The sequence below is a fragment of the Pelodiscus sinensis genome, chromosome 1, assembly GCF_049634645.1.
Source record: "Pelodiscus sinensis isolate JC-2024 chromosome 1, ASM4963464v1, whole genome shotgun sequence".
Classification (NCBI taxonomy): Eukaryota; Metazoa; Chordata; order Testudines; family Trionychidae; genus Pelodiscus; species Pelodiscus sinensis.
In genome coordinates, this window is record NC_134711.1 from 63,196,286 (window position 1) to 63,268,374 (window position 72,089).

Genomic DNA, 72,089 nt, shown 5'->3' on the forward strand with positions numbered 1-72,089 from the left:
TAAAAAATAAGCCAAGAGGTAAATTGAAAAATAAAAGTTTCTTGTCAATTACCTCCATTCAATGTAAGTAAACTTACAATAGAAATATTTAGAGTATTAGATCCTTCACGCACACTGCTGAAGAACCCTATCTATCTCCAGAGGCTCTTAATAGTCATGTCATACAAGGCAACTTCAGCTGTTGTCTTTTCTCCCATCTGAGGCCTTCTCTCCATTAGAAGGAGTTTGCCAGGGTAGCTATATTGGTATATAGATACACTAGCAAGCCCTCTTATTAGAGGCACAGTTTATTGGAGCCAAGCTTAGATATATGTAGCACGCTTACTATGTCCTAAGCAACAGCTGTCTCATAGCAGCCAAAGAAAACGTTTCCTAGAGCTCCCAAAGCTGCCATGCCTTGCACTCCTTACTATTTTATGCTTTTAACAGAAAACATTTGAAATTGTGCTTTCCTCACTAGATATGTGGAAGAGCAAATCATTAGCTGCAGGGTAGGTGGCTGTACTGTATTACAAAATGCTAAACAGAATTCTGCAGAGTTCTCATCTCCTGAAACTGAAATTAACTTGTTAAGGTTAGAATAATTGCATGGGATCAGGATGCTAATTTAAGACACTTCTATTGAAACACTTCTTGCAAGAAAAATTAATCTGTGACAATCAGTAAAAAAAAATGGCAGAGCAATTTAAATCCCAATTCACACTTTCCTTTATCAGTCATTTGTATTTGAATAGCAGAATTATTTTGTTCCAGTCTACCCTGTTAAAACTTGGCTAACCCACTTAACAGCAAAACTTCCATTTAATGACGACTTGGACTCTTTGCCTATATTTTAATCACATTCTACAAACAGCTGAGATACTCAAATGCCGAGCATGAAGCAGAAATCCGGGGATTTAGGTAACTCTAATAATTTGATGTCAAGCAACGAAGTTGCCTATTTTCAAAGGAGACCCTGTTACCAAAACTCTTTTTCAAGTAGCTTATTTTCCTGGATAACATAGCTAGCATTATAGAATTACAGCTCCCACAGAAGGAATAGATGGAACCAGTTAACACTTTTCCTGCCCAGCATACCTACATATCTGTCAGGGTGCAGTAATTCCAAACCATGCTTAGACAATGTGGAGAGAGAGGGATTTGTGAATAACTGAGAAATCCAGTGATTGAGACAACCAAGCTACTTGCTAATCATCCATCTTCTTGCAACTATAATACATAGGCAGCAGTAACTTAATATAGATAGTGTAATGGATAGTCTATGGCTGAGAACTTTACTGCACAATTTACTTGCTGCTTCAGAATTATAATTTTGCATCTAAATTTTCAAAATGTCTGGTTCTGGCATTACAATACTCTTTCAGCTTAGAAAGTTAACTAATGTAGTGTGACAGCCTGAATCAATGCCTACACTGCAATTACCCTATTCATCTCAGTGAGGCACTAATCAGAGAATGACAAATGTCAACATGAAGAGCTGATCTACCATGTAAAGTTAGGTTGACCCAGCTACATGGTTCAGAGCTGTGAAAACTTCACTCCTCTCAGAGCTGTAGTAAACCAGTCTAAACCTAGATACCACTTCTGAGGGAGATTGATTTACTACAGTGACAGTAATCTGTCATGCAGAATCTTTATGAAGCACTACACTACATGCTGAGAACCTAGGTGCAGAGTAATAAACTGAATAATAAAATAATAATAAGAAATGAGCTGCTGATTATTCTGACTATACTTATAGGAGTGTCGTCTTTGGGGGTGTTATGGACAACAAAATAGTTTTTTATTTGTAACTCAGTACAAATAAGTATGTTTTCCTTTCAAACTTGCCCAAATATGTAGTCTGCTTCAAATCAGGAGAGACCTTGCTTAGCAATGTGTTGGGGAGTTAACTGAAGGAAAATACTATCAGCCTGCATTATTAGTGTGATATCCAAACAGGTCTACTGACAGAAAATGTGCACTGAGCTTTTTATGGCTGCCTTGAAGAACACAAAAAAAGAATCTCTCAAATGCTTTAAAGTTGGACAAAAAAAACAGCACCTTGTGGAAAATTCTGACATTCATTTTGTCTAAATTTTCCATAGAAATTGGATTTTTATTTTTCCAATTGCAGTTTGACAACTGAAAAATTTTGGCCAAAAGTATAAATATTTTTACGTAGAGATGCCGCTATAGTACCTCATGAGAGTTCTAGCCTCTTCTAGAGGCTCATCTATGACTCCATCTCCCATGAAGCACCACAATCTACCCTTTTAGAGAGAGGAAGCAGTGCATCATGGGAGTCATCGACCATGGTGCATCCATCATCGGCCACTGTAGTCCAACTAGGAAACTCAGCCCAAAGAAGGCACCCCAACACTATTTCCAGATAAGTATTTCTGGTTCCAGCCATTCCAATTTGAGAGAAAATGGAAAGACTCTGTGGAAAACTTTTAAACAAAATTTTGCTTAATCAGAAACTAGTTTTCCATTAAAAACAGTCTAGAAAATTTCCAACCAGCCTTATTTTAAATGGCACCTGAGTCCACATGAAATGGGCATGAAGAGCATGATAAAAAATAAACATTTCTAAAGGAACTCTTTCGGCTGAGGAAACTGCTTTTTTAACAATCTCCCCTTCTGTAGTCAACAGTTGCATGCAATTTTCCAACTTCTTATTTATAGTAGGACGAGCTTATTCCTGACACCAACATAGACCAGCTTATAAAGGCCCAGTTGAAAGGAAGTCTCAGTCTTTCAACTTGGACTATGGGTTTTGGTTCTGGATCCAGTTAATCATGATTCCAAATGTCAACTTTTCTATGGTGCATGAGTAACTGAACTTTTATAAAGAGCAGTTCTGGACTTTTCCAGGGTGACAGCAGCTTGTCTTCAAGAAGGCCATCGAGACGGTCTGGCCTTCTGCTGGGCATATTAAACTGAGTGAAAACAAGGTAAACTTGATTTTTTTTATTTTTAAATGTATACAAAATTCAAATTCTTCATTGTACAAGTACGTTAACTTAATTTTTATTTAAAAATGTCTAAGCAATTATTTTCACCTACTTCGTGTTAACTTGCTTTTGTCAAATAACAAGAAAAAAATAGGCCATCAGAATAAATAACAATCAGTTTTACCTGTGACCATCATTACAGTTGTTCACTCACTCAGAAACAGATAACTACGAGTATGAAGAGGTAATTGGGGAGTATTAGGGGGTAATTTAACACCTGTATTTGAAATACCAGCAATTTAGGGGCATTTTTCCCTAGTATCTAAAATCAACATTAAACACTGGTCTTGACAATAATACAGCCATCCATATGGATACTCCAGGCATAGCTAAAAGTGGTCCCAAACAGTAAGCTATCAAAGTCTAGATGAAAAACAAGTGTTTGGCTTTCTTAAATATTTATTTTTTAACTAGAAAGATCTTGGAGTCCAAATCAAAACCTCAACACTTGTTGCATATTTCACATCACATTTGTTGAAATATTAAATGTGGGGGGTTTGGTAGTAAGGTTAGATAGTACTAAATGACATCATGACAATAGTTAGTACATATTCAGAATTCATACAGGATTATGAGCAAACACCTAACATAACTATCTGCTAACACAGACATGCTTAAAATCAAATGTCTGAGGTATAGTTGTAGGTGAATGATGATATCGTCCCAAAATACTGTTTTTGATGTACTATATTCTTGTAATAACACATCTTCAGAAATTAAATGCAAGTTATAGAAAAATAATTACTTTCAATTTCAAGACATGCCATAACTGAAAGATTTTAAAAAGCAGTGTACACAGAACTCCCATCTATTTCAACTGAAGTGTCAAATGTCAGGCCATCTTACTAATACGTACAAGGCCAAAAATATAAAATTTTCCAAAAATCAAGTACACAACTGTGCAGTAAAAATACATCTTTGTACAAAACAGTAACTCCCTGGTGGAACCTACTACGACTTGCCCCAGAAATTTTCTTTCCTCTTCTGAGCTCGTTCCAGAATCTGAGATGCTAGTGAGCTAGAAGCCGCAGAGCGAGCAGAGATCTGGGACAATCTGTCATCTGTAAGTGCAAGCAACAAGGAAAACATACCTATAAATAATCCACAAATCAGAGTTAAATTCTAAACAATTAAAGCAGCTGTGGCTGACTCCTCAAAAGCAAAGGTTTGTAGGTAATTTATGACAATTAATGCTACAAAATCAAATGCAAACATCTACATTATCACAGTGGAGGATCAGGGCAATTCTTTTATATTCTAGTCACTGCAGATGTCTGGAAAGTGTGTGGGCAGTGCAAGTTGCCCAGCAAATCATCTATATGTCTACAGAAAGCATCTGAAAGTCAACTGAAGAAGTAGGTTGTGCCCATGAAAGCTCATGATTCCCTACGTTTTGTTAGTCTATAAAGTGCTACCAAACCGTTGTTGTTGAAGTTTATCTACATATTTTGTTAGTCTTTAAGGTGCTGCAAGACTATTCGTTGTTTTTTAATTCTATGTTATCGTTAGCCTTACTGTTGTAGGGGAAGCTAATTAGAAAGCTACAAGCATACTGACTAGGATTTTTAAATGTGGTGTTTAATGCTCAATGAAATGCAGTGGGAATCTGGCATTGAGCTCTCTTTAAAAAGCTAGATTCACTGTGCCTAATCTTTACAGCCCAAAATGATCCTCCAGTACTGCAGAACTGACATAGTAACTTCTATACTTTTTCCCCTTCTCCATTTCTAGTAATCCCTGGGTACTGTATTGGTCCCTTGGGATTTATAGCAACCAGTGTAAATTAGAGCTGCCTTCAAGCTGCTCTCAGTTACCCCAGGAAATCAGCTGCTAAGCAGCTAGTCTAGAACAGCTTAAATCTCTTTTGCACATCCTCCCACATCTTGGGATGTATTATGTGCTCCTTGGTCATAGTGGAGGATCAGGGCAATTCTTTTCTATTTTAGTCACTGCAGCTGGCAGGAAAGCATGTGGGCAGTGCAAATTGCTCAGCAAAGCATCTATATGTCTATAGAAAGCATCTGAAATTCAATAGCACTCTGCAACATCCCATAACTTCACCACACATTTTAGATAACAGCACTGTACCAGATGCATCTTTGCTACTAAAACTTTGCCCAAATGGCGGTATTTTAAGTGCATAAATGCATACAAACAGATTGAAGCGCTTATATATACAGATACAAAAATCCCCTTTATGAGCAAACTGCTAATTGTATGTGCAAATTAGGAACCTATTCAAGAATGTTTGGACCAAAGTCTTTCAAAGATTTAAGGCAAGCTTTAGAGATGGTACTACATGTTAAACAATCCAATTTAGAATCGCAGAAAACACAGCATATTGTAGGGTGTAGTACCAATTTCTGTTTGATCTCTGAAAATTCACAATACTATTTGTTCTCCTTGTCTGGAAAACTGATAATCCAAGACAGTTACTGATAGTGACCATCTTGCTAAAGCAGTGACAAAATCTGTAATGACTCAATGGATGTACAGCAGTGCATCAGGTCAGAGTCCCTCCTGGCACAAATACTTAATTTTGAGTTTTCTTGTAGAATACATACAGCTTGTATCAAATTCTCATGACAACAGGATTTCCAATAAAATTACAGATACTTCTATATTTTATCTATTTGGATTAAAAATACCAGAGCACCCTCAGACATAGTACTTTTGCACTTTGCTTGTGATCCAGGCTGGAAGAAAAAAGACTTATGAAAATTGGAAAGGAAAGGGGCAGTTAAATTTGAGTTTGGAAGAAATCATTAAATTAGCCATACTGAGCCACAGTTATAATCAGTTTCATTTGTAACCATATTTCACAGTTTATTCATAGTGGTTTGTACTTAACTTTTCATATTACTGGGCACACAAAAAATATTTGGATTGCTTTTGATGGTCTGGGCATGCATACAGGTTTCAGAGGCTATGTTTGGGGTGGCTGCATTATGTCCTGTATGCACCCATCTCCAATTGGGGTGCAGATAATGCCAGAATTCATCCATATACATATGGCTTAATAATTAAGAATAAAAAAATACCTTCATCATTATAGTTTATTTCCTGCAGTGGTAACTGGAAATGGCTCTTCTTTGGACTTGAAATGTTCCCTAGAAGAAAAGGCCACTGGTGTTACTTTTATACCATTAAAAGAGCTGATTCTGCATCAGAATCTAGTGTCTAGAGATGACACTTCATGTTCTAAATAGTTTTTTTACATTACTTCTAAAAGCCTAACTATTAATTAGGGTACTACATACTTGCTAGTTACAGGACAGACTCCCTTATTTACATCCATTATAGCAACTCCCACTGTAATAAGTATGTCTACATTACATTGTAAACCTGAGTTTGAGACACCCACACTTATGGACTGGATACTTAAAACCCTGTCCTTGACGTTCCACATTGCATTGTAAGCCTTAGTTTACAATTACTGGACTCAGGTGTCCAAGCCATTCTAATACATTCATACTGTGATTTGCAGACCTTCTGACTATGGTCTTTGCCTTCAAGTGCGTTCACTGCAACATGACAAGGATTGGACCAAAGTCACGGCAGGCATTGGGGCTCAGACCCAGGGTACTAACAGGGTCCTAGGACCTGAGGCCTCAGTACTTGCTGACCTGAGTGAGACTGACCTGGAAGGATGGCTTGGGTTCAAACCCAAGTCAGAGCATGGGTTTACTGTGCAGTAAACACACACCCACAGGGACCAGGAAATGCTGTTGAGATTTCAACAGACCTTTTAAAGATAGAGACAGCTGAATTATCTCCTTCTCCCTACCTTCACATGCAAGTGTCCTCAAAAAACTATAGCTCTCTCAATATCCACATTGATTTTTGATGATCCTTTAGAGGCCAGGGCCATGCTCACATAGACCCTGAGTCTCCATACTACACTTTTTAACATAGCTCTGGTGGGACCATGATGACAGATTTATCTTTGCCAGCAACTCTTTCCTGAACATCCTAGCCCCACAGCACATGAAAGGGTATACAAACACCACAGACTCAAGCTGTGACTCCCCCTGGAAAGCTATAGTGAAAGGGGGAAATAAGTGTTTTATCACACCTAGGCTACTGTCTTTCCTCTTCTCCCTATACAGAATGCACTGTGGAGTCGTGTGATGATGTTGTGGACGTGTCCAATTACTCATCTATGTGGGTAACCCTATCTGGAAATGTACTAGGTTTTCCACTGGCTGCCTACAGAAGAGATAACAAAACTGTTTATGCAGAACCAATTATTTGAATTATCTAATAATTCTTTACTGAAATCAAGAAAGCACTATTGGACAGATATTGAACAAACATGAAGGAAAGGCCAAATCTCCCCATAGCAGAATAACTCAAAGTAGCTCATTTAAGTGTAGAATAATGCGATTGTTCTTGCAGGATGAAACAGGCTGATAGAAAACAGTTTCTTTGCAATTAGCACAGCCATTCTTTTTTGGAATCACAAATCTTTGGGACCTGCACACGTGCAATTACCACATTCTGTGACAAACTCAGTTGATGGAAAAATCCTATTTAAAAAAACCTGTACCATTATGCTGGAACTCTGGATCCTTAAGAGTCCCTTGAATGCGACGGGATGGATTCCAGCAGGGGGAAGTAGAGCATCTGACTGATTTCTGCACAGGAGCTATAGTTGAATGTGCTGAAGTCTGAGAAGCTCTTTCATCAGAAGCATTGATAGTAGGCCAAGAATTCTTCCTCAGAGGCAAAGGATCTAAAGTTTTCAATCCAGCAGCTGGAGAGTCACGTAGTGATACAGCTTCTGCTTCTCCTTCAAACTGAAATGCCATAGAAAAGGCTTCCGTTAGTTTATACACAAAACAGCAAATTAGTTTGAGTTATATCAAATAGCAAGTGCAGAGGCAAGGTAAGTGTTGGCTGCCTTGCTGCAGCTGCCAGCAAGGCAAATGACTTAAGCCTTTGGGGCATGTTAAACAAAGCTCACATTACAACAGATATTCTAAATATGATCCAAAAAAGGCTTTACACATGTACAAAAGCATTACACTCCTTTCTCAATTTCATTTGGCCTAAGCCTGCACTATTTTGCCATATGTGCATTCATACACAATACCAGGTCAGAAAAGGAAAAAAAAATTCACTTCTCTGCTTCTAGAGATGATCATGGAATCCTGGAATACATGGAAACAATATAAATTAATGGACTGAAATAAAGCCTGGTAGTTGAAATTCTGATTTTCTAATCTTATCTCTCTCAATAATTTTGAGGTCACAATCTTTGTGATTTGATTCCCCAGCTTCAAAATGGGACTATAAGATTAATATGGAGATCAATACTCAGTTATCTCAGAGAAGCTTTGTGAAAATTTATGTTTATAAATTGCTCAGTATCGTTAATACTAAAAGTCAATGTACGACTCTGAAAAGTGGGCTGACTCTTACAACAATAAAACAGAAGAAACTTAGTCACAAGACCCCTAAAAGATTTAAAACTCTATTAAAAGGCAGACAGCAGCTAAAAGATGATTGTAACACTCATCCAATCAGGAATATTTGCTACAGTGACAGGATCATAGGTATCCCAACCAAGAAATTGGGAGACAGGATCTATTAATATCTATGGCACAATTAAAATACCAACTATTAGATACTGAGCAAAAACCTAAATAAAGGGAATAACCTATATTTTATTTCCATGAGGGAAAACAGTGTAGAATATAAAAAGATAAGGACTTATTATTGCAAATATGTTTAGTGGGCAAATAGGAAAGCTAAAGACATAAGATAATTACAGATGCCTTGTCATTTCAGATCTGAGGCTTATTACCCAGGGCAAAAGTTGAACTTTGAATTTAAAAAAAAATGCAGTTAGTGTTCCTGCTTTTTACTATATATCCTACTAGACTAAGGGAAATCTGCAATGTACTCCTATGCATATTTAGAAATTGAGACCACACACCTGTTTGTGAAGTGATGCAACTATGTACTGTGAAGGCTATTGAAAGCAAGAACTCAATCTATTTATCTTAACAAAGACAAAGCTAAAGGTTGAAATCATCAGCATTAAGAAGCACTTACACGGATATAAGAACAAAAATATAATAGGCTCTAGAATACAAAAGTATAAGAAAATTCAATTGCCGGAATGTGACGCTAGACAAACTCATATTGAAAATAAAACGTACATTTTTAAGAGCGAGGGTAATTAACCATTAGAAAAACCTACCAAGGGTTGTAGTTGATTCTCCATCACTGGCAGAATGAATATTTCTCCAGAAGATTAGCCTTTGTTCAAACAGGAATAAATTAATTCTGGGAAATACTGTGCCCTGGTACGTAGGAGGCCAGATTACATGACCATAGTGGTCCTTTCTGCCCTTAGAATCTATAAGCCATGAAGATCCATGAAACTAAGTACTGTCTTAGTATCTGTTTGACCCCTATGCTAGGAGGTACAGATAAATCAAATCTAAGGTAAAATAAAGCACAAAATTCCAAACACAATGGAAGGGGAGAAGTGATGCTCATGTGGCGTGTATCCTGACCCAAAGCATGAAATTTGGAGCTCTGCATAACTTCAGGAGTGAGCCATGATAAAGGTAGTAGGGATATCAAGTGATCTTTGCAGCAGGCTTTCCTCTGGACTCCACACAGTTTAATGCAGAAATATATATGGGAGATAATGCAGCATTCCCTTCCACAGTCCTTTAGTTTCCATTGCTTTACCAAAAAAATATAATTACCAGCATTTCAATCACAGATGACATTGAAAATTTTATATGGGAACATGTCAAGTCTTAAATAGGGTTAAAACAATTATTCTAATTGATATAAAGGATATCATATCTGCATCTTTCTATAGTGCATATTGACAAATGCTCGTTTTTTCCTCACCCTTCTGGGTTTTCTTTCCCTTGAAGCTTCTTTAGATGTAGAATAGTGTGTTTCTAAAGACTTCTTCTTTCTCTGCTGTGGAGATGAAGACTTCATTTTAGAGGGAGACACTAAAACTGCACCTCCTAAAGTAGCAGAAGATAAAATACTTCGTTACATTAAACATTTTTCATAAATGAATTCATGAATTTCCTCAGAATGTTGCTTTTCATTTTAAATATTTTACCAACAGCTGGCGTGGTAAGATCATGATGAGTTCTTTGAGCTCCACCAAGTGTTTTCAACTTTGGAGTAGGAAGCCTGCCACCTTTTCCTGATGATACTGAAGAAGAATCTGCTGAAGGATTCAGTAGCAAGGCATTTTCTCTGCAAAAATGAGGAAGCATGGTCTAGTGGTTAGGGCTCTGGCATCAGTCCCTGTGCCACCACAGATTTCCTATGTAACCTTGGGCATGTGATTTAGTCTCTCTAAGGCAGGCATGTCCAAAGTCCGGACCGCGGGCCAACTGCGGCCCGTGTTCTGGTTTAATATGGCCCCACAGGTAATTTGGTAATATCTATCTTTTATGGCCCCTGTGGCGAGACGTGCTCCCCCAGCTCGTCTCTCGCCTCTTGCCCGCCCCAGTCTCAGTCCTGTAAAGTCCGCCGGGGGAAGGTAGCTCCCTCCTCCGGTCCTTTAGTTTCGGGGGCCCCCTGCGCTCCGCCTGACTACCCCGGCCGTCGGGCTCGGAACGCCCTCACCCGAGCTCGGCCCTAGGGCGTCCAGTCCGGCCGGCCTCACTCCGTCCCGCTGGGCCCACTCCGCCGTCCCGGTTCCGCCGCCCTCGGGGTCGGCCTGCCGTGCTCCTCGGTTCGGGGTTGCATCCCCCGGCCGCTGCCCGCCTGGAGCTGCCTGTGGGGAGAGGGAGAACTCCACCCGCCCTCACCCCCGCTTCCTCCCTCTCTCCTGGCTCCCCGGCACTCTTTTGAACTGGCGCGCCCAGTGTGCCGCTTCTGGCCGCGCTGCCGCCACCGCCACCCGTGGCCTCCGCGGTCCTAGAGCCTGCCCTGTAGGGCACGTCCGCAGCCCTGCTCCCCCGCTTGGCTGCGGGTTCGCCCTGCCCCCGGGCCGCCGTGATGCCGGCGTGCCCTGCGCTCTCCGCCCGCCTCCAACCCCGCGGGTCCTCCGCCTTGGGGCTGAGAGTGCGGGGACGGACCTCCCCGTCACAGCCCCCAACGAATCCCCGAGCGCCACTCACGACTAAGGATGAGCTCGGGCGTGTTCGCAGCTCCACGTACCCGAACCCGCCGGGAAGCTGACAGCGCACAGCGCTAATCACAGGTACTGAGACATTTTCCCAGTCCGCAGCTGCAGAGATCGGGAAATGTCTCAGTACCTGTGATTGGCACTGCGCGCTGTCAGCTTCCTGGCAGGCTCGGGCACGTGGAGCTGCGAACACGCCCGAGCTCATCCTTAGACTCTTCACCACACACAGCCACAAAGGCAAGAGAATTCTTGTTGGGCAGTGTATTAGTGCTCGGATGAACACACTTAGACCAAAACCACTGGCACTGCGCTCACATGATCCCTTCCCCTTCTGGTCAATATCAAAAATGGCGACTGTAAATAAGAGAAGGAAAGTTGACAGTGAGGGCCGCCGCTTCCAGGACAGGTGGAAAGTGGAATATTTCTTCACTGAAATACGGAATCACTGTGTTTGTCTGATATGCCAAGAGACTCTGGCTGTTTATAAGGAATTTAATGTCAAGAGACACTACCAGTCGAGACATAGCACATATGACAAGCTAACAGGGCGCGACCGCAGTGAAAAGTTGAAGCAACTTGAAGCTGTTTTAATGTCACAACAGCAATTTTTCACAAGAGCCCGTGAGTCAAATGAAAATGCCACAAGGGCGAGCTATGAGGTGGCAACGTTAATTGCTAAAAATTGCAAATCTTTTGCTGAGGGTGACTTTATCAAAGAATGCGTTATGAAAATGGTTGAGAATATCTGTCCCGAGAAGAAGCAACAGTTTGCCAACATTTGCCTGGCTTGTAACACTGTAGCACCGAGAATTGAAGAGATTTCATCAGATATTAAGAGACAGTTGACGTCCAAAGGAGTGGATTTTGACTTCTTTTCAATAGCCTGTGATGAAAGCACGGACCTATCTGACACAGCTCAGTTGCTGATTTTTATAAGAGGGGTGGACGATGAAATGAATGTGACTGAAGAGATACTTGACCTCCAGAGCCTTACGGACCAAACAAGAGGAAAAGATTTATTTGTTTCTGTAGTTCTGCCATAGATGACATGAAACTGCCTTGGAACAAAGTTACTGGGATTATTACTGATGGGGCACCTGCCATGGTTGGTGAACGAAGTGGATTATCAACCCTAATCTGTAACAAGGTGATCGAAGAAGGAGGCAAAGCTATTAAACTCCATTGTATCATTCATCAACAAGTTCTCTGTGCTAAACATCTCAAATATGATTATGTTATGAAACCGGTGCTAAAGACTATTAATTTTATTCGCTCTAAAGCCCTGTGCCACCACCAGTTTAAACAGTTTCTACTGGTCATACAGGCTGAATACGAAGATGTTTTATATCACAACGATGTAAGATGGCTCAGTCGGGGGTCTGCACTGCAGCGTTTCTACTCTCTCAGAAAGGAAATCGGAGAATTCTTGGAAACAAAGGGACAACCAATGCGAGAACTATCTGATCCTATTTGGCTGGTTGATTTGGGGTTTCTAATTGACATAACAAAGCATCTGAATGTACTGAACACGAGTCTTCAGGGGAAAGATGCAGCAGTGAACCAGCTTTATTCACACCTCAAAGCCTTTGGGACAAAGCTGCAACTTTTCATAAGGCAGTTGTCTGATTTTTATGAGAGGGGTGGACGATGAAATGACACAGCCCAATACTATACATTTTTCAGCGTTGCAGGAAATAATGAACAGTTTTCCACAGGACAATATCAGTGCGCAAACGAGCAGGTATGCAGCAGACATCGCATCTCTGGCTGGGGAGTTTAAACGGCGCTTTCAGGATTTTGCAGCTATTGAAAAGGAGATCAGCCTTTTCTCCTCTCCATTCTCTGTTGACCCCGATGATGCTCCAGATCAGCTGCAGCTCGAGCTCATTGAGCTGCATTGTGACAGCGAGTTACGCAGTCGTCACCAACAGCTCTCTCTTGTGAACTTTTACCGCCAACTGGATAAGAGCCGGTTCAAGAGATTCGAACATTGGCTAAGAAAATGCTGAGCTTGTTTGGCTCAACATATATGTGTGAGAAGACATTCTCTGCTATGAACTTTAACAAGAACCACGTGAGGACAAGACTAAGTGACTCTCACCTGTGTGACATTTTGCGCATCAAAACCACTGCCTTTGAACCAGACCTAGCCTATGTGCTGCAGTCCAGATCTCAGTTTCACCCTTCACATTAGTGCAGGCAAGTTTTTTTTCAATTGAGATGAATACATTGTAAAATCTCAGTTAATGTCAGTTGGTCTAAATCAGTTATAAATATATTTGGACACAACATGTATAGTTGGTGTTATGTTCCTGTTCATATTTTTTGAACTTAAAAGTTGACAGACAACCTTTATTACCAATAATATGTAATGTACTTTACAATGTTCCTGACATATATTTCAGCTTCCTGGATTTTTTTTTCATCTGGACTTCAGATATGAAAGGCAGAGTGATTTAACACCTGTTTAGATTTGTCATCCATGTGACGAAATGAAAAGTATGCCGTTTGCAATAAACTTTGCATAAAATAGTTAATTTGCATTTAATTTTAATAGTTCAAAGAAGTCAGGCAAAATGGTCGGCCCTCACGCATGTTCACTTCTTCAAATCTGGCCCTCTTTGAAAAAAGTTTGGACACCCCTGCTCTAAGGTCTATAGAATGCGATAACAGCACTTCCCTACCTCAAAAGGGTGTTGCAAGAGTAAGACACAGATGTTTGGATACTATAGTGATGAAGTCATAAAAGTAATGCTGTCAAGCGATTAAAAATATCGTTATTAATGGCGTAATTAAAAAAATTGATTGTGATTAATCGCGCGTGCTGCCCCTTTGAAATGCTGTGGCGGCGTTTCAAAGGGGCAGTGCTGGGGAAACCCGGGATCAGCTGGAGTCCTCAGCTGACCCCAGGCTCAGTGCAGCTGCTTCTTTGAAACGCAGTGGCAGCGTTTCAAAGGGGCAGCACCACAGAAGCCTGGGATCAGCTGGAGTCCCCAGGTGACCCTGGGCTCCGTGCAGCACTGCCCCTTGGAAATGCCGCCCTGGAGTTTCCAAGGGGCAGCACCGCAGGAACCCAGGGTCAGCTGGAGTGCCCAGCTGATCCCCAGCTCCACGTTCCATTTCCCCTTTGAAGTGCCACTCCGGCACTTCAAAGGGGCAGAGCTGCACCGAGCCCAGGGTCAGCTGGGGACGCCAGCTGATCCCAGGCTCCTAATGTGCTGCCCCTTTAAAGTGCCGGTGCGACACTTCAAAGGGACAATGCAGCATTAACACCTGCAATTATCGCATTAAAAAAAATAACGCGTTCATCCTGCCCTGCATTAACTGCAAGCGTTAACACACATAAATTGACAGCCCTACACAAAAATATTCTAAGATAGAAAATATGACCAAACATCCTCACAAAGCTTTAAAACATACATGGTAAAAGGCCTAGAATGCTTTTGTAATTAAAGGAAACATGGGTAAGTAAAATCCGTCCTTATGATTTCTAAATATCTTCCTATTTTTTTCTCTTACAACCAGGTGTTGTCAGAAATTGAAGACTGCCAATACATTCCCTCCCTCTGCCTTATATCAAGAAACTACAAACAAGGAGATCTGGGAACAGCTTCCTGCAAAGCCCTCGATGCTATTCAAGTTTGGTGGAAGTCAAAAGGTATGTCTACACAGCAGATAGAAGCGGGCTTCCCCCCAACATAGACAGACATACTAACTCTACTTAAGATAGCAAGCTAAAAATAGCAGTGTGGATGCAGCAGGATGGACAATGATTTGGGCTAGCCACTAGAATACAGTCCTGCCTAACCATCTGGGTACATACTCTGGCTGCCAGCACATGCAGTTACCTGCACTGCCATGCCACCCTGCTATTTTTAGTGCACTAGTGAAGCTAGTGCATGTCTGTCTTCCCATACTGGGAGGCACTCTTCCATCTGCAGTGTAGACATAGTCTTAAGCCCTATATTATGCTCTCCATTCAACAGTGACAAACCAGACTATGTTTTTAGTCCTACCAATACTTCAAAATGGACTCTGAAGCAGACTTGTTAATTTTAATTTTCCTCATGGCTACATGTAGTGCTATCACTTACCTACTCTGAGTGGCCTTCTATACAGCTTTTAACAGTTTTTAATGTTATTAATTAAATTTACTCATATTAATCATATTCATCCTGCCCTGCGTTGTCATGGAAGGGTATAAACTGTTCAGGCAGGGGAGAAAAGGAGGAGTTGCACTGTATGTGAGAGAGCACTATGATTGCTCAGAACTCCAGTATATAGACGGAGAAAAGCCTGGTAAGAGTCTATGGGTCAAGTTTAGAGGTGTAAGCAACAGCAGTGACGTTGTGATTGGTGTCAGCTACAGGCCGCTGAATCAGGTAGATGAGGCTTTCTTCAGACAACTGAGAGAAATTTCCAGATCGCAGGCCCTGATTCCAGATCGCAGGCCCTGGGGGACTTTAATCACCCTGACATCTGTTGGCAGACCAATATAGCAGTACACAGACAATCCAGGAAGTTTTTGGAGAATGTTGGGGATAACTTCTTGGTACATGTGCTGCAGGATCTGACCAGAAGCTATGCGCAGCTTGACCTGCTGCTCACAAACAGGGAGGAGCTTATAGGGGAAGTAGAGGTGGGTGACAACCTGGGAAACAGTGATCACGAGATGGTAGATTTCAGGATCCTGACCAAAGGAAGAAAAGGGACTAGTAAAATACATATCTTGAACTTCAGAAAAGCAGACTTCAACTCTCTCAGAGACCTGATGGGCAGAATCCCCTGGGATGCTAACATGAAGGGGAAAGGAGCCCAGGAGAGCTGGCAGTATTTTAAAGAAGCCTTATTGAAGGCACAGAAAGAAACCATTCCAATGCGTAGTAAGAGAAGCATATATGGTAGGAGACCAGATTGGCTCACCAGGGAAATCCTTGGTGAACTTAAGCACAAAAAGGGAGCTTACAAAAAGTGGAAACTTGGACAGATGACTAGGGAGGGGTATAAATGTATAGCTCAAGAATGCAGGGGAATTATCAGGAAGGCAAAAGCGCAATCGGAATTGCAATTAGCAAGGCATGTGAAGGATAACAAGAAAGGTTTCTACAGGCATGTTCATAGAATCATAGAATACTAGGACTGGAGGGGACCTCGAGAGGTCATCGAGTCCAGTCCTCTGCCCTCATGGCAGGGCCAAATACTGTCTAGACCATCCCTGACAGACATTTATCTAACCTACTCTTAAATATCTCCACAGATGGAGATTCCACAACCTCCATGGGCATTTTATTCCAGTGTTTGACTACCTGACAGTTAGGAACTTTTTCCTAACGTCCAACCTAAACTTCCCTTGCTGCAGTTTAAGCCCATTGCTTCTTGTTCTATCCTCAGAGGCCAAGATGAACAAATTTTTTCCCTCCTCCTCATGACACCCTTTTAGATACCTGAAAACTGCTATCATTTCCCCCTCAATCTTCTCTTTTCTAAACTAAACAAACACAATTCCTTCAGCCTTCCCTCATAGGTCATGTTCTCTAGACCTTTAATCATTCTCGTTGCTCTTCTCTGGACCCTCTCCAATTTCTCCACATCTTTCTTGAAATGTGGGGCCCAGAACTGGACACAATACTCCAACTGAAGCCTAACCAGCACAGAGTAGAGCGGAAGAATGACTTCTCGTGTCTTGCTCACAACATACCTGTTAATGCATCCCAGAATCATGTTTGCTTTCTTTGCAACAGCATCACTCTGCTGACTCATATTAAGCTTGTGGTCCACTATGACCCCTAGATCCCTTTCTGCCCTACTTCTTCCCAGACAATCGCTTCCCATTCTGTATGTATGAAATTGATTGTTCCTTCCTAAGTGGAGCACTTTGCATTTGTCTTTATTAAACTTCATCCTATTTACCTCAGACCATTTCTCCAATGTGTCCAGGTCATTTTGAATTATGACCCTATCCTCCAGATTAGTCGCAACCCCCAGCTTATTAAGATCTGCAAACTTAATAAGCATACTTTCTATGCCAATATCTAAATTGTTGATGACGATATTGAACAGAGCCAGTCCCAAAACAGACCCCTGCGGAACCTCGCTTGTTATGCCTTTCCAGCAGGATTGTGAACCATTAATAACTACTCTCTTAACATGTTAGCAAAAAGAAGGTGATCAGAGAGCGTGTGGGGCCCCTACTGGATGAGGGCAGTAACCTAGTGACAGATGATGTGGGGAAAGCTGAAGTACTTAATGCTTTCTTTGCCTCTGTCTTCACGGACAAGGTCAGTTCCCAGACTAATGCGTTACGTGACACAATATAGGATGAAGGTGGACAGCCCTTGGTGGGGAAAGAACAGGTTAGGAACTATTTAGAACAGCTAAACATACATAAATCCATGGGTCTGGACTTAATACATCCGAGGGTACTGAGGGAGTTGGCAAATGTCATCGAGGAGTCTCTGGCCATTATCTTTGAAAAGTTGTGGAGATAAGGAGAGATCCCGGATGATTGGAAAAAGGCAAATGTACTGCCCATCTTTAAGAAAGGGAAGAAGGAAGATCCAGGGAACTATAGGCCAGTCAGTCTTACCTCAGTCCCTGGAAAAATCATGGAGGGGATCCTCAAAGAATCCATTCTGAAGCACTTGGAAGAGGGGAAGGTGATCAGGAATAGTCAGCATGGATTCATGAAGGGCAAGTCGTGCCTGACCAATCTGATTTGTTTCTATGATGAGGTAACTGGCTCTGTGGATATGGAGAAGTCAGTGGATGTTATATACCTTGACTTTAGCAAGGCTTTTGATACAGTCTCCCACAACATTCTTGCCAGTAAGTTAAGAGAATGTGGATTGGATAAATAGACAGTAAGATGGATAGAAAGCTGGCTGGAAGGTCGGGCCCAGCGGGTAGTGATCAACGGCTCAATGTCAGGATGGCGGTCAGTTTCTAGCCGAGTGCCCCAAGGTTTGGTTCTGGGACCGGTTTTGTTCAACATCTTTATTAATGACCTCGATGAGAGGATGGATTGCACCCTCAGCAAGTTTGCAGATGACACTAAGCTAGGGGGAGAGGTAGACACGCTGGAGGGAAGGGATAGTGTCCAGAGTGACTTAGACAAATTGGAGGATTGGGCCACAAGAAATCTGATGAGGTTCAACAAGGACAAGTGTAGAGTCCTGCATTTGGGACAGAAGAATCCCAAGCACTGTTACAGGCTGGGGACCAACTGGCTAAGTAGTAGTTCTGTAGAAAAGGATCTGGGGGTTACAGTGGATGAGAAGCTGGATATGAGTCAACAGTGTGCCCCTGTATCCAAGCAGGCTAATGGCATACTAGGTTGCATTAAGAGGAGCATTGCCAGTCTATCCAGAGATGTGATTATTCCTCTTTACTCGGCTCTGGTGAGGCCACATCTGGAGTATTGTGTCCAGTTCTGGGTCCCCCATTATAGAAAGAATGTGGACGCATTGGAGAGGGTCCAGCGGAGGGCAACCAAAATGATTAAGGGGCTGGAGCACGTGACTTATGAGGAGAGACTGAGGGATTTGGGTTTGTTTAGTCTGCAGAAGAGAAGAGTGAGGGGGGATTTGATAGCAGCCTACAACTTTCTGAAGGGAGGTTCCAAAGAGGCTGGAGAAAGGCTGTTCACAGTAGTGATGGATGGCAGAACAAGAAGCAATGGTCTCAAGTTGCAGTGGGAGTGGTCCAGGTTGGATATTAGGAAAAACTATTTCACTAGGAAGGTGGTGAAGCACTGGAATGGGTTACCTAGGGAGGTGGTGGAGTCTCCATCCCTAGAGGTGTTTAAGTCCCGGCTTGACAAAGCCCTGGCTGGGTTGATTTAATTGGGATTGGTCCTGCCTTGGGCAGAGGGTTGGACTTGATGGCCTTCTAAGGTCTCTTCCTGCTCTATGATTCTAGGATAATCAAAATAGTATTTTGTTTTTACAAATTATATTTTTTTCAAGTTTTGTGGTACTAGAAATCTAATTTACTGAGCTAAATCTGTGAAACGAATCAGGATCTAATTCTTCCTCTGTTTTGCCCTTCACTTCTGAAGGGAACTGGTGTAAGAAACAAATCCACTCCTATTCTGAAATTTAAGATATTGATTGCTGATTATTAACATACAGACTCTTGCCCAAACTAATGCCCTAGCAAATAACCTGTAAAATGCACTAGCATGTAAAGTTTAGATTATTTTTAAATCACCCCATAAAGCATGGAAAGGTTGGAAGAAAGACAGTGATGTTTTAAAATGTACCCTTTTATTTTGTTGTCCAGAGTAAGATCCTCAGCATTTTCTTCCAATTTCTGAGCTTCTGTTGACTCCTGTTTATTTTCTTTTTCTTCATCTTCCTCCAATCCTAGTGTCTGATTTTCCACTTGTTCAGCACAGTCTTGTTCACCCCAAGCTAGACGTCTTTTGACTGGTACTGTGGGGGCATCTGACATGCCTAACTTCTCTGTGTTTTTCTGTTGGGGCTGTTCTGTTGAATCAGGTTGCTGAAGTAGGTTTTGGCTTACCGACATCTGTTTCTCAGAAACTCTGTAAAAGAAAACAGTGTTTCACACCAAATACTGTATTCCCTTTCTCCCCCTTCCCCCCCCCCCCCCCCCCCGCAATTTACTAGGTATGAATGTGTCTCCATAAACTGAATTATCCAATTCAATAATCTATCAGAAATTAAGAATTTAGTTATTAAAATGAACATAAAATTAATCAGTCATTTAAAAAAAGGAGCTTAGAGTAGCCGTCTAAGTCCATACTTCAGCACCTACTTGATTTTCCGAAATGCTGAGCACTTAGCAGACTTCAGTCACTGGGAATGATTTAATGCTGAACACTTTTGAAAATTAGACTGGTGTTAAACTTTAGAGCCTATATTAAGGGTCTGTCATTTGAAAATCTTGTTTTTTAAATTGCTCTCAGAAGTCAAGCATTTGTGCATATAAATGAGACTAGTGTACAAGTATCCATTTTGCACAAAAACAAATCAGCAGGTTTTGACGATCAGACATTATGGTGTAATAAACACTCTTAGTTCTCATCTTGCTTTTATTATGGCTGTAAATATACAAATAGATCAATTATTTTCCCCCCTCCCCAATCCCATGCCTCCAAGACACTGCATGGGAGAAAGAGCATTGTATATAGTATCTCATACAAAAGTTTTGTGCAATCAGATTTAAAGCGAAGTAACCAAACTGCTTTTTTTTTTGGTTAAAAAATAATTACCAATACAACATTATTAATACAAATCTCTAAAACTTATTAGCAATAAATAAAAGATTTAGTATCTGTTCAATACATCTTTATAATCTCCAGACAGCAGAGGCAAAAAAAAATGTGACTGCATATTACTTTTTCTTCATTCTAGAAAAACAGTGCTGGGGGACTACATTTGCTAACCACAATCCTATTGGTTTGTTGCTACAAAAACACTAATACACATTTATGTAGGCATGACAGTTTGCATAACAGATGGTTAGTCAAGGCCAACTCATCTTCTGTAAACTTCTTTTCATGTGCTAAATTAAGAGGTAATTGATTCAGTAATAAGTGATTAATCAGTTAATAAGATAATTCCATCAATTAGATGTTGACAGTTAAAAGGGAGACAGGAAGAAAGAGAGAAAAAGAAGGGCAAAGCAACCCAGGATTGCAAAAAGAGCTCTTTTCCCTTCATCCTCACCTATACCTAGAGATTAGGATGAACCTTGGGGAAAGTCTTACCCTGCAGACACAATTCTATGAGACAAATCAAACACTGGGGCACCTACACAATAGTGTGCAAGGACTGCTTGTCAAGTGAAACACAAGGTGTGGGGGGAGCGTATGCTATCTATTTCTTTCAGTAGATATAGTCAATCTTTTTATTTGTGTTCTCAATCCATTTCAACAAAATTTTGTAGGAAAGTAATTGACTTTCCATCTGCTCTAAAAACATTTATGCAAAGTCTAGTAAATATTAGGGATCGTAGAATTCTGTTAAATCTCCATTTATTTTTTAGAAATTGAGTTTTTACAGCTACAGTATTGCATTCCCTTCACATCCAGAGTAAGCACCTTACCCAGCAAGATCTAGAGCTCTGATGGTGTTGCTGATGGTTTCTTCTGAACTGGAATTTGAGGATACTTCCCACAGTCTGTTGTTATCTGAGAGAATCTGATTCAGATGATCACGAGAGAAATGAGTTCCCTGTACTCGTTGCCGGTAAGCCTCCGCTTTCTCTCTAAGTTCCTTCACCTGCATATATAAATGTGTCAGAATGCTTTACAATTCAGTTAAGTTACTGTGAAGTGTTGTGCTAGATAACACCAGTTACACACAGTACAAGACCAGTCACAGCAAAAATACTATAAGGTGCAATACAAGCAACAAAAAAAAAAGTTAAGCCAAAATAGCAAATGTATTTATTTAGAAAGCATGTGTTTGAGCAATCAAGCTAATGCATAGTTATCAATTATTTATGCAATAAGCATGAAAAGAATTATGCAGCTTCTATGAACAAGCTTAGTGTCGGATTCTATTTTTCCTTCAGAAACTATGTAATTGTTCCAAGCATTAAAATAAGAACTTAGGTGCAACCAACCTCCATATACCACATGTAATTTAGGATGTTTTGAGAATCCTAAGGGGAGGAAGTACAAAAACAGTCTTAATATTTCTTTTTTACATCATCACATGTTAACATAACTACTGTGTGAACCACTGTAAAACTATCACTATAGCTCTATGCTGCCTCCTTGAGATTAGGTACAAAAATGTTACTGTTATATTTTGGCAATATTATGTGTTTCTTACAGTCATGCATTAAGCATCTGAGTCTAACAATCTAAAAGGCCATTATTTTTAAATCAGTAACTTTGGAATACTTCAAGGTGGATGTTTAAGTGAATGAAACCTACTCATATGTACAAATGTGTTTGCAAGATCTGTAACTGGGACCATGAATCTTTGACACTACACTAGTCACCTGCTTTAAGTCTATACAGAACCTAGCACAATGGGGAACCAATTTTGCATTGGGCTTTTAGATGCTACTATAACATCAATAGCTATAGCATTCATGCTAAGATACCAGTCAGTGTAACATCTAGGCAGGAGATGGAACACATACATTTAAGAATAGTAAGATATTACTTTGGGTCTTAAAATATAAAAATAGTTTAACTCCTTAGTTTTAGTCACTGTACTGTCAACTTTATTGCCAAAAATATGTTCGCAAAATTATGAAGCTAGATTAGAGAGCTCCCCCATTACATAACAATGTTTTACCATCCACCCAAATACCATTTGCTAATACACAGTGCCAAAAAAAATCGTACTTATATTGTTATATACTTAAGAATATAAGACCCTGATAGCAGTATTATACTGATACTAGTTGGTGGAAAAGGTTAAAAGCTGAGAGCTGGCATGTTTTGTATTAATCTCAATTAGTTTCTTTTATTTACCCTTCATTCACATATTAGATTTCTCTGTTTAGACTAAGAATTATACTAAGGGGGCCAAATTCATCTTTCAGTTGCACCCATGTAATCAAAGTGAAAATAACTGCATAGAGAAGTTAGAAGTCTCTGGTGCTTGCACTGATGTAACTGCCATCTTTGGCTAACTGAACCGCTCAGCTTAAAAAGAAAACAAACAACTATTCTTCAGGAATTTGTCATTCAGTCTACAGCACTCTCGATAATACAATGACATTTGTAAGAACATTCAGTTTAAGCAGAAGGATGAAAATTAATGATAGCTGATAGGCTGAAATATAACAAGCAAAATGAAAATTCAGAGCAATAGAACTCTGCAGGAGGAGGAAAGACACACTGAGAATGCTCTGCCTCCGATGATTTGTGAAGAAGTACAAAGAACAACCAAGTTCTTTCAATGACCTAGGAGGTAGCATTATCCCAGCAGGACACAGACCCTAGACAGTCCTACTGTGATTATGAATTACCTCAAATTAATTTTTAAAAGGATAATTCAAAGTGATTTTTATTCTACTGCTGAAAAATAACCCTTACTAACACATATTAGAACTATTCCTGGAAGCAATCAGTACAGCTAAGGCTATACTGAGATTGTCATAACCCATGTTTTTGCATATTTAGAACACCTTCTTTGGGGGATGAACTTGTTTGTGAAGTCTCAGCTCATAGGGGAACTTCTTTGAAAATTTTGAGAACATCTTCAACTGTTCAAATTATAAAGGGCGAAAAAATAGTGTTGTCTATGGGGGTGATGAAGTACGACCTCTGACTGACATGTGTGTGCTGGATCAACTTAAAAAACAACAAATGGTCTGGTAGCACTTTATAGACTAACAAAACACGTAGATGATATCATGAGCTCGTGCTACCAGACCACTTGTTTTTTAAGTTGATCCTGTACAGACTAACTCAGCTACCCCTTGAAGCTTCTGAATGTGTGCGCTGGCAAGTGTAGTGTAGATACAGTTATGCCAGCAAAACTGCACTTTTGCTCAGGAGACACTTATGTAAGTTATGTGGGAGGGGATTGCTAATGTACATCTTCTGTTATCTCTGAGGCGACCCCCTGCTCAGATGTACTAATGCTATTTCAAACTAGATTCTCCAGTGAACAATAGACAAAAGTGGTTTTGGATAAACACCCTGGTTTTAAACTGACTCATTGCCTTCTTCCTGATTCAACAAATTGACAGGACTCTTGGTCCACAGAGGACCCTTATTATTTGGAAAGAGTTGGAAGTACTGGATCTATTGAGGCTGGATGCTTGTTCTGAGCTGAAGCTCTGATGAACTTGTAACCACAAACAATCCCCTTGGGCAAAAAGTTGAAAGACTGCTCCTGACAAATCCATGTTAGAGTGAATAGTGGTAAGCATATGAGCATGCATATAAGTTATTTTATTTTTAATATATTTTCTCTGTAATACTTTTTACCTTAAGAATAAAGTAGGTTTGCATAAAAAGTGTTATGTGGTACCTTTTAAATGAAGCAATTACAGGCAGTCCCTGGGTTACATGGATCCGACTTAGGTCGGATCCCTACTTACGAACGGGGTGAGGGAACCCCGAACTAGCTGCGCCCCCCCCCCCCCAGCAGACCGCCGTGACGCACCGCGGCGGTCCCGCCGCTCGTATCCTCCGCGGCGAGAAAAGCCGCTCCGCGTCTCCCTGGTCTGCTGGAGGGGCCCCCCCCAGCAGACCAGGGAGACGCAGAGCAAAGCCGCGGAGGACACGGGTGGCGGGACCGCGGCGCATCTGGGCAGTCCCGCCGCCCGCGTCCTCCGCGGCGAGAAAAGCCTGGTCTGCTGGGGGGGGGAGCGCAGCTAGTGCGCCTCTCCCTCTCCCCCCCCCCCCCCAGCAGACCAGGCTTTTCTCACCGCTGCTCAGTTTCAGCAGCGGCTGAATCATGACGCCTGGGGTAGAGCAGCTGGGGGGCTGCCAGGTTGGTCCCACAGCGCCGAGTTGTGGCGCTACTGGACCAACCCAGCAGCACCCCAGGTGCTCTGCCCCAGGCATTCCCAAGTCAGCCGCTGCTGAAACTGACCAGCGACTGACTACAGGAAGCCTGAGGCAGAGCTGCTCTGCCCCGGGCTTCCTGGAATCAGCCGCTGGTCAGTTTCAGCAGCGGCTGACTTGGGGACACCTGGGGCAGAGCAGCTGGGGTGCTGCTGGGTTGGTCCAGTAGCACCGAGGAGCTACCCAGCAGCACTCCAGCTGCTCTGCCCCAGGCGTGTCCGATTCAGCCACTGCTGGTCAGTTTCAACAGCAGGAGAATCTGGACGCCTGGGACAGAGCAGCTGGGGCGCTGCCGGGTTGGTCCCCGCAGCGCCGCACCTCAGCGCTGCAGGGACCAACCTGGCAGCATCCCAGCTGCTCTACCCCGGGTGTCCCCAAGTCAGCTGCTGCTGAAACTGATCAGCGGCTGATTCCAGGACACCTGGGGTACAATATGTACCAGTTCCGACTTACATACAAATTCAACTTAAGAACAAACCTACAGTCCCTATCTTGTACGTTACCCGGAGACTGCCTGTATATGAATTAAACATCTCTGAAGAGAAAGCAAGCACATGTGCTTGAGAAACCTGTCTGTGCTGGGAATAACACAGTGAAGGTAGAGTATTTGGGCACCCTGGAAATATCCCTGTTAGGAGGAAGACAGATGCAGGTTGCCACCCAGAAAGACTGGCGATCTGGAAACTTGAGAGTGGGGTGTCCTTGCTGGGTCACCGAGAGGAAATACAGATGTAGCTGCCATGACTATAACAGCAAAATTGCAGTTTTGCCATATTCTGCATCTGCTCTAGAAGCACGTTGCCAGAATAGAATAGCTATACATGGAAAATCTTCAGAGTGTAGATTTAACCGAAGAACTGGGAATGGGGATAAAACCTACAAACAAATAAATAGATACAGGAGATAACTGGCACAATTTTGTTATAATATTTAAATTGGAGATAGAGATAAAATAAGAGGAATGGCTGGAATGCAGGTATCAGTAATATTAGAAAATGGAGGAAGGTGAACAGGGACAGTCACAACTGGCTATGATCATCAAGCAATGTTTTCTAGACATCAGAACACAGGTCAGTCTTAAGGAGAGATTTGAAAGTGGTAAGGTAATGATTTTATAGATCTTTTCATGAAACTTTTCCCATGCATACAGCGTGATATGGAGAAGGCAGGATGATGGTTGAGGGGAGAAGCTGACAAGGTTGGCAGTAAAAGTGAAGATGGTGGATGACAGTGTGATAAGCTACAAGATCAGGTAGGCAGAAGAGGACTAAGTTGTGAAGGGCTTTGTGTTGTTTATATTGGTTTATTTCGGGAGAGAGAGGAGTGATTGAATTTGGTTTTTTATTTAACTGGTCATGCTTTAACTTTTTCTTTTTTAAATCTTAAGGATTTAAACTTGTCTCTCTGTTTTACAAAAAAAATCTATTTCTCATATGGTTGAATGCTTTTAAATTGCAAATGTATCTGAAATATTTTGTTCAGTTCTATTTATTATTTGTCATGTAGGGCCTGATCGTGCAATCCTTATCTTGCAAATAGCTAGCTGTGAAGCAAGGATCAGATCTATAAGAATTATGTTTTAAATTAACTCCTCTAGAAGTTAATTTAGTTATTCTTGTACCTTCTCATGAAGCTTTGTACATTCCCAGCTTTAACTTACTTTTCCAGCATTCTTGCTCTAAGAGCTAGACTGTGCTCTCTGTCTGATATGTTCACAAATAACTCATAAATCAGAATCTGAATGGCACAGCTCAGTCAAGGAAGATGAAAGAAAAAGTTGAACAACTTTTAGGGTATGTCTAGACTACATGGCTCCATCGACGGAGACATGTGGATAAGTTTACTAGACATAGCAAAATGTTTCACGAGGCATAAGGGATCTGACGACAAAGGGATCTGAGGTCAGTTGATCCCCATCTAGACTACCGCGCCGTGCCGACAAACAGCTGATCGGCACAGAGCGGTGACCATTTTAATGTAAATGAAGTGGCAATTATTTAAATCGCCACTTCATTTTGCTATGTCTAGTAAACTCATCCACATAGCTCTGTCGACGGAGCTATGTAGTATAGACACACCCTTAAAGTATACACTATAATATATATACTGTCATAACTAAAAGAGAAACCAATGGGGGGGAGGAAAGAGTGTGTGTGTGTGATAAACATGAGATTAGTAAATAACATTTTAATATTAAAAGACCCTTGCTTTTTCAGCCATCCAATCCAAACCTTTAGTTAGTTATGAACATAGCGGGGAAAATCCCTCAAGTTTTGTTTTAATATTTTGTCATGGAATTTCTTTATTGTCATATGAACATAAGAATGGCCATACTGGGTCAGACCAAAGGACCATCTAGCCCAGTATCCTGTCTGCCGACAGTGGCCAGTGCCAGGTGCCACAGAGGGGGTGGATCAAAGACAGTGATCAAGCAACTTATCTCCTGCCATCCTTCTCCAGCCTTTGACAAAGAGAGGCTAGGGACACCATTCCTTACCCCCCGACTAATAGCCTTTAATGAACCTAACATCCATGAATTTATCTAGCTCTTTTTTAAACTCTGTAATAGTCCTAGCCTTCACAGCTTCCTCTGGCAAGGAGTTCCACAGGTTGACTGTACACTGTGTGAAGAACTTTCTTTTAAATCTGCTACCCATTAATTTCATTTGGTGTCCTTTAGTTCTTATATTATGGGAACAAGTAAATAACTTTTCTTCATTCCCCCTCTCCACACCACTCATGATTTTATATACCTCTATCATATCCCCCGTCAGTCTCCTCTTTTCTAAACTGAAAAGTCCCAGTCTCTTTAACCTCTCCTCATATGGGACCCATTCCAAACCCCTAATCATTTTAGTTGCTCTTTTCTGAACCTTTTCTGAGCCTTTATCTTTTTTGAGGTGAGGAGACCACATCTGTACACAGCATTCAAGACGTGGGCATACTATAGTTTTTTATAGGGGCAGTAAGATAGTCTTCGTCTTATTTTCTATTCCTTTTTTAATAATTCCTAGCATCCTATTTGCTTTTTTGTCTGCCACTGCACACTGTGTGGACGTTTTCAGAAAACTATCCACAATAACTCCAAGATCTCTTATGTGATTAGTTGTAGCTAAATAAGCCCCCATCATATTGTATGTATAGTTGGGGTTATTTTTTCCAATGTGCATTATTTTACACTTATCCACATTAAATTCCATTTGCTATTTTGTTGCCCAATCACTCAGTTTGATGAGATCTTTTTGAAGTTCTTCACAGTCTGCTTTGGTCTTGACTATCTTGAAACTTTGCCATCTCACTGCTTACCCCTTTCTCTAGATCATTTATGAATAAGTTGAATGGGATTGGTCCTAGGACTTACCTTTGGGGAACACCATTAGTTATACCTCTCCATTCTGAAAATTAACCATTTATTCCTATCCTTTCTTTCCTGTCTTTTAACCGATTCTCAGTCCATGAAAGGATCTTCCCTCTTATCCCATGCCAATCTAATTTATACAAGAGCCTTTGGTGAGGGACCTTGTCAAAGGCTTTCTGGAAATCTAAGTACACTATATCTACTGAATCCCCCTTGTCCATGTTTGTTGACCCCGTCAAAGACCTCTAATAGATTAGTAAGACATGATTTTCCTTTATAGAAACCATGTTGACTTTTGCCCAACAAATTATGTTCTTCTATGTGTCTGACAATTTTATTCTTTACTACTGTTTCAACTAATTTTCCCAGTACTGACATTAGACTTACTGGTCTGTAATTGCCAGGGTCAGTTCTAGAGCCCTTTTTAAATATTGGCGTTATGTTAGCTGTCTTCCAGTTCTTGAGTACAGAAGCAGATTTAAAGGATAGGTTACAAACCACAGTTAATAGTTCCGCAATTTCACATTTGAGTTCTTTCAGAACCCTTGGGTGAATGCCATCCGGTCCCGGTAATTTGTTACTGTTAAGTCTTTCAATTTGTTCCAAAACCTCCTCTAAAGACACTTCAATCCGGGACAGTTCCTCAGATTCATCACCCACAAAGGACGGTCCAGGTTTGGAAATCTCCCTAACAGCCTCAGCCGTGAAGACTGAAGCAAAGAAATTATTTAGTCTCTCCACAATGGCTTTATCATCCTTGATTGCTTCTTTTGTATCTCAATCGTCCAGGGGCCCCACTGGTTTTTTAGCAGGCTTCCTACTTCTAATGTACTTAAAAAAAACATTTTGCTATTACTTTGAGTTTTTGGCTAGCTGTTCCTCAAAAACTCTTTTGCCTTTTTTTGTTACATTTTTACACTTAATTTGGCAGTGTTTATGTTCCTTTCTATTTACCTCACTAGGATTGGACTTCCACTTTTTAAAAGATGCCTTTTTATCTCTCACTGCTTCTTTTACATGGTGGTTAAGCCACGGTGACTCTTTTTTAGGTCTCTTGCTATGTTTTTTGGCTCCAGTCACTGTGCCTTTTAATTTCTGTTTAACTAACCTCCTCATTTTTGCGTAATTCCCCTTTTTTAAATTAAATGCTAAAGTGTTGGACTGCTGAGGTGTTCTTCCCACCACAGGATTGTTCAATGTTATTATATTATGGTCACTATTCCCAATTGGTACTGTAACAGTTACCTCCTGGACCAGATCCTGTGTTGCACTAAATCGAGAATTGCCTCTCCCCTTGTGGGTTCCTGTACCAGCTGCTCCAAGAAGCAATCATTTAACGCATCAAGAAATTTTATTTCTGCATCTCGTCCTGAGGTGACATGTACCCAGTCAATATGGGGATAATTGAAATCCCCCATTATTACTGAGTTTTGTATTTTGATAGCCTCTCTAATCTCCCTTAGCATTTCAACATCACTATCACTGTCCTGGTCAGGTGGTCAATAATATATCCCTACTGCTATATTCTTATTAGAGCATGGAATTACTATCCATAGTGATTCTATGGGACATGTTGATTCATTTAAGATTTTTACTTCATTTGATTCTATATTATCTTCCACATATATTGCCACTCCACCACCCACATGACCTAGTCTGTCCTTCCAATATATTTTATATCCCGGTATGACTGTGTCCCACTGATTGTCCTCATTCCACCAGGTTTCTGTGATGCCTATTATGTCAATCTTCTCCTTTAATACAAGGTACTCTAGTTCACCCATCTTATTATTTAGACTTCTAGCATTTGTGTAGAAGCACTTTAAAAAATTGCCATTGTTTATTTGTCTGCCCTTCCCTGATGTATTAAATTCTTGTATATGTGATTGTTTCTTGTTTGATCTGGCCCATATTTTATCATCTCCCCTCCTCTCTTTCTGACTAAAGCCTAGAGATTCTCCATCAATGGACTCTTCTCTAAGAGAAGTCTCTGTCCAATCCATGTGCTCCTACACACCAATCGGCTTTCCCCCAACTCTTAGTTTAAAAACTGCTCTACGACCTCTTTAATGTTTAGTGCCAGCAGTCAGGATCCACCTTGGTTTAGGTGGAGCCCATCCTTCCTGTATAGGCTCCCCCCCTCCCAAAAGTGTCCCCAGTTCCTAATAAATCTAAACCCCTCCTCCCTACACCATCGTCTCATCCACGCACTGAGACTCTAAAGTTCTGCCTGCCTACCTGGCCTGCGTGTGGAACTGGAAGCATTTCTGAGAATGCCACCAAAGAGGTCCTGTAACTTCCAATTAGCATCTCCTGTGACTCTTCATAAACAAAATACCTCCTGGGAAAGGCCAGACAACTGGAAACACAGGTCTATTGTCCTAGAGAGGGATTGTGCTCTTTTCTCTTACTAATGAAAGGCTACACTCATTTATCTCCACCTGATCCCAATGAGGATAAGGCACAAAGTAGTTCTCCATTACGAGCATCCTCATCCTTGACTATCATAGGTATTGCAGTGACTGGACTATAAAATGATAGAAAAAAAGATTGCAGCAAATAATTACTTTATTTCCTTGTCACCATGCACCTCATAACTAGTTTGGGTCACCCTGCAGCCACACACTCTCTCAAACTCCCTCCATGAAGTTTTGATTGTTACTTCCACAATATCAAAAATCCTACGGGCACAGAAAGATGTCATTTGACAAAATGAATAGTGATAGAGATGTAGCCATGTTAGTCTGGTGTAGCTGAAACAAAATACAGGACTATGTAGCACTTTAAAGACTAACAAGATGGTTTATTAGATGATGAGCTTTCGTGGGCCAGACCCACTTCCTCAGATCAAATAATGGAAGAAAATAGTCACAACCATATAAACCAATTGTATCCTTTGGTATATATGGTTGTGACTATTTTCTTCCATTATTTGATCTGAGGAAGTGGGTCTGGCCCACGAAAGCTCATCATCTAATAAACCATCTTGTTAGTCTTTAAAGTGCTAAATAGTCCTGTATTTGACAAAATGGTATTTCACTTTAAAAGTGTTTCCATGACACTTGCAGTCAGAGTCTGCTCAAACTAGAAATTCCTAACATTTTAACTGTACTAAGATGAGGTTTAATACATACTAAAAATATAAAAATATTGAATGTTTTTAGTCTTCTTAGGTCCTCATAAATTTGATTTCACCATAATTATTATGAGGTTCAGTTGTTCTAAAATCTTGCAATGACATGGTGCAACAAATTACAGGCAGTCCCCAGGTTACATACAAGATAGGGACTGTAGGTTTGTTCTTAAGTTGAATTTGTATGTAAGTCGGAACTGGTACATATTGTAGAGGAAACTCTAGCCAAACATTTCTCCAGAGCTCAGTTTTATTCTCCCACACCTCACTTCCCTCAGTCCTTTATTCTCAAGCTGAGGTGTCTCCTGAGAAAAGCCGCTCTGCGTCTCCCTGGTCTGCTGGGGGAAGGGGAGCGCTAGCTTCGCGTCTCCCTGGTCTGCTGGGGGGAAGCAGCTAGTGCGGGGTTGCCTCATCCCGTTTGTAAGTAGGGATCCGATGTAAGTCGGATCCATGTAACCCGGGGACTGCCTGTACAAAATTAGTTTCCCATACAATACTATATGAACATTTAGGCAAAAATGTACCTTTATCTCAACAAAGCAAGGAATTGGATTACAATTCCTTTTGACTCCTTCTGCATTAGTTTCTGTGAACAATGAATCTGCAAAAACTTAGAACCAGAAGACTTTCCCACAGACCACCTCAATTACATTTCTGCTCTATTTTGGTCATAGCTGGTTGGAACCTATCTTCTCAGCACGTCATAGGCACAGAAATCCCACTGTGAAGTGACAATGCCTGTCTCATAGACTACACAAGGTTATTACAAGGATTTTACAAAATGGAGTACCTTGAGTTTAATCCCTCTACAAAGGGGGTGAATCCTGAATTCCCTCAATGGGAGATGAGGAACTGCAGCACCTAAAAGAACGGTGGGACCCTAAAAGAATATTTATATGCTTAGAAAATTGTATATGGATACTCACTTGATTTGGTATGTTTTTCCTGATACGTGACCAAGCTCCATCTTTATATAAATATTGAGCTGGGGACAAAAATTTCGATCTATATTCAGTGTTCACCTTCCTAGAACATTAAGAGGAGGGGGAAAACAGTAAATTCAATTATTTTTTATCTAGCAGATTGCTTAAACACAAATATCATACCTATATAAATACAATTACAAGTGCTCTTGAATAGTAACAGCTATATGACAATGAAAGATGAATTCCAAAGCCAAAACTCCAAAAAATGTGTGCCTCAGGTTAGGCTCATCCATATTTAGGCACTTAAAAAGTAGCGGGATTTTCAAAAGTGCTCAGGACATACTAAAATTAGATCGTTTACAACCAATCCCTCATGTACATACATAAACATACAAAAATTAGCTCTGTCTGCCTAAAATGTCAGGAACACTTCAATCACCATCTTTTTAACGTGGCCCAAAATACAATTAACTTCATTTTCAGAATCAACTTGAAATAAACACTTTTGTTCAACACTTCTTTAGGAACACAGACTATAAAAAGGCAAAAGTTCATAAATAAAATTAACCTAGCATATATTAATATGGAGGAAAAAATCATAGTTGAAACCTTCCCTAATTTTTGAGCAAAGTCTGTTTTCCCTCTCTGAAACTATCACAACTTGGTCCTTTATGTTCTACTTACGATGGTGCAATTAAACCAGTTCAAGAGGCAACACTGGAGTGCATCAAAACTAAAACTAATTCCTTTCCAGGAGTAAAACCTGCAAAATACAGAATGAATCTGCAACTGATACAAGTCAATCAAAAGATGAATGTTGTGTGTTTGCATGTGTTCACAATTTGGGTTTGCTCTAATGACTGCTTTGTGTGCTTCTTTTCTGCACAAATACCCGCTGCAGGATCATGAGGGGCAGAGGGTTACAGCCTCGCAACAGATATCATGGCAGAGGATCACCAGCCTTCAAAAGCTACTGCTAATATGACTCTGAGTCTGAAGGCCAAAACATTAACAACCAAAGAGTTAAGGAAACTAATCTCATTATTTTCATTTGTTTTTCCATGAATAAATGCATCTGTTGTATTTGTGTTTTTTCTTGGTTTGTAGCAAAACAAACTGATCTCCCAAGGTCCAGAGATAAGAGTGGTCCAGGCCTGCAGAGAAGACATTGAGCCACCCCTGCCCTAGTAAAACCTCAAAAAAAGAAAAGTGGGTGAAAAAAAACAATGGGGAGGCACATTAATTTATTAGAAGGTGGCAAGAGTGGATTGTACATTTTTGATTGATGTCCATTTTCTGGGGTTTTCTCTCTCTTTTTCAGACCTCAAAAGCATAGGAGCTCCTGCATTAAAAAGAAGAGTATGACCTCCCAAAGCAATGTAAGTATACTGAGAAGCAGAAGGTGTATGCAATACCCATAGAATTATCTGACCAACTCAGTTTTCTCCATATTTTTATGGCACTTGCAAGTTTTCATGTTAATGTATGAGGCATGGTGCAGCAGAGAACCACCAAGTACCTCAGGGCCTGCATGCAACCAATAAGTGAGCAAATTTACAGGTGACTCAGTTGGCAGCCAAAATTTTCAAAGCAGTCACTGAATGATAACCTACAGCAATGGGGGACTGCACTACAAGAACTAACTGAATTGCCTTTGTGTGCAGCACTGCAATGATCCAGAGTGAGCTGGTGAAGAATGCTGCAATGTCTTGGCTTATGCACAGCAAGCACAATCACAATGCTGATATGAAGTGGAAAAAAAGATGTATATGGATATAAAGTGTAATACAGATATACAAGGTAATGCAGTTGATTCCAATGTCAAAATAATGAATGCCCACCACCCCTCACAATATTAGGGTGCTGAATACCTAAGTTCTACATTTGATTTTCCTATATATACATACCCAAGACTTGTATGTAAAGAGAGGGGCTTTTGAGCAATATGTTGTTTATTTTTTTGTTCGGGTTGTTTCTGTTCTGTTTCTGATTTCCCTTGATTTGCTGAATCTCCCTCTGGCTTTAGGAATATTTCTTTCCTTTCATTCTAAGGCAAAGATAATTTTAGAAATACCATATTAGCTAACAAACTAAAAAAAAACTGAAAACACAAATTCTGTTTGACACTAGCCTTTTACTTTAACATTTGAAAAAATAGAATCATAGAAATATAGGGCTGGAAGGGACCTCAAGAAGTCATCAAGTCCAACACCGTGCACTGAGGGTACAGCTACACTGCGGAGGGGCGGGGGAAGGGAGGTTCAAAAGAAGGTATGCAAATCATGCTTGCATTTGCATATCTTGTTCCAATTCTTTTCCTGGAAGAGATTTTTCCGATATTTGGCCCATCTACACAGAGTCAAATGCTGGGGAAAAAAACCCTCTTTTGAAAGCCCCTGTTAACCTCATTTTATAAGGAATAAGTATTCTCCACTATTGATATAATCAGTTCCACTCTGCTCTCAGGGAAAAAAGTCCTGTCGCCACTTGTATTTTTACTGTAGTGTATTTTAACCAACTCAAGATGAATTGGTGCCACACCTGCAACCAACAACCCACACCATCTCTAAATTTCAAATGCACTGGTGGTAATACAACTTGAAATAGCAACAGTAAGAAATATTTGGCAAAGTAACTTAGGGCATGTCTACACTAGAAAATTAGGTTGATTTTATTTAATTTGACTGTGAGCAACCAATTTAACGAGCACAATTTTGCATGTTCCCATTATGTGACTGTTGTCAACAGAGCAAAACCTTACTACCAGGGGTTATATTGACTCAAGGAGTGATGCACTGTGCTCTGTCCCACAGTCCCTGCAGCAGACTGAAATGCTGGGCTAAGGTCCCAAAGCCTCATGCGACTAAAACATTGCTGCGGATGGTTATGGGTGCATGTGATCAGTTTCCTATGTCTGTGTCTCAGAACCAGCCTTGTCCTGTAGTATACATGTAGTTCCTTATTTTCAGGCGGCATGTCTGAGTGTCCTTGGTGTGGCCCTTACCAACCATGCCTAGTGTAATTTTGGCATACATTTTAGCATTTCTTTTGCTGCTTTAGAGCTCTGCCTGCACAGAGTCTTCCCCCACCCCCATGAATCAGATCCACTGTCTCCTGAATGGTTCATGCTGGAGGCCATGCAAGCTAAGCTGTGCTGGTGTGCACTCCACACTGCTCTAATGGGAAATGAACATACAAACACTCCCCTGGGACTTTTCCGATTCACCTAGCTGAAGAGTTCAAAGTGCTTGTCAGAGGATTCACAAGAGCACAATGAATCACCACCTGGAGGCCCCTTCCTCAAAATTACAATGCACAGTGTTTCTAGGAGGCATGAACGTCACCGCAGGCTTCACTCATTCAGGTGAAGTATAGGGGTCAATTTTAAAAATGCTTTAGGTCAATAGGAGGGACTGGGCAGCACAGACATATTCATTACAAAATGAACCTAATGCTGAATACGTCAACATAAGCTCTAGGGAAGACCAGCCTTTAGTGAAGCAATGAGCAACTTAGGACAGTGAGCAGGTCACACGTGCGGCCCTCCATCTCAGCAAGCTTGTTGTAACCAATATGGTCTACTGGGATTGGGTAGTTTTGCTAACAGCACCTATGTATCTGGAATTTGTGGGGTCTGCCAACTGAACCATGGCAGCACTTTGATTGGATGCAGAGGGATTACACAGTTCACAGTCGATGTTGTGTGCAATCAGCATGCACCTCACTTCATCTGCCCTTGTTTATGTGTGTGTCACTTTAGTAATACCGATAGGAAAAAAACTAGATGGAAACCACCGGAATCTGACAACCCTGAGCATGGGTAAAAGTAAACAAAATGTGTTATGGGCCCCAAGGGGCTGCATGTGGCCTGCAGGCCGCAGTTTATTCCTCACTAGGGATGTCAATGTGTAGGCGACTTCACGATTAACCAGTAAGCCTGGGCTTATCAATCTTGTCAACTACATGCATCCTCCCCGCCCCGCTGCCTCTGTATCAGAGGCAGCAAGAGGGCAGGGGAGCTGGTGCCTGTGAGGAGCTGGCTCTGGTATTCTATAGAACAGCATCTGTCCGCAGGGAGCTCAGACCCCCCCCCGCAGACACTGGTAACTGCCACTCCATGCTGCTGCTTCTGTATCAGGCACAGGTTGGTTTTTAAGCTTCCCTCGTGGACCAGCTCCTGCCTGCCACCCCTCTGATAGAGGGGCAGCAGTACGGAGTGATGGGGGCTCCCTGGGAGAGGGGCCGGGAGTGCACTGGTTGCTGGCCCCACCCCAGGAACTATTGAATAGTCACGTAATTGCTAAAATATCATACAGTTACACGACTATTCAATTATACACTAACATCCTTACCTATCACTACCTTAGTGGATATAATATCTAAGGGTATGTCTACACTACCACCCTAGTTCGAACTAGGGTGGTAATGTAGGCAACCGGAGTTGCAAATGAAGCCCGGGAAATTCAAATCCCGGGCTTCATTTGCAACTCCAGTTGCCTGCATTACCACCCTAGTTCGAACTAGGGTAGTAGTGCAGACATACCCTAAGAGATAACTGACTATTGTCTGGGTTTTACAAAAGACATCCTAATATTTGAACTAGATACTAGAATCTGTCTATACCAGGGGTAGCCAACACACGGCTCGCAAGCCCCAAAAGTGTGGCTTGTGAAGCTGCTCCTGCGCCCCTTCCCTCCCCCAAAAGGCCCCTGCCCCCAGTCCCCCTGTGCTCACTGGTATGGTGATTCAAAATGGCGCCCAAGATGATGGCCATCGACAGGAGCCTGATATGGCCAAAAAAGCTTACGTTTGCTTCTTAAAGGGGCAGCCTCCTTCCCCCCCCCCCCCCCCCTTTTGGCTCGACAATTCTGGTGCAGCTCTTTGCATTTTTTCCGCCGCTGTTTCAGCTCTCTTTGTTGAATGGGTTGGCCACCCCTGGTCTATACTACATGGTGTGCTGGCCTAATACTTAATTTCCTATCAATTTAAAAAGTGAGTTGAATAAAAATTACAATCTCTGCACCCTTAAGTGTAACTGTAGTCTGAAAACTGACAGTAAAATTGGTATCTTTACACACACTGTATTCATTCCCTGTACAAGTTCAAATGCATAGCTTTGGACTTTTGTGATTACAAAACACTTATTGCTTTTTACTCCTGTTAGACCTAGAGAAGCCACACACTCAATACAAAAATGCACTCAATTCTACTCATGCTTGGGCATTAGGAGACTGCATAGTTGACAAGCAGGGCATAACTTGGCTAGCAGATTCCTTATTGTTGGCAGCAGTACACAGAAAGGAAAGACTCTCAAGAGCTAAGCTAAGGATGTGTATGGGTAGACAGCATAACAAAACATTATTTTCACTTGTAAACTAAAGATACCGGATACAGAAATCACAGAAACATGACCATGGCATCTATGTGTTCAGCATTAGACTGAATTTATGAGCGTGTCTACACTGCTCAGTTTCTCCTGGTTTAGAGCAGAACCATTCCCAATGTCAGTGTCATATGCAATAATTAAAACTTAACAGGAAACACACTAAAACAGACCATTCAAAGATACTGAAGTATATTAATACCTTTTTTTCAGGTGACATATTTACTGGTGCACATACAGGAAATTCTCTCTCTTCCAAATCACTCCTCAATTTTGGTTCCTTCGCTGGAGGAGAAACTTTGAAACTTTTCTCATATTCAGTTTCAGGGGTAATTGCAAGAGACTTAAATTGGGGAATGGATTTACTTGTATTGTGAATAACCTTTGAATTTAAAATATAGTGTTAATTTGCTAATCTTGAAGTCAAATTTTCAAAATCAGTTATCATAATGATGCACTAATATGTACACAGAGCAAAGGGCGAACAAATACTGTTTGTGGAAAAGTTAATTATTAGATATATAGGATAAATGGGGAACTTAATTTCAGTAATTATTTTTAAGTTTATTTCTTAGCAAGGATGTAATTCAGGAACACTTCCAAGATTAGACCCAACTGCTTTTCCTTATTTATGACTTAAAAAAAAAAAAAGAAGCAAAAAGCTTATTTTCTTAAATTGGGGAAAAAGGTGATTGACAAATCTTTGCAATTCCCCTTAAGATTTGTACCCATCACATATTTTTGAAACAAGACACCATAAAACCAACATTTCAGTCTGTCAGCATTGCTGATGGACTCTTTTGTGGTTTAAGATAATGTTCCTACTGCACAGTAATTTGATCCATCCTTTTTTCTGCAATTAATTCTGTGTTATAAACTAAAAAAAAAGAATTTGACTATTACAAATGGTCAGACCTGATCTTCCCACAGACTAATGAGACTATGGCATATGTCATGTCCTTTAAGAGATAATTTTTCTTCAACTTTACTATATGGGCTTGGATTAGACCAATCATCTTGAGGCGGAGATAATTTGGGCATTCTTAATACATCTGTTCAAGGATTAGGTGTCTCTAGTACTGTAATACTCAGATGTACTTTTCATCAGGTTGCTTACAGATAGTGGTTAGAAAGTCAAGATCCAATACTCTGTTAATAACACTAGAATCTCATGATAAAAAATTAAATTTTAAACCCTAATATTGCTAACATTGTCTATGTATATAACTTTACTACTGTAAGTAGTCCCATTGATCTCAAATTAGTAGTAAATGGTAGTAAGTTTAAGCACACACAAACATTTGCAAGACAAGGGCCTTTACTCTATGTTTTTGAAGAAAACTATGTGAAAGAAAAAAACCCCTACTGTTTCAGACTTCCTGGTCTTTGCTATGGAACAGCTGTTTTAATGAACACCAATTAGGAGAGCAACAGACTCATAGTAATAGGACAGCGTTTCTTAAACTGTGCCGCAAGGCAGTCGGTGGCGTGCCGCAGAGAACAGAGTTTAAAATGGCCACCCTTAAAGGGGAAGGCAACCTTTCTCCTCCCCCCCCCCCCAATAACTTTCCCCCAGCTTTTTTCTTTTTCCCCCTCAACAAAAAATTCTTGGTGTTCCTCATTAAAAAAAAATATTGTTTGATGTTCCTCGGTCTTAAAAAGTTTAAGAAACACTGTAATATAATCTCAATTCAAAGGAGCAGTCAGTGAAATCTTTCATAATTTAAACAATGTGATATTACAACACTTAACTATTACTGAACTTATCCTGCAGACTTTACACAAAACAAAATTCCCACTGAAGTATATGAAACTTCAATGAAAATGTTGCTTGCATAGGGAGATGCAGGATCAGATCTTTTTATAAGGGAGTATATGTGAATTAATATGCTTTTTATATATTAAAAAACAAAAGTGGCACTATAAAGTAACATATCAGTCTACTACCACAAAATATAAGGAAATAATAGTTATTAAATTAGTTTCTTGATTGATAAACTAAATTATATATTTACTTTTCAGATTCTTTACAATTACCTGGTCAGCTGCAAGTAATGGAGAATTTTTTGGGGGGGTTTTCCATACAAACTGCCTTTGATATTCAGAATTTCTGGGGAAATTATTTGAAGGTGAAATATTCATGCCTGATTTCTTTTGCAGGACTCTGTGAAACTGGTCAACATAAAACAATGAATCTTCATTTAGTGTTCTCTGCTACTTTCTGTTGCTGCAACTTACTTTTAACTAAACTTATCATTTCCATGCTTAGATCAAGACAAGTAACTGAATGAAAGATACACTATCTCATTCTCTATAACATCTGTGAAGACCATAACTTACAAACTAAAAATCCAACTGAAAAACTCCTATGGATTTAGGCAGAATCAGAATCTGGTCCCATTTTTCCTACATAATGGAATTTTAACATAGATTGATGTCAAAATTCATAGTTGCATAGAGACAAAATTATAACAAAAAGAGAAAATAGTTTTAAGCAGGAAAGCTATCTTAACTATATTTAATTTAATAGTCACATTAACTTTACCAATAGACTATAAGAAAGGGAAAACATCTTTCAGGATCCCTACCCCATTATCCATTTTTTCTAAGTGCTTTTTTGGAGGTACAAATACTGCTTTTTGGTTTTCTGGCGTTGGGGGTGGCAACTTCTTATTGTTTTCTTCAAGGATGATGGCCGATTCAATTCTAGAATCTGCAGAGTGGGACCTAATTTTTTTAGGAAGCCTAGGTGCTTCCGGTGTTTCAATATTTTCCAGACTTCTGTCATTATTGTGGTTATCTTTGTGTAACTCTGCAGGCCCAAAACCTTCAGCTTCTGGTATGTCATCCAAATATCCTTCCAAATCACTGTCTCCTCTCCATTCAAAGGACTTTGAAATTTGTGGGTTGAAGTAAGGCACCCTTCTCTTGGAAATGAAGTTTGGCTCTCTTGTGATTCCTACAAAACATGCATTAAACTTGAGCACAATAAAATATATCTAGTAAGATTTAAAGATACTGTATCACAAGATTAGAATATTAACATACTGGGATGAAAATATGAGTACATAACACAAGACTGATCTTCAATACATTTTGTATATCTCTGAGCAAGAACAGTTACAAACTACGAGCCTATGAAAGTTTGAGCTCTTTTACATACATGCTGACTGCCTTTAATTCCTAGCTGAGTCAGTGGGAGATGTGGGTGCTTAGCTTGTCACAGGATCAAGCTGCACAAGCCAAATTCTGCCTCTTTTGCAACTTGTTGTGTAGTCAATGGGAGTGAGTGAACATAGCTCAGGGCAGAAACTTAACCTGCAGCCACTAAGAAGATTAATGTGGCTAAAATTATCACATTGTGATAATGACCAAGTGTGGCATGGAACTTCCTAAACTACTGAAGTATTTTGAATAGGTGCATTACTGAATAGATTCTCACTTTACAGTCAAAGAAGAGCAGTGACCAGCCACCATATACGTAATAACATTTTGTATGGATATCTGCATAGAATCCCTTTTTTAAAAAAACCTTCTAAAGTAGTCTTTAAAACAACTTTTCTTTAATACATTATACAGTATATTTTTAAAACTTGGAAAAACATTTTCATAGTTACACAAGAAAGAGACACTGATTATCTGAGATGGTTTTAAACATACAATGGTTAAATAACATGTGACAACACAATCCGGCTGGAGAGTGTTAAACTAACAAAGGACTCTATTTGACTGAGATGAGTAGTCGCAGACAGAGTATATAAACTAATCTATGAGGAACTACAATGCAGCTGGAAAGAGACTAAATCATCTTTTCAGGAAGACGGTAACATACAGAATGTCAGATGCACAGAATCCTTGTGATACAAAACATATAAATACCATAAACAGTTATGTAACCTTTGGAAGAACACTGGGAAAATGGCAGAAGGAAATTTTCAGCATTATCTGTTTGTTTTGAGCAATTCTTAAATTGACATAATCTCTTAAGAGAAACTACTAAATATGTATTTTGACAGAAAGAGCCAAGAGCGAACCAAACACTAGCAGTTTGAGAGTTGTGTTCTAAGGATGTATCTGATTAAATATGACCAGAAAAAAAGTTGGGAATAAAAATGGAAAAAAAGATTGAAAAGACACAACCTAAGTACACCAAAAACCATGACAAGAAATTGTGTTTTTGCCAACCCACATGCTTCTGAGTCTTGTGACATTTGATGTTTAGATTAAATCCTTAGTTCCCAGAGATTAGATGAGTATCATAGAATCATAGAATAATAGGACTGGAAGGGACCTCAAGAGGTCATCGAGTCCAGCCCCCCGCCCTCAAGGCAGGACCAAGCTCTGTCTACACCATCCCTGACAGATGTCTATTTAACCTGTTCTTAAATATCTCCAGAGAGGGAGATTCCACCACCTCCCTTGGCAATTTATTCCAATATTTGACCACCCTGACAGTTAGGAATTTTTTCCTAATGTCCAATCTAAACCTCCCCTGCTGCACTTTAAGCCCATTACTCTTTGTCCTGTCCTCAGAAACCAAGAGGAACAAATTTTCTCCTTCCTCCTTGTGACACCCTTTTAGATATTTGAAAACCGCTATCATGTCCCCCCTTAATCTTCTTTTTTCCAAACTAAACAAGCCCAGTTCATGAAGCCTGGCTTCATAGGTCATGTTCTCTAAACCTTTAATCATTCTTGTCGCTCTTCTCTGTACCCTTTCCAATTTCTCCACATCTTTCTTGAAATGTGGCGCCCAGAACTGGACACAGTACTCCAGCTGAGGCCTAACTAGTGCAGAGTAGAGCGGCAGAATGACTTCACGAGTTTTCTTACAACACACCTGTTGATACAACCTAGAATCATATTTGCTTTTTTTGCAACAGCATCACACTGTTGACTCATATTCAACTTGTGGTCCACTATGACCCCTAGATCCCTTTCCGCCATGCTCCTTCCTAGACAGTCACTTCCCATCTTTTATGTATGGAACTGATTGTTCCTTCCTAAGTGGAGCACTTTGCATTTCTCTTTATTAAACTTCATCCTGTTTACCTCTGACCATTTCTCTAACTTGCTAAGGTCATTTTGAATTATGTCCCTATCCTCCAAAGAAGTTGCAACCCCACCCAGTTTGGTATCATCTGCAAACTTAATAAGCGTACTCTCTATCCCAATATCTACATCATTGATGAAGATATTGAACAGTACGGGTCCCAAAACAGACCCTTGAGGAACTCCACTTGTTATCCCTTTCCAGCAGGATTTAGAACCGTTAACAACAACTCTCTGACTACGGTTATCCAACCAATTATGCACCCACCTTATCGTGGCCCTATCTAAGTTATATTTGCCTAGTTTATCAATAAGAATATCATGCGAGACCGTATTAAATGCCTTACTAAAGTCTAGGTACATGACATCTGAAGCCAGGTCCACACTACGGCCAAAGGTCAGCTTAAGATACACAATTCCGCTACATAAAAAACCATATCTGGAGTCAACATACCTTAAGCCGATCTTCGGCGCGTCCTCACAGCAGGAGGTTAATGGGAGAAATGCTCCCATCAACTTTCCCTACTCCTCGCAAGGGGTAGGAGTTCTGAGGGCACCCTCAGCATTTGATTTAGCAGATCTTTACTAGACCCACTAAAACGAACTCCAGACAATCGACCACCATAGCATCCATCTTCCAGGAAGTGAAGATGTGGCCCTACTTTAAAGGTTCTAGCTCTCGTGGCTATGGAAAAAAACTTGGAAATGTGACACATTTACAGAGGCTTAAATCAGAAGGTAAACAAAAATTACCTCATTTTTTAAATTAAGATTTAATCAATTCTATGACTTTGGAGCTAAGACATGATTTTTTTTAATGTTTGGTGTTAGCAATATTGGTTCAAATAAAAGCTTTCTTGGAATTACTCTGAGAGTCTTGCTGTCAGTGACTACCTGAAAACCATTTTTGTTTGAGAAACCAGAGAGAACCAGCAAAGATGACAGTTCCAACTTCTTATTTGTCCTCAGAAACATACAGAAAAGACTCTGATGGTGAGGTGATTTCTAAATGCTACCTGCAAAACTCCTCCTGAGAACTTCCGAAAAAGAGGGGAGAGCTGTTTAACTTAAAAATCAACACCACTGAATTCAGAGTTACATTTAACTGCATTTTGTGCAAAAGACTTTGCAAGAGGAGTAGAAAAATCAATTTCAAAAGTGTCACTACAATTTTTAAAATCTTAATTTTAGAAATAAAGTGACAACATAAAATCCAATAACTTGGAGACATATTAATTATAAATTGTTAAAATGCAAGTACCAGTTTAAGACACAAATAGTACTAAAACGTAGCATTCCTATGGAAACAATGAGTAGAAATGTTCATTTTCCTTGATAAGGAAAGGTAAGTGCAAATGTGGGGTCTGGTACAAGAATTTTAATTTATATTTAGCTCATGAGAAAAAAAAGCTTGCTGTTTTCCTAAAGTAGATATTTACCTGTACTCTGATTTGATCTTTCATGAAGTTATCTTTTTAAATAAATCTAAACTGAGATTACTTCAATTTTTAAAAAGACCCAAGGCCAAGAAGAAGGGCATGGTTAATTATCTAACCCAGGGCCTTGATTGTGCATAGGGCTGAGTATATTGCCCTCACTTTGGAGCTGAACATGCTTAGCATTTCCTATGAAACTCTGGATCCATGAATAACTGAACCCTTGGTCTTGATTGCAAAAGCACTAAGAATCAAGCCCCGGGTGCCTACTAATTCACCCTTCATGAAATCTCACTGGAGGTAAATTACATTCTATAATAAAAATGCATATTCTTACACTGAACTCATCACTATAGTATCTGACAAACTACCTGTAGTGCATAAAGCCACATGACTGCAACCTGTCAGGTGTTTCTTCTCATTGTCTCAGCAGGGGAAAAGTGTGAGCTACAGAGTATTCTGTTTGGGGAATATTTTTAATAACACTATACACATTGCTATATGATTGTTAGAAAAGGCAAGGTCAAAGGTAGTACCTTGCACTTAGAGCAGAAGGTGGTGAGGCAGAAGGTAGCTCTAGCAAGATAAGTAATTATCCTATCAAATTGCCTAGTGCTTACATTGACAAGCAATTTTACTAATAAGGTTTAAATGTCAAGCTCAAACGAGGCAACTAATTTTATTCTAATATGAACACTTTGCAGAGTGTCTGCATATTCATATCTATACCTTTCTTTAATCTCTTTTGTCTATACCATACACTACCTCAAACTTTTCCTACTCATCTTTTGCTTTCTACTCCATGGCTGTGTCTAGACTGACCAGTTTTTCTGGAAAATCAGACGCTTTTCCGGAAAAACTTGCCAGCTGTCTACACTGGCTGCTTGAATTTCCGCAAAAGCACTGACTTCCTACTGTAAGAAATGAGTGCTTTTTGCAGAAATACTATGCTGCTCCCGTTCGGTCAAAAGGGCCAGTGTAGACAGCTGAGATTTGTTTTGCACAAAAGCGCGTCTAGATTGGCCACGGACGCTTTTCTGCAAAAAGTGCTTTTGCGGAAAAGCGTCTGTGCCAATCTAGACGCTCTTTTCCGAAAATGCTTTTAACGGAAAACTTTTCCGTTAAAAGCATTTCCGGAAAATCATGCCAGTCTAGACGTAGCCCATGTGTGGTGTCCTTTACCATCTCTTCTAATTCCTGCCTGTCTTCTTTCATGCAAACAGCAATAGTTCCTAATTATTGCATAATGACTCCAAGACCTGCGGCTTCCTTCATGTGTGTACTGAAAGCCCATCTTTCAGAAAGCCTCTCAATGATAAATCTTCATCTTGTTATCCTGTACCACTATAAGCCTAAGAACACAAACATCTCAAATACCTAATTTACTGGATTACTCCACCCTATGCTCCTGCAATACAACCCATCTTGTGGTAACTCTGTGCCTATGTTTAGAGTTTGATGTACACTGGTAAATGGCATGTACTTTTCAGGGGTTAGATAAATAATGCAAACTACAAGTTCACTTTCTGCAAAACTTGGGCTCTGTGCAAAGATGATGTAGAAGTTATGGCAGTTATTTCTAATAGCTTACCTAGTTGATCAGATCGAAGTCCAGCCCTTGAGGATTTTTGCTCTTGTGAAGGGTCACAAAACTCTGACAGATCTGATTTTTCCCATTTGAAGTTCCTCTTATATTCACTCAATCCCTACAGCAAATGGACATGCACTGTGAGTGGTGTCATTCTCCACCTAACTCCCAAAAGCAACACCTCTCCCAGCTCTTATATATCCACAGGCATGTTGTGAAGCATAGGAGTCCGATAACTCTTTCTCTTCTAAAACAATCTTGTTGACAGTAAGCAAAAACTTTTTGTTCTGCTTTCTAAGAGTATTACAGCACCATTTCATATGCCAGGGATAACGCCTAAAATCTGCATATTCTTAAGTTTTAACCATGGTTCCAGGTCATCCCAAACTTGTTTCTCGGATCATATTTGTCTGAATCAGTCTTCCTGGGAGCAAGAAACGTATTTTTTCTCGATATTCTGCTGAACACCCTGTACATCTCTTGTACCACATAAACAGTGAAGAGACCGGCTTCTGGATGAGCGTCATCCACAAGCCTCCCCCATCCTGTGCCTTCACTCCCCGTACAAGCGACTCTCGAGCTCAGTACCCCACCGCCCACACGCACGATTCGATGCCAGTGCAACGCGCAGGGGCCCTGCATCATCCCTATCCTCTGCCAGCACAGCGGCATCCTCCACCCGTGAGGGTCAGGCCCACGGAGTTAGCCCCCCCCCCCCCCAGCCGCTTGCCAGCCCCGTTATCACACAGGTCCTGCCCCATCGCCTTGTCCTGTGCCGACCCAGAGCCCACACGGCTCCCGCCCACGCAGGACCGGTACCAACCCGGCCCGTGCAGCCCGCAAGGCGGAGGGGACGGGGCGCCAAGCCGGCCCCTAACACAAAGGGGCAAATGCGGAGGCTGCGCCCCGCTGCAGCAGCGACCCGCCGGGGCCGCCCTCACCTTGAAGCGCACGGGCATGGCGGCGGCGGCGGGGCCGTTGGCTGTAAACACTCCCGTTTCCCTGGCGAGCCCCCGGCCTGGCTTCCCTCCTCGGCGCCTGCGCAGGAAGCCGCCCAATCAGGCCCCGCTGCCGGCGGCTTCCCCCCTACTGCTGGGTTGGGGGCAGACGGCAGCGGGCTGGGGGCCTGGCGAGGTTTCCAGACGCCTCAGCAGCCTCTGCTCCGGGCTGACCCTGCTGGGGCCGCCTCGAGCCTCCCCACATGCCCTGGCCCCGCTTGCCGGGCTGCTCCTGGGGGCCCCAGGAACCCGCTGGTTTTCCAGTCCAGGGAGGGATGGTCGCTGCCTGTGGGGCTTCTGCTTCCTCAGGCTGGCTCTCCCCTGGGCCTTCTGCCCCCCGCCCATGGCCAGTTCGCTAGCCCAGCAGGCGGAATCTAACCTGGGCCCTCTGGGGCTTAGTAGTGAGCCTCAACTGCTTGAGCCAAAAGCCTCCTGGCTCTTAGCTAAGGCAGTGGAGAGCAAACTCGTTCTTTCTCTCTGCAAGTTGCCTTAAGTGCCACTACGTGGGACAATGAGCCACACCCAGTAGGTGTGAGGGGGTTATACAAAGGCTCAGGGCTCTCTGGGATGTGGGGTTTGCTGTTGGGGTGCCAGCACACTGCTTCCAAAGAGGAAGCCGCAAGGATCCAAGTGGCAAGGATCACAGAATGCCCCAAAGAGGATCCCAAAGCTGCCTGTGCACAGGGAAAGCAGTTACAGTGTACACTACTTTGTACCAGTACAACTAACTGAGCCCAGGTCTACACTGTAAACTTTCATTGGTATACTTATGTTCCCTGAAAAATCCATCCATGCCCCAGCATTGCCTAACCCTCATTAAGACATTGCTACCTTGACAGGAGAACTTCATAGCCTTTCTGTTTTCCACTGTTGACTCTCTGTACCTAATGTGGTTTGCAGTCGTTATTCACTGATTTGTCAGTTTAATGTTGATTAAACTTCGTGAGGCCTGAACATTGTTGTCTGTATGATTGTAAGGTACCAAGCATTCCAACTGAAATATGGTACGATCCAATTACTGCTGATTACGCTAAAAGTTACGTGGAAGAAAGCCATGTATTAAAAAGTAATAATAATTAGTAAAAGTATAATTAATAATAAGCATTCATCAAAAATTGTTGATTGGTGTGGAGTATTAGGCAACTTTACAGTCTATAATTACCTTTTAAACAAAATAAAACATTTGTGTATATTCAAGAATACAAAGGAGGAAGATATGCTCTGCATTCCAAAGATTCAACAAGTTTCACTTCTTGTATTCAGGGATACCAAAGGCCAAAAAATCCTAATTTTAATATGTAATATACTCATGGGATATTTTAGTCACTTGAAACCATGAGCTTTGCTAAGTAAAACAACTTAGCGGTCATGTTTCTTTGTATTGTTCGAGACACTTTCTTAAGGAGCCAGTTAAGAGGCTAAAACTCTTTAACTCCTCTGTGGGATATGTATTGTCTCCTATTGGACAACAGCTTCCTTGTTCAAAATGCAGACCTCCAAGTTTGAGCTGGTGTCTGCTTCCTCAAATGTATTGAAACTGGATCAAAATATCACATGAATTATTATATCTGTAAAAAACTACTAACCAAGTTATAGTCACAAGCCCACTGGCTGCTGATGGACTTTGTGCCCAGGAGCAGTTAAAACATGGCATCACCTGGTTATCTTCACCACCACCTAAAAATGCATTTTAGATCATATTTCTTTACTATAAATTTCCCCAGTTGAGGGCATGTCTACACTACAGAGAAGACTGAACCGCCAGAAGTTAATCTTCTAGCATTCAATTTAGCGAGTCTAGTGTAGACCCCTAAATCGAACGCTCAGGGCAGCCCCTGCCAGCATCCTGTACTCCTTCTGTGAGGAGTAAGGGAAGCCAGCGGGAACATGTGCTCCCATCAATCTCTCACAGTTGGACATGGATTTAAGGTGCATCAACTCCAACTAATGTAGCTGGAATTGCATATCTTAGGTGGACCTCCCTCAACCTCTACCTAGTGTAGACCAGGCCTTAGAGTCTTCATAATTGTTTCTGTAATGCTACTAACTAGGTAACTGTATTAACTTGCCCCATGAAACCTATCTGCCTTTGAATAACCCATATCCAGGAGTGAGTAAAACACGAGTAACATTTATGCAAGCTAACAATCCAGTTACCTTTTTACATGCATGCTGTAAATGCACAAATGGTTTATGGTCTTCCAATCCAAATTTATGTGTCACCTTTTTACATGCATGCTGTAAATACACAAATAGTTTATGGTCTTCCGATCCAAATTTATGTGTACATATCATTCTTGTATGTGAAAGAAATATAAAGTATAAATCTGCTTATCAATTTAAAACTTCTAGTGAAAGGCATTGGTAGTACCTAACTGTGGTTGGTCCTACAAAGACAAGTGACCATGTCACCTAGTGCTGGAATCCATCTTCAATTTAGTATTTTTCCATTTGGGATGTGGGAGAATGAAAAAAGAATTCTTGGCCTGGGAAAATTATATTTAAGAGATGGGAAGCAATCAATGATCAAGAGTATACAAAAGAAGCTATTGGATCCAGGCCAGAGAAAAGGTCAGCTCTGACATGAAAGATTTTACCTGGAATAAGGATGAGGGTGAGAAATATATTTGTGATGTCTCTTAGGATACGTCTACACAGCAGCATTTTTTCAGAATAATTGATGTTATTTCAAAATAAGAAAATGCCTACACAGCAAGCCATAATTTCGAAATAATGTCAAGCTGAAGGACTTCTTACTCTGACTCCTGTTCTCACGAGTAAGGGAAGTCAAAGGAAGAGTGTTCTTCCTTTGACTTCCTGCTGTGTAGACAGCACCAAAAGCCAAATTAAGCTATTTCAACTTCAGCTATGCAATTGGCATAGCTGAAGTTACATATCTTAATTTGACTTTTGCCCTGCTGTGTAGACGTGCCTTGAGTGTATTAGGCTTAGCTGGCATGTTTTGTTTAGTACTTGCTTTGATGGTGGGATTGATCCAGGGGCTGGGAGCTGGAGTGTCCTGGGGGAGGGGCAGAGGAGGGTTGAATAGTGGATGGGAGTCTTGGGGGCTAGTCAGGGTACTGGAAGAAAAGCAATCCCAGGGTAAGGGAGTGGGAAGCAGAGGGGGTTGGATAGAGTGTTGGGGTTCTGGGGATCAGGTGGGTTGGATAGCGGGGAAGGGCCATGCCATGCCTGACTGTTTGGGAAGGCACAACCTCCCCCAGCTTTTCCTACCTGGACATCCATACAATTTCCCTACCCAATGTAGCTCTCAGGCCAAAAAGTTTTTTGCTGAACTAGCAGCATTCAAGCATTCAGCAGGCTTGCCACATCCCACCCTCCACTGCACCTCCGTCCTCCTCATTGCCACCTTCCCTGTCCCAACCTCCAACCCTCCATACCCCATACTCCCATTATTGCATCCCTCCCCGGTCCAGCTCCTGCCCCTTATACCTGTCACTGCATCCCTCCCCATCCCAATCCTCCATCTCCCTCACTACATCTGCCCCTCTGAGACTTTATTGTGCTAATGTTTGCCTTGGGAGTGCAACAAAACAGCAGCTGCTCATATTACATCAAATGAACAAATACACAGTTTGTAACCACAAACTCATAATCACTGCTTCTCTGGGAAGCAAAGGGCATTACTATGTGATATTCACACAGCTCAGTGTATCTTCTTATTGCCCTTCATATCCACATAATGTAGCAATCTTTGGGGCTTTTTGTTCGTTTTTAAAAGTATGTAGCACGTACACTTTCCAGTTACTCATGTTGGCAATGTGTATATAATTCCTGGGTGGCCTGATGGATTGGTAGTACTAGTGTGACAATAAAAGCAAGAGTCTGAGCCTAGCCTCTGGTATCTCATTACTTGGTTTGACAGGCTTAACTGTATTGGCCATGTAACTTAGGTGGAGATCTCAAGGGGAGAGATGATGACAGCCTCTGTCTGCATGAAGGCTATTTGATGACTCAACTATTTACAGACAACTCATACACAGTTCTTCATACAATGATTCTTTAAATACAGGGGCACACACTAAACTGCCACTTAGTGCTGCTTTTGTTATTTTCATTTTCCCTCTCACTATATAATCTAATTATGGACAGTGTATGAAGTGCTACTACCCTGCTGGTACAGTACAAATAAACTAATAATTCACAAGTCTGCGGCACTGACTGCATAGCCATTTAGAGGAGATAGCTCATGGAGCGATGGGAAATCAGGTGAACTGTAGAAAGGAAATTACACTTCACCCTTCGGCAATCAAATGTGATTCTCCCAATTCCTGATTCTAGTCAGTCCCATGTAATTGCAAACAGACTCACATTTGAATGCATGTTTCCAGTGGAGTCCTGCAGAGATCTGTTCTTGGCCCTACACTATTTAACATTTTTAGCAATGACCTAAGAAAAAACAGAAAATCATCAAGGGTCAAATCTTCAAATGATCCAAAAATTGGGGGAGAGGAGCGTTAAATAATAAAGACGACAAGCTACTGATACAGAGCAATCTGGATCAGTTGGTAAGCTGAGGCAGAAGCATACATGTGTTTTACTATGGCTATATGTAAATGTATACACCGAAGAACAAAGAATGTAGGCCATGCTGGAAGGATGGGGGGCTCTATCTTGGAGAGTAGTGACTGAAAAATACTTTGGGCATCATGGTGGGTAATCAATGGAATGTAACTCCCAGTGCAACGCAGTGGCGAAAAGGACAGAACCCAGCCTAACCACTAGGTGGCACTGTTGGTGATTGTGTGCCTTCTGCATGCCCATAATGTAAAGAGACTGTTAATCATTTGAAGAGGGTTCAGAAAAGCCAGAACATCCCACCCATAGGACAGTTTAGGGTGGCTATCCCAGGGTGCCTCAACCATCCTACAGACAGGTCCCAGAGTGGGAAGTAGAGAGCCCCAGGCCGCGGATGCTCCACTTTCTGCTGTCTCAAAGAAGCAGGGCACAGCGGGCTCGGATATGCTGGGGTGGAGAGGAGTAGGCTGCTGGGCTGCTCTGGATCCTGCCACCAACATGGGTGTGGCAGGGAGGCTCCTGCTGTTTCCATGTGCCAGGGACCCCCATAATCATCTGGCTTGCATTGCTCAGGCAAGGGGGCAGAGGAGGGGCGGGAAGGGTGAATGGAAGCAGAACAGGGGTAGAGCTTTGGGGCAGAGTGGTGCAGGGGTGGAGGATCACCCTGGGCCCCACACCTGGGGCACTGAGGGGGAGGGGTTGCCCAAGGCCCTGCACTTCCCCTAGGGATGACCCTGAGAAAAGTGCATGAGAATAATTAAAGCATTAGAAAACCTTCTGTATAGTGCTAATCTCAAAGGGTATGCCTAGACTACATTGTTATTTTGAAATATCTTATTTTGAAATAGTTATTTCAAAATAGCTTATTTCGAAATAATGCGTCTACACACAAAATGCATTTCGAAATAGCATTTTGCTATTTCAAAAAAGCGCGTCCACACTGAGTGGACTCTGAATCGCATTTAAGGCTGGCTGGAACCAGTTCCAGCAGGGCACCAGGTCAGGACTTACTGCATGGGCCTGCTGCCTAAGGCTATCTGAGGTCTGTGCTTAAAGGGCCTCCCCCGCCCCCGCCCCCTCTCCGGACAGCCAGTTCTCAGGTTTCCCTGCTTGCTTGTCTACCTCAATGAGGGACAGCAAAGCATTTTGTCTCTGTGTGCTCTGGTTGCCCTCACTCGGGACACCACCGCACTTTGCAACATGGAGCCAGAGCTGCCTCTGGGCACTCTGGTGCTTCTCTTGGATGCGTTGCTGCGAGCCTGGCTGCACTTTCTGCAGCTGCCATCCGGGAGGTTCATCGGGGGGCTATCAGTATCAAGGAGGGCCTGCAGGAGAGCTTCCACCCTGAGGAGCACTAAGAGCCTTCCTGATCTGCCCCACTGGAGGCTTGTGCCTCATTCCTCCCTCACGTCCTTCCACTTACCCTTCCCTAACCCCCCTTTCTGATGTCAAATAAAATACACATATTTTCATGAACACAAACTCTCTTTATTTAACAAACGGAGGGAGAGGGAATGAAACTTTGGTGAGACTGGGGAAAAGAGGTGGGAGAAGGTAGGAGAGGAGAGAGGGAATCCTGGGAGGAAAGATCTGGAAGGGGGAAGCAAGGGGAAGAAGGGGAAGGGAAAGGGGAAGCTCAGGGTGGGGGGTCTCACCGGACCAACTTGATTGTCATGCAAACCTGCTCCTGGGTTTGCATGTGGCCTTTGGTGGCCAGGCTGGCAGCTATCCTGCCGTAGATGGACGCGTTCCTCCATCTAGTGCGGAGATCATGGACGTTGGGGGCATCCCCCCCCAAACCTGAATAAGGTCCATGCTCTCCACCCTGGACCAGGAAAGCACCCGCCTTCTCCGGGCCCTGGCAGGCTCCTGGGAGCTGGCAGACTGCTCCTGGGGAGCAGTGGAGGGCTGGCTGCCAGTGGCTTACTGGCTCATGTTTTGGGGCCATTGGGTCAGGGGCAGTGACTGCTGGGTCTCAGCTGGCAGGCTTGGAGCTGGCACCAAAGGCTACCCCTTTAAGGGCTCCGGGCCGGGGGAGGGAGGGGAAGGGAGAGAAGTGTTCTTGGCTGAGGCTGGAGTGGCCACCAGGGCACCCTGAGAAGGCTGAAGGCCCCCTATTTTGAAATAAGTGTCTACACAGCACTTATTTCAAAATAGCTATTTCGAATTTGGCATTATTCCTTGTGGAATGAGGTTTACCACATTCAAAATAAGCACTCCGCTATTTCAAATTTATTTCAAAATAGCGGTTTGGCTGTGTAGACACTAGGAAAGTGATTTTGAAATAAGCGCTATAATTTCAAAATAACTTTGCTGTGTATACATACCCAAAGAGCTCAATCCATCTATCTCAGTGGTCCCCAACGTTGCGTGGCAGCCGGGCGCCCGGGGGTGGAGCCACTCACGTGCCGGACATCCGGGGGGGGGGGGGCCATGCATGCGCCATGCACCCGGGGGCGGGGCCACCCACGAGCCATGCGCCCGGGGTCGGCACTGCGCATGTGCCGCACGCCCGGGGCAGGGGCCGGCAACGCGCAAGGGCCGCGCGCCCAGGGCCACCCACGAGCCACGCGCCCCAGGCCGGCACCGCACATGTGCCCTGGGGCCGGGGCTGGGGCCGCCCACACGCCCCGGGTCGGCCCTGCACATGTGCCGCGCGCCCAGGGGAGGGGCCGTCCATGCATCCCACGCTTGGAGCCAGCACCATGCATGTGCCGCGCGCAGGGGGCGGGGCCAGCCCAGATGTTTCAGCGGGCACACAGAAATCCCCCGGCGAGCGCCATGGCACCCCATGGCACCGTGTTGGGGACCATTGATCTATCTTAACAAGAAGGTTAAGAAGACTTGATTAGTCTGTATGCACCTCTACAAGGAACAACTATTTGATAATGGGCTCTTCAAACTCATAGAGAAAGATATAACACACATCAGCTTCCAGCCATTTGATCTAGACAAATTCCAATTGAAATAAGGGGTAAACTTATAACAGTGAGGGTAATTAACCATTAAGACAGTGTACCGAGGGTTATAACAGATTCTCCATTAGTGGAAACTTTTAAATCAAGATTGGACACTTTTCTGAAAGATGTGCTCATAGAATTATTTTGGGGAAGTTCTGTGGTCTTCCCCAAACAAGATAGTCACAATCATCCCTTCTGACCTTGGATTCTACTAATCTGATGACACTAAGGTGAATGGCAAAGCAGAATCTACCTGACTGCCTTGGATGATAGTGTTTGAACAGTGTGTAGTAGTAGTGCAGTCTTGCACAGATCAGCATATGTCCAAAATGTTTCATTCGACAGCATGAATATTCCCACTACCCCAAATACATGTCACAATACTGACCACTGCTCATTAACAATGTTTTATTGCTGCTGCTTAAAGACTTATAAAACGCAATGCATAACTAAAGAAAAGAGCCCCTATCCTAACTAGCTAATAGTGTGAACATCAAATAGCAGTATTCCGTCAGATGGGGACATGCCGAGCTATTCTACTGTCATAAAAAGGATGCTATGCACCTTTATCTGCTCCTCCCACCCCCAATGTGGTGTATAGTAAAACCTCAGAATTACAAGTTCTTAAAAGTTTGTAACTCTGAACAAAATGTTGTGGTTGTTCTTTCAAAAGTTTACAGCTAAACAGTGACTTAAAGCAGGGCGGGAGAAGACTTTGCACGCTCTCCCAGCCCCAAGCCCTGACTGACCTGAGAGCAGGGAAGCACGCAACGTCTCCTCCTGACCTGCAAAGGGCACGGAGCTTCTATGTGCCACCTGCTCCTTGCAGGATGGGGAGAGGGCAGGAGGAGACTTCCCCTTGCCTCCAGGCTAATCAGGGCTTGGGGGAGGGGAAGCATGCGAAGTTTCCTCCTGCCCTGCAAGGGGTTCGGCATTTGAAGTCAGCTGCTGCTCAGCCAATAGTTAACTCTAAACGTGGGTGGGGGCAGGGAGAGAGACTTCGAGTGCTCCCCCTCTCCCAGGCCCTGATTGACTTGGGGGCAGGGAGCATGCGAAGTCTCCTCCCACTGCCAGGGCAAAGGTGCCTAGAGGGAACAGCCAGCTGTTCAGAACAGCTAGCAGTTCTTTCTGGGGTGGCAAAAACTTTGTGCAGTCCTCCACCTCCAGACCAATCAGGGACTGTGAGTGGGGAAGGAGAGAAGTGTGCTGGCCCCGCCCCTTCTGCCTGAGGCCCTGCCCCTTCCGAGGCGGCCTGGGGCCACTTCAAAAATGTCTGAAGTGGCCCCTGGTCAAAAATTAAGCCAGCTATTAGCTCAGGGGCGAGCAATAATTATGTCGCTGCTGTTAGGAGCTCAGCTGCTTGTACCAACTCCTGAGTGTTTTAGCACTAAATTGAGACTAGCCTCTTCTCTTGAGAATGGAATGGTGAGAGGCCTTTGCATGTGGTGCGCATTGTGGGATAAGCACCTCCAATATGTTTCCTCTGTGCTTCACTCTTGTGCAGCTATGGAACAACCAGGCACAACCTGCTCCAATCTGAAGAGAAAGAGGCAAGTGACAATAAGCACAGTGAGGAGCTGGGCAGGTGGGATGAGACAAGGCTGAAGACAGTAAGATCATATGGTTGCTAAGAGGAGTACTGCATTCCTCTTAAGGCTTGCAGGGCTTTCATTATATAACAAAGTCTGTAAGGCTGACACCAGTGATTCTTTCTTAGGAAAGTCTCTCTCACTATTTTGCAGCAAAGATGCACAATTGGCTTTGCGCCAGACTAGCCAGAGGAGCTGCAAGATGTACACTTTTTGAGAGGGAAGTAGATTCTGTGTTCCCTCAGGTAGGAGTATGTTAGTGTAACCATGGTTATTAATCATCTCACACACACTGTCTACACACACACACTGTCTACACACACACACACACACACACACACACACACACGGGAATACAAAGAAATCTAATATTAAAGTAGCAGGACACCTTCCCATCCTGCAGCCTCCCAGAACACTGCGCTAATAGTCCTGTAGAGAACAGGATTGGAGCCAAATCATACACTCGTTACTAAGGTAAAAGCATCATCACTATAACACAAATACCAGACTCTCAACTCAAAACCTCAGGAGACAGTCAATAGATGGGAGCTAGTTAATTCCTTGGGGGGGCTGATGCAACTTCCATTAAAATGATTATGAACGTTTCAGATGGATTGGGAGTGGGAATTAGCCCTGCAAGGTTGTGCAGTGAGATTTCCTCATCCCTAGTGAACTTGTGCAGACGTTAGGCACAACCACTGCTGTTGCACATAAAGACCAGGAAACTAGGTACCCCACTGCTTCTAGGACCTCTTCAGAGCACTGAAAGTGAGCTGCCACCATCTGATGTCCCCTCTCCCCTTCTTTCACACCAGCTAGCAGAGCTAAGTAAACAGAGGAGAGGTATAGGAGTTGGGTATTTTGCCACTGTTGTGTAATCTTTCCCAGCGCTTGCAGAGGTATTCTGGAGGTCTTGGGCACAGTCCCTCTGCTGCTGGTGTACAATCCCTTCTCCCCCTGAATGTACATGGGGGCTCCAACTAGCACTCTAGTCCTCTGTCCTCCATGGGAGGTTTTCTTGAGGAAAAGCACAGAAGAACTTGTTCCTTTTATAGTGTGTCATGTATGACCACAGTTGAAAGAGTATAGTGAGTGGAGAATAGATCTTGCCCAAGCTTGTGTTCTCTCTCTATAGATTTAATCTTTTCTGCTGTCTTTTTTCACATCTGTAGCAAAAGCTAAAGTTCCCACCCATTTTGGGAAACAAAAGTGCTACCTGGGCAGCAGTCTTGTCTGCAGCACAGCTGCTCAGTCTCTCCAACCACAGAAATCAAGTTTCAGTTAGTTTTTATCGTGGGTGTGTAATCCCCTTTCCTCCTGGGCTACTCGGGAGCAGACCATGCTCACCTGTGTGCTTCGGCGCCTGAACATGTTAACATTAAAGGAGATCCTGAGCACTCCAGTGATGTTGTTGTATAGTTGGGGATTCCCTATCCACCCCCTGGCTGAAGTCCCTTGTTCCTAAAGGAATATACAATGGCGGTGCCTCCACCTGGCTGACCCTGTACTCACTTAATGGTGTGCCTTGGGAGCCTCCAGAAACAAAATTATTTAATCAGTTAGATGTATATTATTTATAATTGTTGTTTTGAAGTTAGATCCAGATTATTACTGGAATAATTAACACACCTTTACTTAACAACTTACAGAAACAGGGTTTGACAGACTAAAAGTGAATAAAGTCAATTAAAGTACACAGAAATAAAGGAAACTTATCTAACTGGCATTTACACTGCCACCATTTATCCCACCCCATAGTGTGCACTCCTCTGGATCTCGCTTGTGTGGACGTGCTTGAAGGTCTGCAGCTGAAGTGGAGACAGCACTATGAAGGTTGTGTATGTGTATCAGTCCAGGCAGGCAGCCAGCTGCAAAATCCCTCTGCCACTGGAGCAGGCCCCACCAAATGCCAGCAACTCTGGTTCACTGGGCAGATCGCTCTGGCTCTCTTCGGACCCAGAGTCAGTTTGTCTTCTGTGCTCTGTCCCAGACACTTTCCCAAACAGCCACAGTTACACACAGTTCTATCTATGCAGGGTAATGCAGGCCCTTCTCAGCCACAGGCACAGCCAAAGTCTCTGCCCTCCAGAGACAATCACCAACAGCTTGTGAAGCAGCCTCCTAGATCCAAGCCCCAGCAGGCTCTCAGTAACAGGCTTTAGCTTCAACACAACAGCTCCTGGCCTGGAAAAGGCTCCACACCAGCAGTTTGTCTCTTTTCTCCAAACTGGACCCCCCCACACACACACACACACTCTCTCTCTCTCTCTCTTTCCCTGCACAGCCTGGAAAAGGACCACCATTTCCCTCCTTTTTCCCCCAAGGGCTCATGGAAGTTGTAGTCTCTAGAGGTAGAATGCAGCACAAAGGATCCTCCCAGTAAAAGTCAGAGGCTCCCATAGTAAGGGGACTACAGGCACATTTTTTATTTCAATTAAACTAGCACTTAATAACACGTCACAGATTTGACAAAATATCTGCAATTAATATGATGATATAGAGTCATTTAATAATGTACTTCTGTTTAATCAGCAATTTAAGTCTCAGGTCTTTTTGTACATCACAATAAAGTGGGCAGGTCTTCCAAATTTTATTCTTATAAGGAGTCCCTATTGAGACCAGTGGGACTGATCACATGATTAAGATTTCTAAGATCTCTGGTTTTGCTAGAGACAAATTACTGATGCCTCTTTACTAAACTACAGAATCAGGCTCTTTTTCATGTTGTAATTGAGATTTTCTTATAACTTGAGAGCCCTTGGTTGTGTTTGGCTTTGGGTTTTGTTATAATATTCAACAAAACATCTGAACTACAACAATGGTGTCTCTAATGTTTTTAGGTCTTTATGTACACAGTCAGACAGTCCATTGATTTTAGCATTCCAGTCCACTGCAGACTGAAATGACAGACATTCCTTACTCTTTCCAAACAAATAGAAACCTAAAATTAAACTTAGGTTAGCTTAAGCTAAACAGTTTTAGAAGTTTCCATTAATTGTGAATGCCTCTGTTTTCAGTGTTTCAAAATGGACACCCAAACATCAAAACCAAAACTTTCAAACTATCCATTAGTACTCAGTCTTTTCCAAAACTTCTCTGTACATGCACATACATTGTCTCTCTAAGTTAGCAATAGGGAAGGGGCAAAATTGGTCCTGACCCACTGTGACACAGATACAGCTTAGCAAAAGATCCCCTGTTGTTTGCAAACAACTTTCATCTCTTTGACACACTCACTATGAGTACTGTGTCCAGTTCTGGGCGCCACATTTCAAGAAAGATGTGGAGAAATCGGAAAGGGTACAGAGAAGAGCGACAAGAATGATTAAAGGTTTAGAGAACATGACCTATGAAGCCAGGCTTCATGAACTGGGCTTGTTTAGTTTGGAAAAAAGAAGATTAAGGGGGGACATGATAGCGGTTTTCAAATATCTAAAAGGGTGTCACAAGGAGGAAGGAGAAAATTTGTTCCTCTTGGTTTCTGAGGACAGGACAAGGAGTAATGGGCTTAAAGTGCAGCAAGGGAGGTTTAGATTGGACATTAGGAAAAAATTCCTAACTGTCAGGGTGGTCAAATATTGGAATAAATTGCCAAGGGAGGTGGTGGAATCTCCCTCTCTGGAGATATTTAAGAACAGGTTAGATAGACATCTGTCAGGAATGGTGTAGACGGAGCTTGGTCCTGCCTTGTGGGCGGGGGGCTGGACTCGATGACCTCTTGAGGTCCCTTCCAGTCCTATGATTCTATGATTCTATGATTTATCCATAAGTGGAATCTACCAAAAAGTTCATAACTTAGCCTGATAATAGTCATTTCAAGATGCATGTATTGGTAATATTTAAGGAATAATGTAACTATACTAAAAACACAATTTATGAACTTGGAATAAAAATTCTTTACTGGGGTAATATGTCTTGGTAATATCCATTCAGGCAGGAAGGAGAGTAAACTCTACTCTGTTTAGCTGGTGATGCAATGCAAGATTCAGTGGTTTAGGCTTGCCCAGGATTTTCTCTGGAAAACCATCAAAGGCAGCTGCAAACAATCAAAATGTCTTAAAGGTTAAAAAAGAATATTGTGATAAAACAGGGATTTGTCCTGTCTATCAATGGAAACAAAAAGGCTATGTTAGTATAACAGAGAGGAGGGATAGGTACTGGAGGCCTTTCCCCAAGGAGACATCTTTAAAAGTCAGGTGTTCTTATCAGAAAACTTGGATTCTGGTTCCTCTGAAGCCAGCCAGACCTGTAACAGAATGAATTTTGGCAAGAATGCCTATTTTAATAGTTACCTTTCCTAGCTAATAATGAAGTGTAGATCCAAGTTCACATTTCAGGATTTTGTATTGTAACCATTCATTTCTGTTACTTTCTCTTGTTTTTAGTAGAATCTCTCTCCCTTAAATAAACTTTATTTTATCAGAAATGTGGTGTGATTTTTACAAGAGCAGTGATTTAAGGTAAAACTGGCAAACTGGGGTAAATTGCACCTTTACAGGCAGAGGAGCTGGGATTTCCCTGAGTAGCTAGTGTCAGGGACTGCATATGACAGGGGAATAATTTAAAGGGATTTGGGAACTGAGGTGCATCTAATGTTAACCTAAACGCCAAGACAGAGCTGCCTTGCCTTGAGGAGAGTGCCTGAGTCACTGGAAAACTGATGGTGTTAGGGAGATGGCATCCAGCCATGCACTGGCAAGACTTCCCCATGCTGGAGGTAAGGGTAACATAGTAAACAAGGGTTCTAGTAGCCTAAGAACCTTCACACTCATTAATACCCATTTGCAATGACCTGGACAGAGAACTTACAGCTCATTCCACCCCTGTAGAAAAATCCTCAGAGCAAGCTAATGTTGGTCAGAGATATATTCAGCAATGGCAGAGTCATCCTTAACGAGGGAAATTTGTGCATGTTTTCCAAGCTTATACTAGCAAGTCAGAACTTTGCCACTTGAACCCAATGAAAACTAGTGTGGAAGAGGAGCTGCTGAGGAAATAATGAGGATGCATGAGTAACCTGGGAGGGAGGGGGTCTAGACTTCACTGCCCTTCTCCAGAGTCTAAGAAATGCAACCCACTCCCACAGCAGTACTGGAGACCCACAGTTCAGACTGAAAGGAATTTCAGCAAGGATTGCCCAGTGTCAGCCTCCCTACATTCAAGTTACAGAAAGAAACTAAAGAAATGAATTTAATTAAATAACTATAAAATCTTATGAAAAAACAAATAATCTAATTCTTACAACATAACACAGCTATTTTATTACCCACAGATAATGTCCACAGTTACAGTTAGGGTTGCCAGGTATCTGGTTTTGAACTGGACAATCCAGTATACAGGCAGTCCCCGGGTTACGTACAAGATAGGGACTGTAGGTTTGTTCTTAAGTTGAATCTGTATGTAAGTCGGAACTGGCGTCAGCCGCTGCTGAAACTGATCAGTTTCAACCGCAGCTGAATCTGGACGCCAGTTCCGACTTACATACAGATTCAACTTAAGAACCCCAGGCGTCCACAAGTCAGCTGCTGCTGAAACTGATCAGCAGCTGATTCCAGGAAGCCTGGGGCAGAGCAACTCTGCCTCGGGCTTCCTGTGGTCAGCCGCTGGTCAGTTTCAGCAGCGGCTGACTTGGGGACGCCTGGGGCAGAGCAGCTGGGGTGCTGCCGGGTTGGTCCGGAGCGGCGCTGCGGGACCAACCCGGCAGCCCCCAGCTGCTCTACCCCAGGGGTAGGCAAGAAAAGCATGGTCTGCTGGGGGGGGGCACTAGCTGCACCCCCCCCCCTCCCAGCAGACCAGGGAGACGGGGGTGGCGGGACCGCCCAAGTTCTCCACAGCTTTGCTCCGTCTCCCTGGTCTGCTGACCTGGGAGACGCAGAGCAAAGATGCAGAGCACACGGGCAGCGGGACAGTCCAGGCGCGCTCCTGGGCTGTCCCGCTGCGGGTGTGCTCCAAGGCTTTGCTCCCCGTCTCCCTGCAGACCAGGGAGACAGGGAGCAGCTTTTCTCGCCCCGGAGGACGGGGGCGGCAGACCTCCGGGGCGAGAAAAGCCCCGTTCATAACTGCGGATCCGACATAAGTCGGACCCGCGTAACTCGGGGACTGCCTGTATAAGCTTTCAGTTCAGGAAACAATTTGAGAAAATATAAATGAGATAATACAAGTGTCTGGTGTTTTCTAAATATGATGTAATGTAGATTGTGATGTAATGTCAAGTGTGTCCGGTATTTTTGCTGAAACCATCTGTCAACCCTACAAGTAAACATAAGTAAAGAGAAAACTAAAAGTAAAATTTGAGAGGTCTCAAAAGCTTAGATTTAGTTCACCAAAGTCTCGGTTTGTGCCTCTGATCATCAGATCTGCACCATATGCTGAGTCTGAACCATCTCTCCACCTGCTTGTAGGAAATCCTCAGGTGGAGCCCAGGCAGATTCTTCCTCTGCTGTGGATTACTGCTAGACAGCCAGCTAACTGGTTAACTAGTGAGTTAACTCACAAGTGAACAGGCTTAAAGAAATCCTGTTACATGAAAATACCAACACTGAGAGCAACAAAACAGAAATGACTCTTTCCCCATTGCTACATTTACAGAGGAGCTGAAGAATCCCACTGACTGAGAAAGTGAGCTAAAACAGTTTGGCTAAAATCAAAGCAGCATTTAAAGCAAACAGTTACCACAGAAGTTATTTTCCCTCCCAGGTTCTCCTTGCTCTAAGTAGCATTGCCCATGATCCTTGGTGGAGGGTTAACAACATCACTACCTGCTGCGAAGTGCTGCAGAGTGAGGAACAGCAGGCAGTTCTCTGCTCTTGGATTGGCTTCTTCCAGCTCACACAGGCCTTAGAAAAGCATCTGCCCTCACTGATGGCTTATGAAGTCTGATGCCAGATTACTGGACCCAACTCCAGAAAGTTCTAGGTGGAGTGCTAAATCTGCCCAGCAACGGTAACACTCAACAGGGGCAGATGAGAGTGCCGTGGGGCCCAGGGCAGCACCACGGGGCCCTGGGCAGTGAAATTTCACGGGGCCCCTCCTTTGACACGGCGCATACGCCGTGGCGCCACGGCGCCTGCGCAGGGCCTCGGGAAGCGTGGAGCCTGGGGCAGCCACCCCACTCGCCTTGCCCTAAATCCGCCGCTGACACTCAACTCACTCTTACCTCCTCTACAAGGGTCTCTTAAAGACATAGCTCCCTGTAAGGTGCATGGGTTACATATGCACTGATGGGCTTATCTTCAACAAAGTTCACAACTCTTACAGCCCCAAGTACCTTCTTTACTTTCAAAGTTTCTGGGGAGCGGTGCCTGATGGCAATTGCAGTTTGGTTGCTTTAAGCCCCCATCCACTTTGAGCAGGACTCTCTAGCTGTACTATGCCTGCCATGCCATGCTATTTCTCCCATGATGCACTGTGGCAAAAAATATATCATGGTGCATAATGGGGTGCTATTCGGTCCACAGAGGAGAATGGGTGCAAGGGCATCTAAACTACAACTCCATTTGGGATTGTGGCCCCTCAGGCAGACAGAAATACTTCAGATTTCCTCCATGGAGAATCAAACATTTATTGAAAACAAATAAATTCTTTGGATGAGGTGTGGGGTTGGAGTTGGAGTTAGGGTCGTGAATTCTCTATACTACAGTAAAAGTGGTCAATGGGAGGGGAGTTCTCTGGACTTTCCAGAGAACCACACTGGAAGTGGTATTTAAGAAAAGAAGAGAATTACTTTGTGTTGACCAATATTCATGCTATCATGAAGGAGAATCCTAATTGGTTCCATTGGCCTCGTTACTGTATTGGTCTAGAGTGGGGAAGCTATGTAACCAATATTCCTTATGTCTCTTCTGCTCACTGTTTCTGCTTCACACAGACATTGTGTCTGGCAGGCTCCATGCAGCTTTTCCCTTTGAGGCTTGGCAAAGCACTTTGGGAGTTAATGTTTTGTCTTGTTTTTCTTCACTCACAGCAGTGTCTTGCCCACCCCTGTCACCCTGAGAAACTCAGAAATAGGCTGTACAGTTTATTGTCAAACTCCAAGAGACTCAACTCAGTCAAAACAAATGGTGCTTCTAGTCCCTGTAGCTAATATGTTGCCTCTGTTCTGAATCTAACACAAAAACGTACCAGTAAAGACCTAAGAGACAGATGCTAATACAATAGCTCTTCCACAATCACTTTTTGCAGCTCTTGCCTTTCTAGTTTTACTTGTTTTTAACACCTTCTGTAAATGTCAGGGGTTCAGCATGTTTTATAGTGGGGTTGTCAGTTAATTGCAGCGAAATCATGTGATTAATGCAAAACAAATTAACTAGATTTTTTTAAAAGTTACGATCAATCAGTTTTAATAGCACTGTTAAACAATAGCAGAATACCAAATTTATTATAATGTTTTTAATGTTTCTATGTTTTCAAGTACAGGCAGTCCCCGGGTTACATGGATCCGACTTACATCGGATCCCTACTTACAAACGGGGTGAGGCAACCCCACACTAGCTGCTTCCCCCCAGCAGACCAGGGAGATGCAAAGCTAGCGCCGCCCCCCAAGCAGACCAGGGAGACGCGGAGCGGCTTTTCTCAGCAGACACCTCAGCTTGAGAATAAAGGACTGAGGGAAGTGAGGTGTGGGAGAATAAAACTGAGCTCTGGAGAAATGTTTGGCTAGAGTTTCCCCTACAATATGTACCAGTTCCGACTTACATACAAATTCAACTTAAGAACAAACCTACAGTCCCTATCTTGTAAGTAACCCGGGGACTGCCTGTACATTGATTTAAATTAGAACATAGAATACAAAGCGTACAGTGCACATTATTATAAATATTTGATCTGTAAAAAAATAAAAGTAACAGTATATTTCAATTCAAATCATACAAGTCCACTCAGCCCTATTTATTGTTCGGCCAATAGCTAAGATAAACAACTTTGTTTACATTTGTGAAAGTTAATACTGCCCATTTAGGTTATGTCTACACAGCAACATTATTTCGAAATAACTAGTGTTATTTCAAAATAACATAGTCCACATGTACATAGCCAGCAGTTATTTCAACATAATGTCGAAATACTGTCAAGATGAAGGACTGCTGACTCCAACTCCTGTAACCCTCATTGTATGAGGAGTAAGGGAAGTCAGAGGAAGAGTGCTCTATTTCAAAATAAGTGCTGTGTAGACAGCACCAAAACTCGAAATAAACTATTTCAAAATAAGCTACGCAATTGACGTAGCTCAGTTTGCGTAGCTTATTTCGAGTTAAGCCCCACTGTGTAGATGCACCCTTGCAATGTCACCTGAAAGTGAGAACAGGCATTCATATGGCAGCTGCTGTTCCAGTATATTTACGTGCCAGATATGCTAAATGTGTATATGCACCTTCATGCTTCAACGTATAGACTCTAAAGTTGTATATTGTTTTGGTTTTGAGTCCAATTACATTAAAATTATAATAATTCTACATATTTAAATTGTTCTTTCACAGTAAAGAGATTGCACTACACTACTTATATTGTATTATGTAACTTGAAAATACTATTTCTTTTGTTTATCTTTTTTACAGTGCAAATATTTGCTTCAAAAGAACATTTGGAATTATGAGAGCTACATTATGGTTTGGGACGGTGAAGAATACTGGAGTTGTGTGCAACAAGAATAATAATTGCAAGAGTAGAGGGCTGACATTTTTTTCAGCAACCAAGATGGAAGTACATGGACAATAGTGGGCAGGTCAATTAACAAATGTTTGTAGTTGCCTTCCGTTCTTCTCAGTTCTGAGGGCCACTATACTTATCCCAGTGTTCTAAGGATGAATATGGTGTCTGAGGATGAAAGACAAGATTTTCATGTGCAGGTTAGGCATGGATTAATATCATAACAAGTATTTCTCCATTGTTCAAATATATACTTTTTGCATATATAAAGGAAGAGAATTAGGACGAACCAAATACAGCAGAACTCAGTTATGAACATCAGAGTTACAAACTGACTAGTCAACCACACACCTCATTCGGAACCAAAAGTATGCAGTAAGGCAGCAACAGAGAGACAAAAAAAGGAAATACCATATGGTATTGTGTTAAATGTAAACTACTTAAGAAAAGTTTAAAAAAGAAATTTAACAAGGTAAAAACACTTTCTGTGCTTGCTTCATTTCAGTTAATATGGTTAAAAATAGCATTTTTTCCAGCATCGTAAAGTTTCAAAGCCATATTAAGTCAAAGTTCAGTTGTAAACTTTTGAAAGACCAACCACAATGTTTATTCAGAGTTAAGAGCATTTCAAAGTTATGAACAACCTCCATTCCTGAGGTGTTTGTATCCTTGAGATTCTACTGCATGTACTATCACCACTAGGTGGCATGGACCTGATACAATATGGAAAGCTTCACATGTAAATATTTCACCACTTAATGCACTGCTGGACAGCTGATACCCGGTAAGTCAAAAAAAAAATCATACACAAAGTCATCAAGTTAGTCTAATTTAGGAATCCCACTCTATTTTGAGAAAGAAAAAACCCTACTTGAGAAACGGAAAAAGAGGAATTTGTTCTGAATTGAAGTACAACTTCCTTCAATCATAATAAAAACACTGCTACAATCAAGCTTCTATTCCATTCCTCTGTAGCTAAATCATTAAAACATGTCTCTTGTCCCAATGATGTGGATGTCTAGAACTATGCCATAAAAATTAGGATCGTTGGGCTCTGTGACTCTCTTCTATCTCCTCTGGTCCTGTCAGTATGCCTCATTTGGTGCAAACTTGCCTTTAGACCACAAGGCTGTAAATTTAATTCCCACATCAGAACTTAGAATCCAAGCGCAGGTCTGCTGATGGGGGGGCAGAGAGGACAGCTTCCTCAGGGTCTGGCAGTGTAAAAGGGCCCAGGACTCCCAGCTGCCACAGCTACTGTGATAATGGCAGTGGCTGGCACCCTGGGCCCTTTAAATTACTGCCAGAGTGCCAGGCACCACACTCAGGGAAGTGCTGAAAGATCAACTTGCCCCAGCCCCGCCCCTTCCACCAGAGGTCCCACCCCTTCCAGGGATGCAGAGCCAGCTCCACTTCTCCCCCTTCTTGCCCAGGGGTCCAGCAAGTCCAAGCATGTATTGATATTACACGGCATTTCTAAGAAGTGCTAATATAACAGAGGTTGTCTCCTTTGAATTACATGTTAAGCTGGAAAGTAACTGTAGGTAGATGTTAAAGATCTCCAGGCACTTTTCAAAAAGAGCCAAGATAGTTTTAAGCCCTTGCTAATATTCCCTTTCCTCAGGGAAGTGGGATCTACTGTCTGAAATTTGGTGCAATTTATGGCTAACTGTACAGTGTCTGCATTAACAGTATCTAGTTTGTCACTTTAGAAATCACTTTGCGACTATGGGGTTGGATGCTTCAGAGCGTCTGTTGGCCAAGCTTATTGCACATAGTGGGCAGTCTTTTTAATACTCATTAAATGTGACCTACCTGGGTACTTTTGAGTATTTTTTTAGTAATATATTCTAGTTCATGAATACAGTTTCTGTTTAAGGTTTCGTAACACAGTATCATTACTTATATGTTTGTGTAGATATGGACGGCACTTTAAAGATACAGAAATAACAGGTTCTTATTCCACCAAGGAGCCTACAACTTAAATGACATTTAATAGGACAAGCAGACAATAAAGAACTGGCTAGGTTGAAAGGATTGCAACCATGAACAGCGAGACTTAGTGATATGGCTATATCTTGTTTCCTCTTCGGATTTGTAATGCATTAAATTGTGTGGAATAAGGTTTCTGGACAGCATCCACAATGAAGGCCAGGGTGGAGGTTAGCAACACAAAGCTGACTGTAAAAAGTGAGTCATGTGGATGGATTTTAAAGAGGAGTCTGAGGTTGCAGGGTGCATAAGATCAGAAAGGAACTTTTGTAATACTTAGAACAGAACCCCCCATTTTGCTGCATGATTTATTGCCTTTGTAAATTACTCTGATGCAAGATCCTGAGTCATTTGTGTCAAATGTGAGTTTGGATTAGTTTCCTGGAAGTGATGCTGTAGTGATGAGGATTATGTAAATTAAAACTGGTCAGAAAATGGGAGGGCAGGGAGGAGTTTTCTCACTGAAAACAGGGGTCCCCCCCAAAGAACCAAAAATGTTCATGTTTTTGGTGCAAAAGTGAAATTTTTGGATGGGTATAGGTTCTTGATTTTGACTGATTGGGGGGGGGGGGGGTAATCACAGAAAGTCAATAGCTTCCATGAGAATTTTCATTTAATCAAAACCCCAATTTTCCATCAAAAAAATTGTAATGGTTATTTTGACAATCCCTGGTATAAGTACTTGGATAGACAGAAAGTAAACATTTCATTCAATTGCAATTTTGATTTCTCTGTCTATTAATACTGATGTATTATGCATATCATTTCTGAGCACACAATATATACCCAGACAATCAATACCCATACCCTGATGACTGTAGAAAATACTGCTTAGTGAATTTTGCAATAGCTAGACATTGTGAAAGGACTTAACTGCTGATTTAATGGCTTTCTCCCAAACTGTGGTTAGATGTGCTGGGTTTGTAATACATGCCACTGAAGCTACACTGAGCAACAAGATCCAGTTCACCCAGAGGAAACAGCTTTTCCAGATGAGCTAAGAGAATTGTGACTCGCAGAAGCTAATAATAGCCAGGGTGGATCTTGACCACACCTTCATTAGGCAACACATTTTAAGCTAATGTTGGAAAATAATCCCAGCTATGTTTTAATTGGTAACTACAAATTCATATCAAATAGTTAATCGGCCAGCCAAGCAGGAAAGAGGAACATCCCATGTGACATGACCTTTGTGCCAAATCAAATCAGCTTGAATTTAAAATATCCAATACTCTAGCTGTACCTTTTTAAGGGAGGTTGGAGTTCATGTTCCTGCATGCACCTTTCCTAGAGCCCCAGGAGAAATTCTAGCTGATGAGTTCCTAGTGCTGAAGCTAGTACCTTCAAACCACAATCCTAGCCCTCCCTGAAAAATCAGCTTATGACTGGGCCAGTTCCACCTCTTTTTGAACACACCTCACCCCCATCAAAACCTTAGCTGTTCCAAAAATCAGTGCATCCCATATTTCTTTGTGAAGCCTTCCTGATCCATTAGACAAAATGGCTGGTCTATTATTGATGGGGCATTTGTTTTGACACAAGTTTATGAACACCAATTAACTTTAATCAAACCTTTGTGTAAGAAATGCCCTGCTTAGTGGATATGATTGTATTTCAGGTTTTGTTTCTTTTAAAAACACATGCAGAGAGACAATTGGAAAGCTGTTGTCTTAAACCAAGAAATATATTTTTGCTTAGTCTCTAAGGTGCTCCAGGACTACAGTTGCATTTCGTGATAAGGATGTCTGAGATGCTACATGAAACATCTGTACATATTGTTCCCATTAACTGCTCAGATGCTGGATCTGTATTCAAACGTTCGTTTGTTTTGTACTGAGAAGCATCTCCAGACAGTGGGTGGGGTTAATGTGAACCAGGCTTTTTTTAAATAGACCAGCCAGCCCACCCATGAACATAAGGGAATGTGTTTTACAAGGTCACTTCCAATTAAAGATCTCTTCCCTACCCAAACAGCTTTCATTTTCTTAGACTTTTTTTGTGCACATCACATTGTTTATGTAAGTCTATTTTATGATGGTCTCCAATTAATTCCCTTCCCACATTATTCTTTCCATCACCAACCATGGTTACTAAGGCATATGTAAAGATCAGACTGGCCCTATCTTACATCTGCTGCTATTCTGCAGAGCAATGCTATTTTAATGGTTTAAAACTTTGAAACAAGGACAGAAAACAAGAACTTACAGAATTAGTTACTTAGCAGACCAACATGCTGCTACTTTACTAAATAAGTTTAGGGACCTGGAAAAACATGACTTTGAAGACTTTCTTTGGTGGCAGAAAAAACAAAACTCGAGTCTTAAAAATTAAATATGGAGATGAGTCAAAACTCCTGATTCAAACTGGAACCAGAATCAAATTCTAAATTGTGTTCTTAGTTACATGGGTGTGGCTATGGAGTAGCTCCATTGACATCAAGCAAAGTTTGTCCAGACTTGTTAAGAATCTGATTTAAAGTTTGGGCCTTTTGGATTCAGCAGTGTTGAGAGACACTCACATTGTAACTCAGACCCAACCCATCACTGACATTCAGAGCTGGAATCTGGGGTTGAATCAGGCTCTTCTTTATACATAATCATTGTTCCATAATTTTAAAAATGTACATTTTCCACACGGTACAACCTACATGGAACCAGCAAAAGCCATTCCGTCAAAATTGGAAGGAAAACGTATTTGTTCTTCTAACTTTATCAAGAGAGATATTCTTTGTCCTCTTTCTAAAGGCTTTTCAAATAGCCCAATTCTGCTCAGTTAAACCAGTGTGAATATGGAGTAGTTCTGTGGAAAAGATTTTCTCCCTACTCCGTGTTGTTCTGATGGCACAAAGGAAGAGTCAATGGGCCTTTTCTCCTCTTCTTGTAATTCCCATGGTTTGTGGAAGTACCTAGTGGGTTGAGAGCCCTGGGAGGTAACTTGTACTCATACACACAAACCAGTACAGAGAGGGAGAAGGGAACAGGAGGGATGTGGCAGACATGCATTGTGCTCCATTCCTAAGATGGTGGGTTGTCTGTTGGGACAGGTACCAGTTGATGAAGTATAGAGCAGCTGTCAGTCAGCAATTGGCTTTTTGATGCTCCCTCCTAACTAACCATGTCAGAAAATATGGCCTCATGGAGTTACACCTGAGCATGTGTGGGTACATGCACATGTGTGCATGCAGGCACACACAAAATCAATCCTTCTTTAGTTTCAGTGTCTTATTTTTTATTATAGCATCTGACTAATTTGTAATTTATCTTTCATAGGATTATATTTAGAGCTAAGGTAAAACTTAGCATGGTAAAGATCCAGAATACAGCAACTCACTGTAGCAATACTGAAATGTTTGGGGTGATTAGTGTAGTATTATGGTTTTGATTTTTTTAGGGGTAGGTTTAAATAAGGGGTTTTAAAAAATATTTTAAAAGGATGCTCCCACTATAACATCCAGGTTTAATCTTTGTGAGAACAGCTTGTCTGCATACACACATATGTTTATATCACTAAGATCTTTCAGTTGTGACACCGCTGTGAAACAAAAAAAGTGGATGTTTAACTAGAAGCAGAAACCAAACATGTTCACACATCTGTCCAGCTAAAAACTGAAATATCTTTTTTATAACTGTGACTAATATTGAAGGAGCCCTGCCTTATACTAAATAAAATTGTTTTATCAGTTCTGTTAGTAATTTAATTAAGAACTAAACAATATAAACTGAGACACGGAAGTGTATAGGAGCTGGTGTTCTATGATATCTCTACATATTTAAAACTGGGATAATTGGTAAATTTTGATCCTTTCATTCTAAATATTTGTTTCTTAAGTTTGAATTACATACATAACTTCTAATACATTTTATTTTTTCAGTGGTTGGGTAGATAATTTATTTTGGGCAAAACACTTAAGACCAAACTACTAATTCCTTATCAAAAGACCTTACTCATATATTTTACTATAATGAAAGAGGCCCCAAGTGATTTCAATTGCACCATCAAATCTAGGCTCATGTTTTAACTGGGCTTACTGGGACAACTTGCAATGTGCTGAAGGAGAATCTACTTGAATAAAGACTACAGATTTCATAACTTGGATAGTATTTTGTTACAGGGTCACTGCAAGCTAAAAAGAATCTCTTGAACATGCAAATATTTTGAGAACTCTTTAAGTACTATGAATGCATTGGGAAATATTTTATCTCTATTCTCTGGTGAGCTATGTCCCACTGTATTTCAGTTTGAAAGATCTGGAATCAAATTAGGTGGCAAGGGAATACAGTATCCATGCCAAATAACAAATCAGCATATTTATTACATACAGCTGCATCTGTGGTTTTATTTAGATTTTCAGAATAAAAGGAACACACACATACACATTAAATGGAAGTATATATTGGACTTTCACCCTTTTCTCATGGAGCTTCACGGCAATGAGCATGTAATTACAATTTCTTCTATAAAATCTCCAAGGACAGCTCTGAACTGTGGCACAAAATTGCTTATTGTGGCATATTCTGAACAAAAGTTATACATGGAAATTTAACTCCTATTAATTATATTATCACAAGTTATTGTTTACTTACTATGTGCAGGAGTGGCATGTTCTCTTGAGAGTTTGGAATTATGCCTGATTTCACTCAGATTTTTACAACTGATTTTGTATTGATCACACTTTCAGAGCAACCATTACCATTGAATCTGAGCTACTTTAGGCAGCATATTTTGCTGCTATGTGAAAAGAATGGTGGTTTAGCTTTATTTTTGTATACTGCAAATTAAACATCTGTGCCCTGCTTCTCTATCGCCTTGCACCTTGGGTTGTCATTTACACCTGTGCAGTGGCTACCTAATCAGAATAATAGTTTTAC

The 72,089-nt window shown here is 41.9% G+C and overlaps 1 protein-coding gene across 3 annotated transcripts; it reads right to left on the minus strand.

The window, feature by feature from the left end:
- Positions 1-2,937: 2,937 nt before the first annotated feature.
- MDM1 (Mdm1 nuclear protein) lies at positions 2,938-46,852 on the minus strand. 3 transcript variants are annotated; one of them, XM_075931414.1, is made up of 15 exons: positions 46,443-46,852; positions 45,505-45,619; positions 40,014-40,384; positions 39,463-39,597; positions 37,628-37,807; positions 33,950-34,089; positions 32,043-32,142; positions 21,712-21,750; positions 21,190-21,365; positions 19,379-19,663; positions 10,099-10,238; positions 9,873-9,997; positions 7,546-7,795; positions 6,038-6,106; positions 2,938-4,057 (listed from the first exon to the last, which is right to left on the minus strand). In XM_075931414.1, the coding sequence occupies exons 1-15, from the start codon at positions 46,458-46,460 to the stop codon at positions 3,948-3,950; spliced, it is 2,253 nt and encodes a 750-aa protein (XP_075787529.1). In that variant the 5' UTR covers positions 46,461-46,852; the 3' UTR covers positions 2,938-3,947. The 3 variants fall into 3 exon arrangements, with proteins under 3 accessions (XP_075787529.1, XP_075787536.1, XP_075787543.1); XM_075931421.1 differs by lacking the exon at positions 21,712-21,750 and having other exon boundaries at positions 46,443-46,848; XM_075931428.1 differs by lacking the exon at positions 45,505-45,619 and having other exon boundaries at positions 46,443-46,561.
- Positions 46,853-72,089: the final 25,237 nt, after the last annotated feature.

Coding starts and splice junctions, on each gene's coding strand:
- MDM1 (XM_075931414.1), bottom strand. Junction 40,385..45,504: donor ACTTCGATCTGATCAACTAG/GTAAGCTATTAG, acceptor CATGTTTTGTAG/GAATCACAAGAGAGCCAAAC. Junction 10,239..19,378: donor CTGGACAACAAAATAAAAGG/GTACATTTTAAA, acceptor TCATTTTTGCAG/AGAAAATGCCTTGCTACTGA.